Genomic DNA, 51,234 nt, shown 5'->3' with positions numbered 1-51,234 from the left:
AATCAGTGCAGGAAGGAAGGTAACATAACTGGAGATAAAAGTTGTCTTCAAACTGCCATGTAGAGGTTTGCAGTAACAATTGAAGGTTGTCTCAACGTTGTTCCCGTTGTGCCAGAGAAACATGCTTTCAGCTGATGTTCTGAGGCCTAAAAGCATTTCTAGTATACTCTCACTTTGTTGGACCAAACAGGACCAGGACCCACAGGGCTCTCGTGAGCTCAGACTGATGCCTGAGTGGCGTTGTGATATTGAGAGTCAGTGTTGCTTAGCTCTAGAAAGGGAGCTGTGGAAAAGAGAATCTATGCTGCTAAATGATAGCCTAAGGAGAGCATTTAAAACCCCAACAAATAAAAAACCCATTTGTTAGGAAGTTGTCTAGGGGAGATCTTTTGGAGACTTCCAGTGAAACATTTTGCTGGCAGGTTACGTAAGCTTGGGGGTAGGAGAAAACAGGACAGGTGGAAGGCCCGTTCTTTCTGCCACATCTCTAGGTATGCTGAGCTAGCCTGTGGATCACAAACCACTGCAGTGGTTGTAAATACTAAGAGTGTTGGAGAATATAGGCTTACAAAAAACTCATTGTCTAAACAGAGAAAATTTGTTCTTTTTGTATTTTTAACATGTGGATTTACCAGGCCTTTGATCTCTTCCAGTCTTTTAGGAGTGGGAAGACAACTTAGGTTTGATGTTTTGTGTGCCATCAACTGAAACTGGGGCCATCATGAATATAACGAAAGGTGGACTGGTGCTGTTTTCAGCTAATTCCAATTCTTCATGCATGGAACTATCAAAGAGAATTGCTGAGTAAGTAATATCTGCCTGCAGGGCAGCATGGGACCTCTGTCTTTATGATGGGACTTGTTTTAGTAAAGGCTGGTTTTCTCTTTTGTTATGTGGTTATTCCTGAGATTTATGTACCAAAGTTGGATGTAGAAGGGAGTTGTGCACGAGAAGGATTTGGGCATGTGTACCTGTCATATCCTGCTTTCTGCCTGTGGTCTGTGCTGATACTGAAATGGAATAAACTCAGCAGGCTTTAATCTTTCTTTATTCATTGAATAGAGCTCAGTAGTATTTTTCCATTCACTTTAGATTGATGTTTTTCTTTGGAAAAGAGTGCTTTAGAAGTGGTCTTTGAGTGTTGTGAATGTTTATGTTGTCAACTGTGTAGATTTAGAGACAGTGCAGCGTGTGTAATGCGTGCAGATATATAAGAATGAGAACTTGTTACATAATTTAAGAAGCAGTATTTTTATTCCACTGGTTGTTCTGAGCTTGACTTGAAAACGAGTTTAGCTTAACCTGCAGTGTGGCTGCATCAAGAGATTTCCACTGCAGTTGTTGATTTTAGGACTTGTGGTTTTCTTTTCCTGTTTTTCTCCTCAAATGCAGCCTTTTCAGTAGCCATGGCACTGTGGGCTCTTCGTTTGTTTTACCTTTCGTTTTCTCATATTCTGGTTTGTTTTCTCTTCCTGCAGGCGATTAGGAGTTGAGATGGGGAAGGTTCAGGTTTATCAAGAGCCAAACAGAGGTGAGCATTTAATTGGCAAAACTGGAATCTTACCTGTCTACAATGTACAGATTTTGGCTACCCTCTTATTGTTTCTGTTGCATTTTGCTCCTGTCTTACATAGTTCTCTTCTTGACAGAAACGAGAGTACAAATTCAGGAGTCCGTGAGAGGAAAGGATGTGTTTATCATCCAGACAGTTTCAAAGTGAGTACCTGTTTAAAGGCACTTGTCTGTATTTTGATGTAGGCTGTCCATAACAATGCTTCTGTTTTAACTTCTCATTGCATCATATGTGTGTGATACAGTATGATGAGGTTAGATTTGTATATTTTTAATACATGCACAAAGAAGACTTCATTATACGCTAACATCAATTAATTTCACTTTCAGTGAAAATATCACTGAAACTTTCCCCATGGCCTCTCTGAGTTCTTCTGCTAAGTGCATTCTTCTGCTCACCGTGTTCTCTGAATTCCTTCCTTTTCAGTACTGTGGCTCCAATGCCATTACAGGCTTCTCAGAGTACCAGAAACGTTTCCTGGCCAATGTGTTCGGTGATTCAGAAAACCATTTTGTTGCTTTGAAAAGAACTTTATGCATGTGAAGACATTTAAAAAAAAAAATTTCTAGTGGCTACAGGAGTAGGAGGTGTCTGAGTTGCTGACTGGTTCCCATCTGCAGAGAGGCCCTCTCTATCTTCTCATTTAAAGCAGAAAACAGACGGTGCTTACAGTATATTTAGCCTGTTGTTGGCTTGAACAAAAGGGAAATGTGTTGCCAGCCATCTTTTAAAATTTAAGCTATGTGTATTGAAAAATATATCTATTTTGTACACAATAGCAGTAAATGTTAGGGATAGATTCATTGAATCATTAAGGTTGGAGAAGACCTCTAAAATGATTTAGTTCAACCATGAGTAAAAACAGAGTTGTGGTGTAGTTGTTACAACACTGTTCTGTATTCCTAAAAGCCTGAAGGGTGCTATAGCAAAAACTGCTGAGTTGCCCCAAAAAGTGAAAAACAAATCCAGTGAAGGATTACAATGGTAGGTACAGGGTGCTTGCATCCTTAGGTGCACAACTGGATTCCTTCTGAAGAATCTCTGACAGCACTCTTACTACAGTGGAGTGAAATCTCTGTGTGCAGGTGTTACCTTCAATTCTGCTGCAGGATTTTTATTCCTGGATACAAAACCAGATGCTTCTCATTGCAGGGATGTGAATACTACGATCATGGAACTCCTGATCATGGTGTATGCCTGTAAAACATCCTGTGCCAAAAGCATTATTGGAGTGATTCCTTACTTCCCCTACAGCAAACAGTGCAAGATGAGAAAAAGAGGCTCCATTGTTTCTAAATTACTGGCTTCAATGATGTGCAAAGCTGGTAAGGATGGAGATTGTTATGAAATAATCGGGGCGATGGGGGATCCTATGCTCAGCATTCAGATTGAAAGAGGTCAGTGTGCAAGCTGAGACTTTTATTAAAAGTAACGTCAGGTTTTGTAAGTTTAAAATCGCATAGAAGGGTATAATGAGAGAGAGCTGCAAATGAGAAGTTACGGGAAAAAAATGCAGCATCCACCTCACATTGCATCCTGCTGTGCAGGCGAGATGGGTCTGCCACTTCAGGTCGTGCTGTCTCCCTCACGGTGCTGTTCTTTGCCTTCCTCAATCTCGAACAGTTGTGCTTTCTCATTTCTAGTCTGTCTCTTTTACCTAGTGGAGAATGTGCTTTGTCTCCTCTTTACATTTGAGTTGACGTGGGAGAACGTGATTATTTGTTGTCAGTCCTCAATAGAGTTTCTTTTCTGCTTCTTTCCTTCTACTCCTGTCCCTGGGAAGGACGTGCAGTAGCAGTGAACGCTGGGATCTGGTTCTTATTTCGAAAGAAGAAACGTAGCAATGAGTGGAATTTGGATCCATTTCTCACGAGCTCAGAACTCAGATGTTTGCTGTGCCAGGCTCATGCTGTGTGCCATAGATCCATTCTGTATCCATGTCCTTTGTGGTTGCATTTTGTCACGTGTCAAATGGAGAAGGATCACAGCTGCCTCAGTGTGGCACTGCTGATCCACTGGTGGAGGTTGCTCTGAGGTGTCTGGAGGCATGGCAACCCCTGTGTGTGAAAGGGACACAGCTGGTCTGCTGTGTGCTTCTAGTACCAGAGCAGCTCACAGAGCTTGTTTTGAAAAAAAAAACCTGTAATTTAACATAGAAAAGTAATGTTCTTCATGTGCTTGTCCATATGTCTATTTTATTTTGTTTCTGAAGGACTAACTCATCTTATTACCATGGATTTACATCAGAAGGAAATACAGGGCTTCTTCAATATTCCAGTTGATAACTTGAGAGCATCTCCATTTTTACTGCAGTACATCCAAGAAGAGGTGAGAAAGCCATTCTATTGCAGCCTTTTGTTCAATTTTTTTTTTGTCACGTCTCGAGGCTCTTGAAGCAAATTCCTGTGAAAAGATTAATTGTTCAAACAGATTTTGAAAGGAGGAAGGGTCGTTTTGGGGCAGGAATTGTGAAGTTCTTCTCCCCTCAGAGGACCGAGATTTCCTTTCATGAAGAAGTGGCGTTTTATTATCCATGTGAGGTTGCTGTTCCATCTCTCACACATGTTCATATTTTTGAAAAAGAGCATTTCCTGTTCTGGTTGTCCTTTTCCTCTCCTGTTTGCCATTTACAGGATGGAATGCTTGTCAGGTGTAACTTATGTAGCATTGTGAAAATACTGTGTAGGTTACCATGTAAATGATGGAAGTCTGTGCATCGTGATGTGAAGATAAGGACAGATTATTCTGTGGGGAATCTCCTGCTGTTTGTTCAGGGCTTGAGCGTGACTTCTGATGCTGTGTGCATCCAGTGCTCTGTCTTTTGAGGTGGATGTGACTTTCAGAAAGTGCTTTGAGAAGTGCTGCACAATGTATGAATCGTGCAGTTGATAATTGTAGGTATAAGATGCATTTTATGTCTTGACTAATTGTAAATTTGGAAGAAAGTAGTTGTTTCTTTTTAAGCCACACCTTCTCATTTGCAGAGAGGTGGATGCCTGAATTTAAAAAAAAAAAAATGCAAATACAGACAAACCCACCATGATTGTTAAGACTCTCTTGCTAAAGAATCAATTCCCAGCTGAGTGTCAGCCATCATTTGGTGCTGCACTCCTCGCATGAGGGAAACTGTGGAACAAAACTCTGGGCTCTTGGCTGTGGCACCATCCTTCATGTCACCATTTCACCATTCTTCCACAGTTGTGCACTGTAATCACTGTGTAAGTTAGAGAAAAGAAAGTAAAAGACCAAGTAGAAGGATTGAAGACAAGTTTTGCCGCTGCATGTTACTTGAACCTGTTGTCTGTGGTAGGCAAGGAGGTCAGGGTGTGGTTTAGTCTTTAAGCACGTTTTGATAGGTGATTGTCAGAATGATTTACAAGGAGTTGTTGCAGCTGAGTCTGTTCCTCCTGCTGCTTTCTAACCAGGGAGCATCCACAAAGCACTGCTGAGGTGGATGTGGAGGGGACTTTGTTTAGATATACTTTGGTTTTTGTTTCTTCCTTCCTCTGCTTGTTAGAGATGACTTGCTAGAAGTGAAGTTGACTGAACCACTGTGATCACCTGGGTTTTATATTGGCGAGTAGTTTCTCTAGCCAAATTGTATTTATTATCCCTTTGTAAAAGATTCCTCTGGTGTTGCTCAGAAAGAATTCAGTATTCTTCTCAAGCTTACCTTGGCTGCTGCTGCTGCTGCATCTCCTGCACCGTGAATGGCACAGCATGGCAAATGTTTCAGGTGGGAGTTGTGATGGGATGCACTGAACAGCAGGAGATAGAATCCGGATTGGTAAGAGTGAAGGTCCCTTACAAAGCATTGAACTGAAAGCTCAGAGGATGAGGCCTTGTGGCTGTTCACTGCCAGGAATTTATGCACAGGTGTGAAGGAATTATTTGGTGCTCTGGGATGAAGTCCAGTCAGTGAAATCCATGTGGAATGAAGATAATTTGGTGGTTTTCCTTTGTATGTCCAGCAAATATTTATAGTTATTGTCTTCTTTCCTGTGCATACATGTTAATCTTAGAGTGATTTGCCAATCTCAGAGTGATGTAGCTCTTTGTTACCAGCAGCTGTTGATGCTCTGTTGTCTCTTGCATGACATTTCTGGCTTTCTGACTTCATTTTTGAAGAGATGAGAACAAATTCGGTAATTCGGCAGGGGAAAAGTGAGGCAGTGATGTTTGAACAAGATCAAAGCCTTTATTATGTCAAATGACAGGCCCTGCCTTGTCTGTACCTTCCAACATGTTCATCTTCCTAGGCTGTTGTTTGACTTAGCATTTGTAAAGGACAGAACATGCTGAATTCCCACTGCTGTAGGTGGAGTTGGTAGCGCTGCGGATTATTAATGTTTCCTGACACATCCTCTGCAAAGCCCTTGTTTTCAGTTGTTGGGTCCATGCCAAAATTCAGTACTTCAGTAAGTGGAAAAAAAGAATTCTTTCAGACAGAATGTTTTTGGAAATATTTGGCTGGTGTGGTTTGTGTGTCTGAGGATAAGGCTGTGGAAGAACTTAGCTTGCTTGTGGTTGGGAGAAAGACGTATTTCCATGTTTTGGAGGTACTTAACATCTGACAGTGAGGCCACAAACTCTGTTTCGGGGTACCGTCCCCCAGTTTTGCCAAATGACAGCTCTAGCAGAACTGTTTGCAGGTATTCATTAGCAGCTCTTGAGGTCTGTAACTCTGGGGTTCTCCAGGGATCCGATCGGTTCTGTAGGACTTGTTGTTGCAGCTGAGAGCGGCCGTGGAGCGTTGAGCTGCTGCAGGACCAGGCAGGTTGTTTGCCTGCTGTGCTCTGTGGCAGACTGATTGTCCCAGGATAATGCTGAGTTTGCAAGGAAGGACTGCAGTGAGAGGAACACAAAGTGCTGTTGGAAAAGAGGTGAGAAAGGACTGGAAATGTAGATAGTGGAATGGTTGAAACTGGGCGAGGAAAGATTGGTCTGACAAGGAGCTTTGGAAGGGAAAACAGGAGACTGAGATGAGAGATGGGGACTAAAATGCTGGCTAAATGAAGCGAGAGTGTCAGAGAAGAAAAGCCAGTATGACAGTGAGGCAGCAAGCCTGGGAGGGATGGTGCATGTAAAGACTGACTCATGTCCCCATAGACCTTGAAATGAAAACCAAACTTCTCGGTCTTCCCACTTTGCTGCTGTCAGCATCTGGAGCGGCGTCCTCACGCTGACCTACAGAGAGGACATAAACTGTGGCTCCAGGACCAGAATGTTGACTGTAGAATTTGAAGCTGTTGATGGTACGTGTGAGGAGTTGCTGTGATGTGATGGAGAGCCCTGTCTCTTTTTTTTTTTTCTTCTTCTCTTTTCTTTTCTTTGTTTTTCCCCTGTAACTGGAAGAACAACTCCACAAAGAAGGAAGGATGAAATACTGTGTTTTAAGTGTTGAAAGGCTGCTGTGTGGATTTGCAAGACAATTTAAATAGGACGGGAAACTTCAGTTTTCATGGTTTCCTGTTTTTTAACATTTGCCTTTGTAGTCTGCATATTACTCTAAGGCAGTTGCTTTTGTGTAATCTGTATAACCTGATATGAATGAAAGGTGGAATTGTGAGTTAAAAGTCTGAATTTGCTTCATGGCTGGGCTTACTGAGACGTGAAGTCTCATCACACACTGTGGGTTCTCGAGGTTGCTTTCTTATGTTAGGTAAAACATTCAATGTTTAAAATTCTTTTGGCAGAATGACATTTTGATTCTTACTGAGTTTAAATCTGTCTGAAGATACAAAGTAGACATTGCTATCTGTTATTTACTACAGATACCAGACTACAGGAATGCTGTAATTGTGGCCAAATCACCTGCGTCTGCAAAGAGGTGGGTAAGATCTGCTCTCTTGTTAGAGCAGGAAATCTCTCTTGTGATTTTGCTTTTCAGATCAGGTGAACCTAGACAAGAGCAGCAATTAGAAGATGCAGCCCACACCCCCTGCCACTTAACTGTCAGATGTGTGATGTTTACCACGTGTGGTAAATCGATGCAGTGCTTAGTATTCAGAAGCTATTTAGTCCTATTTTTCTGTGTTTACACCACGGGTTGCCTATTGTGAGTGAAGCAAAATGGCTGGAAGAAAAACACCGTTAATCCGGAGTAATTGCTTAACGATCACAGCTTGGATCTTTGTTATCAGATCCTCACTCACCATCTGGCATGGTGGGGTTTGACGGCTGAGGCTGTTTGATGTGAGAAGTTCCTGTTGCCCAAACAGTTGGAATTAATTCCTGGAGCTTTCTGGTTGCTGTACCTGAGCTCATTGCAGCTATGCTGCTCAGGGAGGATGGCAAAGAGCTGGTTGGTGATTTAAGAGATACCGTTTTTGCTGTAGTACAAACCAGTAATTTGCTGAGAAGTTACCTAGGCTTAAGCCAAGACTTCTTTGATTGTCTTCATAAAAAAGGTTTTCACTGTTTTACACCGTAAATCAGAAATGTTTTATTTGTAGAAGTATGCTGGGGCAGTGACCTTCGGCATCTTTGTTTCCCAGCAATAGTTTTCAGGTGACTTGTTTTGATTTTGATGGTTGTTTTTCTCATGCTTGTCTTTATTTCATTTCTTTGGTGTCAGCATTGCCTCCTAGGTCTAGAGACGTTTGTTGAAACGTTTTCATGCTTGCTAGGTAACTGCATATGCCAGCAAGTAGCTTGTCACACTGTTAGCAGCTCAGTCAGTGGCAGATGTGCACAAGAGGATCCCAGAGCTGTGTGTGTTCAGTTTCCTCACGTTACACAGGTGCATTTCAGAGCAGTGGTTGAGACCTGTTGTACTTGGAAGAGAATGGCTGAATGGTTTATCCTAATAAAGGAACACATTCTCTGGATGAATGTCTGCTTGTGACAGCTTCTGCTTGAAGGAGTTCAGAATGTTTCTGCAGTTTCTGAGTTCAGTGGAAAATGAATAAATCATTTGAGTGTTGTTTTGAACTTCATTCAGTGTAACGTTGTGGTTTTTAATGATTGATTCGTTCATGTGATTATGCCTTGTAAGTCATAACTCTTGAAATAAATGTTTGGATTCATAATTTATATGCATCCAACCTTTTGAAAAAGAAAACTACGAGAACCGCAGTGCAGAAAATTCTTCGTTTTTAATTAGCAGAGCATCACAATGAGCAAATTATTCTGTGGACTTTGAGTTGTTTGGATAGTGAAACAAGGCTTGAGTGTAAAGGAGGTAATTCAGGCCACAAGTCCCAGGTACTGAGGTTAGGACAAGGCATTTGGCTTTGCATGTGCTGGTGTCGCTTTGAGCAGAGGGAGATCAGATCAGATCAGTGTGTCAGCGGGGCGCTGAGCTGGGAGTGCAAGGTCAGCGGGGCGAATCCTGCTTCGTTTGTCCTTGCTGATGGTAGCTGGGATGCAGGCACTGGCTGCAAATTTCCTATGTTCCTGCCTCTCTGCTTTTCCCACTCCTTCAGCTGACTTGGTACTTCTTTACATAAATTCTGAATTCAGGAAAATACTGCATGGTGGGGGAACTTGTTGTGAGTTTGTAGATTGCTGTTTAAATATCAAGAGCTGTTTGTTAGGCAGCATCGTTGTTTGATGCCTCTTCAGTAGGGTATGTAAGGCTGCGTGTCAGAAGGTCAGGGATGCTGCCTGCCTTAGTCCACGTCTTGCTAAAAAGAAATAGGTGAACAATTGTTTGTGTTTCATTAAATGTAAGCAATCCAGATATTCTTGGTGATGGTTACATGTCAGCAGCTGAAGCACAGGATCTCAAGAATGCTGAAGGCCGGAAAGTTTCATTTGTTTTTTGTTTTTGTTTGTTTTTGACTGGGCAAAACAGAAAAGAGCAATCAGATTTGTTGCCTTTGCAGCATTTGACCTGTTGCTTGCAAAGCCTGTATGGACACTTCCAAGGCTATTCTGCCTCTCACAAGCCTAGTGAAAACAGGATGGCACGGGATAACTGATTTCTTCTATTGTCCTGCAATTTTAGGATCATTTCGCTTTTCCTCTGTAACTTTAGAAATAAAATTAAAATACTTGTAGGTTAGACATGTCTGCATGTGAATTGTTTCAGGTTTAATGTGTGCACCTTATATATACATGATTATTTTTCTTTAACCCTTCCTCGCCAGGGCCCAGTCATTTGCTGAACGTTTACGGTTGGGAATTGCAGTGATTCATGGGGAAGCTCAGGATGCTGAGTCTGACATGGTAGATGGTCGACATTCACCGCCCACAGCCAAGAACGTAGCTGCTATTCATCCCAGTTTGGAGATACCCAGTAAGTAAGTTTGTGTGTGAAAGTGTTCACCTCTTGCTTTCTGTGGTTTTGGGGCAGGGATGATCGTGCTGGACCATCAGCAATCTTTGTGAGAACATGAGGGGGAAGAGAAGATTGCTGCTGGGTGTCTTTGTGATCCCTGGTTCTGGTGCTGTGCTGCCTGTGACATCTGTGCCATCGCATGGGGCAGGGGGGCGCAGAGGCCGCGCTCTTCTGCCTCTTGGTTGTGGTTGGATTTTGTTCTGGGACATGGAGTTGTAAGCTGAGCTGGCCTGGGTTTGTGTGTGTGTGGGTCAGCGTTGTGTGCTTGACAGAGGAGCTGTGCTGAATGGGCTGTGACCTGGAGCTGCACCAGCAAAACTTCACTGCATAAACCTGGCTTGGGTCTGATGGAACTGCTTGTGTCTGCAAGCCACTGTTCCCGTGTCATTCATGCTTTTGGTTGGACTTAAAATATATTTTTTTGCATTTCCCAAAAATGCTGTTGGAATACTTGTCACGTTGCTTCTCTCTAAAACAGTGGTGATTGATGCAAGGCAGATGTTTTTACACTTAATGTAAATTGTATAAACCTTCTTTTCCTTTCTGTTTTCTATTTCTCTAAAACATTGCTGTTAATCAGTGCTGATTCCCAAGGAAAAACCACCCATCACAGTTGTTGGAGATGTAGGCGGAAGAATAGCTATCATCGTGGTGAGTAAAATGCTGTGCCTTTGGATAAATCATATTCAATATGTTAAAGTTGCAGACAGCAAATACAGTTTTTGTTGCATTAGTAACTAAACTTTGGTGGTGGGCTTCTGATAACATTTGGATGTTGTATCTGGGAAAAGTGAAAGGTCACCGTGTTGATCTGTGTGAGAACGTGCTGAGCTCCAGTGGCTCAGTGTCCCCTTTGTTTGACAGGATGACATTATAGATGATGTTGACAGCTTTCTTGCTGCAGCAGAGACCCTCAAGGAGAGGGGGGCTTACAAGATCTTCGTAATGGCCACACACGGCCTGCTGTCTTCGGATGCTCCCAGGCTGATAGAAGAATCTGCAATTGATGAAGTAAGCATACATGCTGAATTTCTACTCAGATGATTATTTTTTTAAGTCAGCAAATTTTTCCTGACTTGATTCTTAACATACACTGGCATTAAGAATTGATCTGGGTAGGATCCTGTGTTTAGGCTTTATTACTCTTGTCTTGAATGCTAGAAAAGTGGCATCTCTATATCCTGAAACTGTAGCAGTGGGAAACTAGGAGAGTGAAGAGATGAGCTGTCAGTACTGGCACACTTATCTCCCACACGTTGGAGGGGAATTTTGTACCTTCCTTTTTGAGCTTAGTGCTGGCATTAAAAGAAGGGGAGCACTGCAGCTGGTCTCTGTGGCTCTGAGGAGTCCTACAGCAGTGCGTTGATATCCCTGAGATTTTGATCCTGGCAGTAATGTGAAATCCTGTTCCTTTGTCAGCCAGGCTGGTTCAGTAGGATCTGGAGGGTGGACGTGGAGTTTCACAGTTCTGATACGGCAGGTGGAAAGGATGGAGGGGCTGTATCTGACCAGTTTGTCCTCTTCCTTTAGGTGGTTGTTACAAACACGATTCCACATGAAATCCAGAAACTGCAGTGCCCTAAAATCAAGACTGTGGATATCAGCATGATCCTCTCAGAAGCCATTCGCAGGATCCACAACGGGGAGTCGATGTCGTACCTTTTCAGAAATATTGGACTGGATGATTAAAGCTTTCTAATTTAAATAAACACCTTGGGCCAAACTGGAAGTGAGAAGATAACGAGCTGTGAAGCATCATGCTTACTTAATATTTCTATTGAGCCACGTTTTGTTTTCTCTTGGTTGGAGTATCAAGGTAGAACAGTTTTTTAAGAGCTATTTTTTTTTCTTTGCAGTTTTTTGGGGGGGTGAAAAGTGGTGAGAGAGGGAGGGAGGTGGGCAGACGTTTTACAGAAAACTGTTCTAGTTGCTTATAGGTTAGTTGCACTATATACATGGTGGAAAAAAACCCACAAAACACTTGAAGCAAGAATTTGGCTTCTAAACTAAGCATTCCTTTTCCAAAGCTGCTTGCTGCAAGTGCTTTAAAAGATAATAAAATGAAGTGACTGTATAATATTTGCATTTAAAAAGCCAAAAAGGTTGTACTGTTGTATGCAGTTAAGTGATTTTGTAGGAGTGCTTTTCTATAAAGCATATGAAGATATGCACCTGTATTTATTTTCTGCGACAAAGAATAAAGATTTGTTTTGTGTGAGCTTTCTAAAAATGTTTGTATAACAGTCGCTTGTCTTCCAAAATGTCCTCACTTCAGAATGATTTGCAGATACTGGGATGTTGGAGGAAGTCAAGAGGTGAATTGATCATTTTATGCTTATATGTTACTTTGGAATGTAAGCAGAATTCAGGCTTCCAGGCAGTAAGGAAGCAGCATCTGTTTTGCTTGTCCTGTGCTGGAGCACCTGCGGGCAAGGAGAGGCTGCTTTTTCCTGAATGCTGTGACTCTGTTACATTTCAGCCCGTCTTGCTGCTGAGCAGCCTTGTAAAATGCAAAATGCACAGCCTTCCAGCGCCCAGTTTCTGGGGGCTATCACAAACGTGTTAATTAGTTTCATTGTAATTTGGCAGGTATTGTATGCTTGCAGTGTACTGCTTTGCTTCAGGCAGTGTGTTAGGAATCTGAACCTGTGGCTGGATGTCAAGGGACAACGGGGACTTGGGAGTACTGGGGTGAGAGTGTATGGAATTGAGGGCAGTGATGGAGCAGGGGATGTGTGAAGTCCTGGCTTTTTGGCCTGAGGATTTCTGCTGGTGCTGGTACTTGTTGAGCTGAAGGGTAGAGCTGGCCAGAGGTGCTGTGCAGGGTTTGGTTAGCAGGGAGAGCTGGCGGCAGCAGCACGGTGATGGGATCCAGAGGTCGCAGCTGATAAAAGCTCATCACAGGTGAACTGGCTCTGAAGAGCTTTGTGTCCTGGCCTGAATGTAGGAACGTGAGCTTCCCCCAACCCGAAACAACAAACCCAAACAAAAACCGGCCATAAGGCAAGGTTGGACTTGCTCAGGTCTGTTCTGCCAGCTGTCCTGGTGGACACTCGCATGCAGGGAGCTGCTCTGAGCTGCTCAGTGACCAGAAGTTCCTGGCTGCGGTGGAATTAATGAGCGTTTTCTTACGGGTTGTTTGTCTAATTGCTCTCAATCACAATGTCCTACAAATAGGTACGAAACTCCCGGCATCGCCAAAATCGGAGGTGAAAACGAACCTTTGCTGATGTGTCTGCGAGGAAGGCAGCCATCCTTGGGGTTTGGAAGGCTTGCCCCCATTCCCTCACGTCTGTCAGCACAGCCCCTGGCGTGGCAGAGGCCTGGGCAGTGGCTGGGAGCCCTGGGAGCTCTTGGTGCGTTCGCCAAGTGAGATGGAGATTCCTTTTGCTCTGCTGTCCCGTGAGGTTCTGTCTACCAAGGGCCAAATGGCGAGGCTGCACCTGGTTGTGCTGTAGTGACAGGAGGTTATTAAACAGTCCTGTGGTGTTACTAGATAGCCCGAGCTGACACATTAACACGTGCACGTACTTGGGATATGGTAATGCAAGTGAAATTCCAGTCGAGCAGTGAGGGAGAACTTTGCTTCTCCTCAGGAGCGGTGCGAAAAAAGCATAGAAAGAAAAACCCGAAACCAATCAGACTGAAGTCACAGCTTGTGTGTGTGACAGCAGAATGCCGTGCTGCCGGCTGTGCCTGCAGAGCTGTGCTCCTTCGGGCGGCTCTGCAGGCAGGGCTGGCTCCTGCGGGTGGGGGCAGGGGCTGGGGGTGCTGAGCTGCGAGGCAGGGGGTTGATTAATGATCAATTCCCTCGGGCAGCAACGCGTTACTGATTCAGTGACCGTCAGTGGGAGCTTCCCTGGAGGGTGAAGGAGGGAGCAGAGGAACGATGGAAGGCAATTCCACGGTCGGATCCTTCACCCCTTTGCAGCAGTTCAGCGTTGCTGATCTTGTGGTTGTAGTGACTTACTTTTCCTTAAACCTTGCTGTGGGAATATGGGTAAGAGTGTTCTTGTTATTCAGCTGTTGCTTTCCTCTTCCATCATTTAAAATACACTTTTTTCCCCAATCCATTGAAGTTTACCTTTGTTGTGCGTTTTGCATACTGTGCTGCGTTTGCTCTGTTCTGCTGTGTACGCCCTCTGCTCCTCATCGCACATGGAAGGACTCCTGCCTCACAACGAGGTGGGCTGAAGCTGGCACAAACTTCTCCCCCATCCTGCTGCCTGCGAGCAGCTCTGCCCTTCTCTATTACAGGCTGTTAAGACAAATGCGCTGCTCACCACAAAAAGCTCTCAGCAACCTGCAATTTGAGTCAAAGGCTCTCCAAAGCCACGTATTCTGCCTTGCAGAAAAATCCTGTCCAGGGCCGTGCCCTACGAGCCTGCCTGTCTGCCCAGCATGGAGGCAGCATCCTCTGCCCTCCCACTGCCTGCTCTGGGGGTGCCCTTTACTGCTCGTGGCTCTGGGGATTTGGGGTGCAGCTGCTGTTTCATGTAATTATGCCGGAGTTGCAGAACTCCCATTAATTATCCAGTCTCTTGTCTCTTGGCTTCTTGTCTGGCAGGCTGGGTTCTTGGTTTCTTGTCTGGGTTAGCAGGGAAAGTGTTCTGTGCTGATGCTTTCTCCTCCCAGTCTTCATGCAGGGTGAACAGGAACACGGTCAGCGGTTATTTCCTTGCTGGCAGAGACATGGCGTGGTGGCCAGTAAGTAGAGACCTCGTGGTTCCCCGTGATGCAGCACTGCTTGTTCCTCATCCTGCCTTGTGCGGGGCCTTCGCTGCGGTCCCACACCGCATCCTTCTCTCTGAATTGGAGAGATGCAGATTTGAAGGGCAGTGGATAAAGAGTTGGTTGTCCAGGGGAGTGGGGTCCCCTAGGGTTCCATCCTGAGACCTGGGCTCCTCAATGTCTTCATCAGTGACACAAATGCTGGGATCGAGGGTGTACTCTCAGCATTTTGCTGGTGGCTCCACACTGAGCGGTAGCCTGGGCAGCCTGATCTAGAGGCTGGCGACCCCATCTGTGGCTGAGGGTTGGAACTGGATGATCTTTAAGGTCCGTTCCATCTGAAGCCATTCTATGAAACCAAGAAAACCCACCCAAAACCCAGTAGGGGTGTTGAGACGAGCTGGACACAAGGAAGCGTTGGTTGCTGGGGCCCGACGTGCACCTCCAAAGGACTCTGGCAGGAGTTGTCCTGGCGCAACATGCCTGAGTCCACACTGCCAGCAGCTCCTGCTCTCTCTGCAGATCGGAGCCTCTCTGTTTGCCAGCAGTGAGGGCTCAGGGCTCTTTATTGGACTGGCTGGGACTGGTGCTGCTGGGGGAATCGCTGTCACCGGCTTCGAGTGGAACGTAAGAAATGCCTTGTGTTAGCAAGGAGATGAGTTTTGTGAGCCACGTGGCTGCAGATAGCAGAGGAGTTGTGCAGAGGATAACCAATGCAACCCCACAAATTCAGCTTCCCTACATCGTGCCCAGTGCGTGTATCATTATGCTGGAGTCAGCTCAAGCCCCTGTCAGCAGGGAGTTGGATGCTTTGGAGCAGAGCTTCCTACTCCAGCCCTGCATCACCCCAGCTGGGAGGTGGCTTTTTGGGTCACCAGTTTGCTGCTTTCCCATGGGTGACTTCCAAAATCCTGGGGTTCTATAGCAAAACCATGGCACGTGAGGAGGTGGTGTTGGGATGCTTCTGAAGATGAAGGGCTGAGAGGGGCAGGGTCCTGTTGGCAGGGTGCTGGGTGGTCTCCGCTGTGATCTTACACACTTGCACCTCCTGTTTGGGGCCACTTAGAGAAACAAATGTGTGTGAAGGGGGGAGCTGGGGTTGGGGCAGGTGCAGTGAATGGGACAGCGCTGTGTGTTTCCTTCCTAACAGGCCACATATGCGCTGCTGGTGCTGGCCTGGGTCTTCGTCCCAGTCTACATCTCATCTGGGGTACGTGGATCTACCCTAATCTCAGGAACATCCCCTGAACCCTGCACTGAGAATGCTGCCACCTCACAGAGAAGGTGACATGGGGGCAGGATGGGGACAGCCACGGCTCCCATCCCCTCCCACAGATCGTCACCATGCCTGAGTACCTCCAGCGAAGGTTTGGAGGCGAGAGGATCCGGATGTACCTCTCTGGGCTGTCTCTCCTGCTGTCCATCTTCACCAAAATCTCTGTAAGTACCTCTGCTCAGCTCTGGGGCAGCTCTATGGCGTGCCTCGTAGCAGAGAGGCTGTGGGTGAGAGGTGCTCAGGCTGCGCTGTACCCTGCGGTTTTATCCACGCTCCCGCAGCTCTGAGGAGTCCTACGGGGGATTACTGCACAATTTAGCAAGTGCTTCTGCCTGGAGGCAGCGGGTGGCTGCAGCAGCAGCTGCGTCCCCACGCAGCGGCGCTCCCTGCCCGCAGCTCCGGGATGCACAGCGCAGCCCAAGCCGGGCAGCACCGCCGCTGCTCCGCATCGTAGCCTGCACGGAGCCTCGGAGCAGTGGAGGGGGTCGGGATTTCCCCGCGTCTCCGCTGCTCTCAGCCGTGCAGAAATATCCTCTCCTGCCCATCCCCAGCCCTCGGTCCCTTTGTGTCCGGATGGAAATGCTGGGACTCGCCCAGCTCTGCCTGCCGCTCCCACTGGGACAGTGACAGCATCTGTCCGGTTCACAAGTTGGGGCAATGATACCCATTATTCCCTGGTTGTCCTAATGCCTGGGAACCTGTCGACGCTCACTCCTCTTCCCTGTTCCCATGGTGCCCAGGGAGGGAGGTGGTGCAGCATTTATTTTGGTGATCTGAATGTATAGAATGCTTGTACTGGGGTCTCTCCAGCTGATCACACAGCACCTCCCCTTTCACCAAAGCAGGTTGCTCTGCCGTGGAGATGCTCAGCCCACACACCTCCGGCCCCACCAGTGATTTTGTCTGGAGGGGACGGATATCCCACACCCACCCTCATAGCTCTGCCTGTGGTGTTGCTCAGCCCATGCCATGTTTTCTTTGTGCTGCTGAGCTTCCTGCGACCACTAAGCCACGCAGGACCCCATAGAAGAGGGATTAACCTGGCCAGGGTCACCTGGCATCTGGCACCACCCATGGTGAACCTATGCAGTGGTTGGGGTGAGAGCTGGCAGATATGCCAGGTGGTGTTATGTGTGTCCTCTCCTTGGTGCTGTGTGAAGCTCAGGGCAATGGGACTGTCACCACTGCTCCAATGACTCTGCTGTGGGCAGGGGGCACCACTCTCCCTCCTCCCCATTTACGGGTCCCCAACCCTCTGTGGGTGGAGCAGCCCAAAGCCCAGCTGAGAGATTCCATTCCCCTTAGCTAGGAATAGGTGAAGCTTTGCATGAACTTTCGGAGAGCCCTGGAGACTCCTCCATGTCCCATATAACTCGTTCTGCCCAGGCTCGGGCTTGGCCAGCAGCTCCCCTTGGGAAGGCAATGGTGGTGTTGGGTAAGAACGGGTTTCCATGTGAGGTCACTGGCAGAGGCAGGGATCTCATCGGATTAGGAGCCTGACTTCAAAGGTTTCTGCTCTCCTTTTACAGTTGAAAGGACTTGTTTTATGAATAGGTCATGCCTGGTTTTAATTAGCTTGTTTTTGTATTTGGGATGTCTTATTAACAATTCAGTCACATGTGCTTTTATTTTTTCCCACCGTAGCAACATTATGAGGAAGGGAGGTGGGGATCCCTCTGCTTCCTCATAGCAAAAGCTTAGACTCATTTGCAGACGACTGCAAAAATGCTTTGGCATTGAGAAAGCCCAGGTTATGAAATGTCTTCTCCAGGGCTGAGCCTTCGCATCTGAGCTCTGGGGCTCTGCTTCTTGTTCATCCCTGGAAATGCCCAAGGCTGTGGGTGGTGCCCTCTGCAGCCTGATGTGGTGGAAGGCAGCCAGCCCATGGCAAGGGTTGGGGCTGGGCAGGCTGTGAGGTCTTTTCCAACTGACCATGCAGTGGTTCTATGATCTTTAAGGACTTTTTCGACCCAACCATTCCATGGTTCTGTGACTATTGCACTGGGAGGAGATGGCTGGAGGCCCTTGGTTGGGTCTTTTCTGCCTTATAGCTGAAGCTTGCAGTGTGGGGATGACGTAGTTGTCCTCCTGTAGGGCTGCTTGGGCATATCTGTAATATCAGGCTGTAGCAGGTTCCCATTTGGGGTGGCAGGCATCTCTGAAAGAAGAGCTGCTGATGGAAGTTTTGGCATGATTGCCACTGGGTTGGTTCCACTTCAGCAGAACTTACTGGGGTGAATTTCCTCTCGGTGCTCTTGAGGGCTCTCCTGGAGACATGGCCAGGCCTGGGAGCCACCTAGGACATGTAGCATCTCCCTTGGGGTGCTAGAAGGGACAGTGGTGGAAAGTCTGGTGCAAGCATCATGGAACAGGCCCTGAACTGGGGGTCCTCAAGCTCATGGTGCAAATGCTCTTCTGGTTGGTTGATTTGTGATTTAGTTGGTATTATGCCTAACTGCGTGGGCTCACCTGGGAAAGGCATGGCTGCACCAGGTAGGAGCACCCAAAGGTGCTGGATGCCGGGAGGGATGCGGCCCCCAGGTGGCACCAGGTGCCCATCTCCAGGACTCTGCAGGAAGCATGGTGAGATGCCAGCTGGGGAGCAGGGCATTGCCAGGTTAGGCCTAATCCTGTGAGGGGCAGAGCACCGCTCACAACCTGTGTTGTTCCCAAAGGCTGTGGCACCCTACAGCCACACTCCTTGTCTCCATGCAGACTGACCTGTACTCAGGGGCTCTGTTTGTGCAAGTCTGCCTGGGCTGGGACCTCTACCTCTCCACTGTCCTGATGCTGCTGGTGACAGGGCTCTACACCATTGCAGGTAAGATGCTCGCCGTTTGGCTTCTTCAATTGAACCATGACACCTGCACTCCTATTTTACTCTTCTTTATGCACTGGTTAGGGCTGATATTGCTCCAGACACAGCTCATGGGGCTGCTGTTCCCTGTGCCACCCAGCATTCGCTGCTGTGCATCCTTCTGAGCCTCAGCTTGAGCAGTAACTCGGGTGTGAGCTCTCCTTTGTCATTACAACTCTGCTTTTGTAATCACTCCCTCCTCCTCTGTCTCATAGCTAAATGCTTTCTTGTGTGTGCACCTATTTGTAATCAGCTCTCATCAGCGCTTCTCCTATTACAGAACCATTACTGAGGCAGCTAAAATCTGAGAGCCCTTTGCCTAACCCGTTTCCCACCTGCTCTGCCTGCAGTGCAACTCGCTGCCATTCTCCTGCCCAGCTGCAGGGATCACATCCTGAGCGTGTTCCCACGTTGGGACCGTTTCTGTGCAACACCAGTTGGTGCCTTTCCTTTGTGATTTGGGGATATGATGAATCAGAGATGGAAATGGGGAGCCTCCAGCTTGCAGTCCCACTCTTGCGCTGCAGAACCAATGATCCTTCCAGGACATTATTCCAGCTTTTATTTAAGCTCGGACATTCCCTTCCCTGGTAGCTCCAGTGGAGATGTCCAGCAGTAAATCCTCCCCCGCTATCTTTTCCCAGCCATCAAAATAAGGAAATGACGTAATTATATCCAAAACGTGGTGGATTTTGCAAGACTCCGGTTTTGAGCAAATCCCACATTGGCTTTTCCCTGCCCACGAGGCTCACTGTGCAGCGAGGCATTCCAGTGCATGCCAGCAGAGGTGTGCTCGCTGCGTCACCCCAGTCCTGGGCAGATCGCAGGCATGGCCGGGCAGGTGCTGGCTGGGGATGAATCAGGGACTTGGGTTGAAACCCATTTTCTCTAGGCCCGCTACTTCTTTGTGTGCGTGGGGAGTCCTCTGGGGCTGTATGACCCATGGGTGCTCGCAGTGCTTTGCTTTTCACAGGGGGGCTGGCAGCCGTCATCTACACAGATGCTCTGCAGACGCTCATCATGGTCCTCGGAGCCATCGTGCTGGCAGTGAGAGGTAGGAGCTGGGAGGACCGCTGTGCCCCTCTTGCCCCGCTTGGACAGTCCCAGATAAATAAACTCAGCCTGAGAAGTTCGGTGGCCAAACAGCAGCAGTCACCTAAGGGAAGTCTGTGGTCTACCTGCGTCCCCTTGCTGATGCGTTTCCCCTGTGTGCCATTCCTTGTGAGTATGGCATCCTGCTGGTTCTTTTTGTGGGCTTTCTCCAGTGCTGGTGACCTCTTGGCTGTCCTCGGGTCCCCTCTGTCCAAGAGCTCATTCCAGTGTTTGGCTGAAGCTTGGGCATCACTTCTCAGCTGGGTACAGCTTAGGTCCCAGTGCCAAAGGTTGGTGTTTGCGGGATGCCCAGCGGGATGCCCAGATCCTGATATGAAAGAGCCCATCCAGGCATCCTGCAGTGGGACAGCAGCAGGGCAGGTCTGCAGCAAGATGCGTGATGCAAACCAGTGAAAGGACAGGCAGTTGAGGCTTCACTTTACAGAAGGGAGGAAAGAGAGGAAGCCCTCCCCTACTGAGAGAGGTATCATTAACAGTAGATACCCCAGCAGAAGCGAGGACCTGTGCCAGGCAGAGGAGCTGCCCCAACTGCTCCACACCGCAGCCCACATGTCAGACCAGGTGCTTGGGTATCACTAATCGCACTTCTCTCTGAAGTGCTAATTGCCCACAGGTCCTCTGAGGCTTTCCCTTGTGCTCTTGGGTGGCAATAGGAGGGCAGCAAGGCATGCCTGGAAAATGCCTGGTGGCAGCAACATGGCTAAGCTGTCTCCAGACGTGCTAACCCGCTCAGCAAGGTGTGTGCAGGGAGGTGGTGGTGCTGGGAGAGTGGCTGATCCAGGGGATCAAAAGGAGCCTGCTGGCCGTGCAGCTGCTGCTTGGTCTTGGGAGAACCTCAGGCTCACATCCTCCAAGGGCTGCCACTTCCAGCAGATCCATTGGGCTCAGCTCATAGAGGATCCTCTCCGTGGTTTTGCCCTTTTTGTATCTTTAGACTGTGGCAGACACAGCAATGCAGGCGTTGCTCATCTGCCAGGCTGTGAACACTCTCCCCATGGGGGGCAGAAGGGGTGTGTGGATGCTATTGGTTGCACCTGGCAGAAGATGAGTATGCATGGAGAGATTACATATGCTAAAGTCCAGAGGACTGCTGAGGCTGTTTGGCAGCGGCTCAGCACCAGCACTGCCCTTGCTGTGTCCTCTTGGTACTGAGCACAGGGACACTGCACTCATCAGTGGGACTTTGCTCCCAGGGCTGGGACATCTTGCTCTTGCCCACTGGAGGGGCACTGCTCCCACTGCAGCCCTACATCTGCAGGCCGATTCCTTGCTCTACTGCCTTCCTTGCGTCACTCTTCTGTGTGAGCAGGCGTAGGTGTTGCGACTTGTCGGTTAACACCTTTGGAAAGGGAGCAGGTCCGCACCCCCGGGCGCGAATCTCTGCTTTCAGCACTCAACCTCTGCCTCTGGAGAGCTTTTGTTGGTGCCCAACGCCCATGCAAAGCTTGGGAGTCGCCGGTGCCTGGATAAACCACGCGCTGGAGAGGAGCCAGCACTGCTTTCATAAGAGCAGGAGGGGGTTGTGAATGCGCATTTCCTGTGCAATACTGGGGAGTGCTTTGAAAAAGGGGGTAATGGGGTGGCAGGGCTCCAAAAGCCTCAGGGCAGGAGGACAGGACCAGGGCTTATGGGTTGGTGCTGAAAGTGGCCACTTTGCAGGGAGGGTACCATCCTGGAAGGGTGTATGGGGAATGGGTATTTGCAGGAGGTGGACGCTGCCCGTGACTGGGAAGGATGCGTGGAGTAGAGGGTAGCACCCAGGGACGCTCTGGGTCTCACTTTGAGCCTGATCTGTTTTGCTGTTTTGCAATGTGTTCCTCATCCCTGCATCCGAAACTGCATCTGAGAAGGAGGGAAAACCTTGTTCTGTAGGAGCAGCCCCTGCTTGGTGTCAAGACCTTCTCCAGTCCTCGTTGAAACCCCTTCCTCGCCATGGCTAGCTGAATGATCCTCCTCCTTAAGCCCAATTGGGGTCCCAAAAGCTCGACTGAAAATGGTGCCACTGATTCCCCACGACTCCCAAATTCTGCCATTGGCATGGAGCAGCTGCAAGGAGGGTTCATCCTGAGCCCCTCTGGAACAGGGAGGTGTTGGGGCTGAGGCAGAGCCCGGGGCTGTCTGGGCAGGATGGGATCCAAGGCAGCTGTGCGGGGCTTGGAGCTGCACGTGCTGGGGCTTGCTCATGGCACGTCACCCACAGCAGGGCTTGGGAGGAGGATCCCAATTCCTGGGAAAAGCACAGTGAAGAGGGGCGTTCTGTTGGGAATTTTGGCTGGAGGCTCATTAAGGATGGGGCTGTGCAAGGAGAACGCTCACAGGGGTAGAAAACGCTTCTGTGCTGGGTGGATACCTGCACCGAGGCACCTTGGGCTACAGTGAGTCAAGTCAAAGGTACCTAATCTTCAATTTTAATGGTTCTAGGTGTGTTTCCCATACTCTAGGAGCAGGGAGCTTTAATAACAGCTTGCTTTTACAGTACGAAGTCAAAAGAGGCGTTGGTCCCTTTTGTCCCAGACGTGGGTCACCCTCCCAAGGGAGGGCGGGCTGCAATGGGACATGCTGTGCAAAATGGTGATAGAAGAGTCTCTTAAATAACTAAAATAAAATATAATCACGCGCGTGAGCCTCCCTCTGTGGGAAGGGGGCCAAGGAGGGGGCAGCAGCTCTCAGTAACGAGTTCTCAAGAGTTTTTCTGACTGATCCTGGAGGCAACCAGACAGCCTCCAACCAGCCTCCCCCAACGGTGCCTTCCAGCTTTTAATGCGATCGGAGGTTACTCCAACCTGGAAGAGGCCTATCTAAAAGCCGTGCCATCCAAGATCGTTCCCAACACGACCTGCCACCTGCCCAGAGCGGATGCCATGCACCTCTTCCGAGATCCAATCTCTGGAGATCTGCCCTGGACAGGGATGACGTTTGGGCTGTCCATCATGGCCACGTGGTACTGGTGCACCGACCAGGTAAATGTAAACAAGATTCCCCTGCTCCGCATGGCAGAGCATCGCCTGCAGTCCACCTGCCTGCATCCACCCCTACTGCTCCTTCTGGCTGGTGGGTTCAGGGGGCTTCTTCTTGGAGTCGGTAGCACCTGGAGCTGCCATGACTTTGTTCTTAAGGTGCTTGGACTGGGACAGTTTGGAGAGTGGGATGCCGAGCGGTGTCCTCATCTCCTCGGCTGCCTTCTGGCTCTCGGGCAGGGAGCTCAGGGCTTTGCTTGCTGCCCTCGGCTTACTGGGGCTGAAGGCTTTGCCCTGCCAGTAGGGCTGGCTGCCTGCAACGGTCTTTTTGGGCTCGGTGCTGTCCCTTCGGTGCTTGCTGGCCCCGGGGGGTTTCTCGCACGGTGGGGAGCAGGAGGGCTCCTTGCCTTGCTCCCTGCCTGTGAGGTTCCTGGGCCGGTAGCGGTAGATGTGCGTGCCCTGTTTGTTAAAGAGCAGAAAAAGAGCAAAATATGATCTGTGATTGTCACAAGGACGCTGCATACTCATAGTCCTCATGGAAAACACCATCAGCTGCTTGGTGCAATCCTGTGCCCAAATGTTTTCACTGTGCTGCTGTGCTGCTCACCCTCTGAACAAAAACTCTCCCCCTGATTTAGGCTTGTGGGTCACGCGGTGTGTGGAAGTGCAGGTCCCTATGGGATGGGGCTCAGAGTGGTTGTGGGCCCCCAGGGGTCCCGCTGCCTGCTGCAAAGGCATAACCCAAACCACTCAGTGAACTGGAGAGAAACCCAACCTGCACTGTGGACATATGTGTACGTGGCTTTGGGGTGAGGTCCTACACCCAACAGCACCAGCATTTGGGATGCCGGGGATGCAGTCAGCAGAGGGGAGGCTGACACCGGGGGGGACATATTGGTGACTCAGCCATGTCCCTGGCTCTCTGCAGGTCATTGTGCAGCGGTCACTCTCTGCAAGGAGCCTGAGCCATGCCAAGGCCGGCTCCATCCTGGCCAGCTACCTGAAGATGCTGCCCCTGTTTGTCATCATCATGCCAGGCATGATCAGCAGGGCTCTGTTCCCAGGTAAGGGCAGGCGTTTGGCCGGGCACCGAGCAGAAACCCCTGAGATTGGGTGCGAGAGCAAAGGGACCCAAAATAAAAATGTGTGGTGGCGTTGATGGTGGGAGATACCTACACTGTTCAAGATGGGAGGACAAACAGCAATAGGCAGCTGTGGAAAACTGCAGAATTCCCAAGAAAAGGCCTCGCTGGGGCCCATGGGTGGGCCATCCTCATCGTGCTGTTGCTGCTCTCCAACCACAGATGAGAGGTTTCTGCAGAGCTAACCAGGGATGGCTCTGTTTATTGTTATTACGCATAAGAGAAACGATTCCCTGCACGTTTCCATCAGCTGAGCATTGGCTTTCCTGGTTCTGGCAGCACTTCAATTATCTCTCACAAAAAGGCCTGGACAAGTTATAGCAGGAACATGAAGGTGCCTGAGCGCTTTGAGCAGCGCAGTGAGGGCTCGAATGCTGGAGCAAAGCCCTGGGCAGGGAGCGGCGGGCAGACTCTGGACTAACACCCTCAGTTCCCTGTAAGCACAGATTAGATGGACCCGGCAGCTCAGCTGGGGTCGCCCCCGGTGGCATCAGTGACATGAGCAGCAGTGACCTCCTGCCTGCTTCATGGAACCCTGGCTCTGTGGGTGCTGCTGACGGCATTGCTTGCCTGCGGCAGCTGCCATCCCTGCTGTGCTGCTCCACCTCATTATGTGTCCGTGCGCTTTGCTTTGATGCTAATCAAAGCGTAAGGAGCTAGAAAACAAGGCAGGGAGGGACACGCCTGCATGCATAGTGTCTGTCGCACAGAGCGGTGCCACTGCTGTTGGGTGATGGGATAGAGCTCTGGGCACAGCCCTGTGCCACGTGTTGCTCTTTAATTCTAGAAAGCCTTCTTTTTATCCAGCCCTTCCCTGTGCGCTCCTGGCTAGCTATGGCATGGCCACCATCCCCCTGGGCACCAGCACCTCCTGCAACTGCTGTGCTGATAAAAGGGGAGATTTAGATTGCATATAAGAAAAAACGCACTGACCAGGGAAGCGTTGGACTCACCGTCCCTAGAGGTGTTCCGGAACTGTGGATATGTGACACTTAGAGACGTGGTTAGGTGGGGTGAGGTTGGGTTTGCTGATCTGAGAGGTCTTTTCTAACCTTAACGGTTCGGTGATTCTATTTAGACACGTGCTTTGGTGGGCATGGTGGGGGTGGATTGACAGCTGGATTTGATGATCTTAGTGTTTTTTTAAATTTTAATGATCTTATGATTCTGTGACCCAACGAACTGAGGCTAGACTAGGATATGTAATGTGGTGAAGCTCACGATGGCCTACCTGTGTGGCACTGGTGGGGTAGGAGCCGTTGCCGTCCAAGATGGTGTGGGGCAGCACACACCTGATCTCCACAGCGTTGCTCCTCCTCTTGGCCATGTCCTCCACGCGGACGTGCTTGAGGGATGGGAGGCTCCCCAGGGGGCTGAGGAAAGTTCCTCGACTGATGTGGGGGTCGCTGAGCTTCCTCTGGATGGGCACGAACTCCCCATTGTGAGTGACATCCGAGTTGGTTCGCCGCAGCGGCCCGTAGCGTTCCCTCACCTCAAAGTACTCATCCGAAATGGAGGAGGCATTGGAGCGGCGGTAGCTGTGGTCAGCAGAGCTGCTGGAGCAGCTCTCCTGGTCACTGAGAGTGATATACTCCTCCTCCTCCTCCTCCTCCTCCTCTCCCAGCCCATTGTGGGCACAGGGAGGCCCCTTGTCCTCCTGTGGCCCCGCCACTGGGAGGTGGCAGCTGTCCGGTGAAGCTCTGCTGGGGTTCTCCTTTGGTTCCTGTCTCGCATCCACATGGTCAGCCAGCAGCGGCTGCACGTCACCCCCTGGGGCACTGTTGCTGTCACACGGTGTGGTGGCTTTGGTTGCAAGGCCGCCAACAGGGACAGTCCTTGGCTTTGGAACTGGGGGCTTGGCTTCCTCATGTGTCTCCTCAGGTGGCTTCAAGTGGTGGCTCAGCGGTTGAGCGGCTGATGTTCCCACTGGCTTTGTCACCCAGCCACTGCCTTCAATGGGGCTGGTGGCCAGTGCCACAGGAGCTTCTGTGAGGACCTGCGGGGTCTGCCTCTGGCAGGGGGACAGCAGAGGTGGCTCCTGAGTTGAGATCTTCTTGGCTTCCAGCTCCCTGTTCTTCAGCATCTGCCGGTGCTGGGCGCTGGCCTGGGAGACGTCACAGACTTTGATGCGGTTCATTTGTGAGAGCTTCACGTTCTTTATCTTGGGGTCAATGATATTGATGTAGCCCAAGACTTCGCTCCCAGGCTCCGGGTCGGGCTCAACCCAGGTGGGCAGGTAGTCAAACATGTTGGCTTTCTCCAGGTTCAGGAGGCCGGGGTGGATGAGCAGGGAGAGGTCTGCCGCCTCGCCGTGCCTGTCTCCCGCTGCGCCCTCGTGCAGCCCTTTGCCTTTGTTTTCCCCCTTCTGTGTTTTGTCCTGGTTCTCGGATGAAGTCTTGCTGATCTGGTCTGCACTCTTAGCCTTCACCAGGGCGTATTTGGGGTTGATCAGCTTCTTCACCATGGCGTTGGCAGGGGTCACCGGCACAACGGAGGGCAGTGTTACAGGCTCGGGTTCGGGCTCCACGCTCATGGAGATGGATTTGAGGCTCACCCCCTTGGACATGAGGTACAGCTCCTGGAACTGCTTGTCAAACGCCTCCACCACTTGACCTGAGAGCACTGTGATGACATTCCGATCCGTCCTTGCTGCAGACCAGGTGAAGCTGGAATGGAAAGGTGTTGGAAGCTGAGCGCTTGCTGGTACACAACGCACCTCTTGCCAACCCTGGCTTTTCCCGGGGGGGTTAACAGTGCTAGTGAGGACACGATCTTGCTATAAAAATTAACAATGATGGGATTAATAAGAAGCTCTAACCCCAAATGGGAATGAAGGCTCGAAGTCAGGAATTTGAATTAAAACACAATTTTTTTTAGTGTGGGCAAGCTAGTTTTTCATTTTAGTGTTGGCTGCTTCTCCTTTCTCAGTTTAGGTTAGTTAAGGACAGGGACTTGTTTACAAGTCTGTTTTTTGTTGTGGCCAGAATATAGGAAATGCTCTATTTTTCATGCTTATGAAACGTGTCTTTTAGAGCTGAAAACACCAACTCTTTCAACCAAAACTAACTTTCATTTGGACAAATTGGAAAACAATTGGGGTTTACAACTTGGGATTGTAAATGTTTAACAGGAAAATCTGAGGTCAGCGTAGAGCTGGGGCTGGCTGGGCCTCAGAACTCCTGCTGTTCCCAGTGCACGGTGTTGTGCATTGATGTCATTGTGTCCCACCACTGCCCCAGTCCTGGCCATGGGGTGGCCTTAGGATAAATTTAGGCTTCCCTTGTGATGTGGTCCTTTAAGTTAGGAGCTGGGGAGCAAGGCTGGGACAGGGACCACGTGGGTTCTTTGACATCAGCTCTATGGGGCAGGTGAGAGGGGACACGGCTGTTACCTGTAGGATCCACACATGGCCCGATCTCCATCCACAAACATGAACTTCTGGGCCAAAGCCCCTTTGAACTTGGTTGCTGAGCGCGTGAAGAACTCTGTGCCCCCTGTGCTGCGGACACGGAGGTTCTGCAAAGCAAAGGCGAGGAGCTGTGAGTAGGCAATGCTGAGACCAGGACTGATGTCCTCACACTGCCACCTCCCCGCTGTGCCTCTGCCCCACTTGGAGCTCGCTCCAGCCCCACGCCGAGCCATGAAGAGCTGATGTTCAGAGCCCTGTGGTTGTTTCCCAACCCCACTGAGCAGTGGGCAGCACTCCTCGCAGTCTGCTTGCAGGAGACCTCAGCGATGAGGAGATAAAATAACTTGCCCAGGGCTGCGCAGTGAACCAGAGACCTGGCGCCAAGAATTTCCTGCTTTCCCCATGGTCTCCAACAGTGTTTTCTACCTCTTGAACTCACTCTGCCCACAGCCACGGGTAAACACTGCGTGATCATGCTGCCAAACACCTTCCATCTCCTATGATCTGTGTGAAGGGCACCATGCAGGTGGCGATTCTTCTCCTCCTACCTCCTGGGAGATGTACTGGTGTTTTTCTAGGCAACAGTGCTGACCTCAGCGCAGTGCATGCAGGTCCAATGTCAGTGGTCTTCCCTTGGGTCTGCTCTGCTTCTAAATCCAAGCATCTCACCTTGGCATTAAGAGTGGATGAGGAAAAGCAGTGGGGCACCATTGGGAAAGGAGCTGTGAGGACATGGGTCCAGGTCTAATAGAGAGGACACCCTTGGATGGGGATTAAGTACTTTTGTATGTATGAGAGCACTCTCATTCCTCCTGTTCTGCTGGGATGGTGGTAATGCTCTTGCTAAAAGCACTGTGTCATTGTTAGGTCATGCCCTTCATTTCTTTATTTATTTTGGCAAGTTTTATGTGCTGTCTGGAGAAGTTTGGGTATTTTTTGTGCATTTGATTTTTATTTTTATTTTTTGGAGCTTTGGCATTTTTGCCTAGTGCTGAGACTCTGGTGCCTGGCTGCAGGTGGTCTTTGAACCACTGCGAGCATAGGACTGAACTGGCATTGTTCAGTCTGAAAGGAGATTGTATTAAGTTGGGGACCAGCTTCTTCTCCCAGGTAACAGTGATAGGACCAAAGGTGATGGCTTTAAATTGAGTTGGGAGAGGCTCAGGTGGGATGCTAGCAACAATTTATTCTCCCAAAGAGCGGCCAGGCACTGGCACTGCTGCCCAGGGAGTGGTGGGGTCACCGTCCCTGGAGGTGTCCCAGAACTGTGGAGATGTGGTGATGAGGGATGTGATCAGAGGGCATGGTGGGATGCGGTGGGATCGTGCTTGGGGATTTTGGAGGTCTTTTCCAACCTGAATGGTTCAATGGAGTCTATGTGTGGGGATGGGTACGGGAGGGTCACACCAGAGTGATGTCCCCATGCCTAGCATCCTCACGGTGCTGCCCTCTCACTCTCAGCCCAATCTGTACACAAAGGCAAGAAACAGCCTGCATTTTTCTTGGGTAACACCCAGGGAAACAAAGCTCCTGGCAGCAGGCTGCCGGCTGCCTTGGCCTTCCCCTTGCCGCAGTTGGGTAAGATCTGTTTATTTTATCTCTTCCAAAATGAGCGTGGAATGAGCGTGTGCCTGGCTGCCGAGCCATAGAACAGCTCTGAGCAGGGCTGAATCACACCCCAAGCACTCACCCTTGCTCAACGCAGGACAGCCTTGCCCAAGCCACCTCACTAATTGCACAGCACAGAAGGCACCGAGATAACGACGTTCGTTTCGTTAGCATCTCCTGGCTTACACAGCAGCTCCCAGCCACTGCCCTAGTTTCCTCACTGCCTCCTGCCTTGCTGAATACCATCCCGGCAAATTGCTTGTGACAAGCAATATGTGGCAAATCACCACTTCCAGACTTTTGCCGAGCTCTGCAGATGCTCTCCTGCTTTTCCAGTCCTGCCAGCAGGCAGCCAATGCCTGAGAGCGTGGCATGCGTCAGCGCTGGCTTTTCTGGTCTGGGAGCAGAGCCCTCTCCAGGCTGCGAGTAACAGCATAGGGAAGCTCAGCTGGTTTAATTGTCCTGAGCAGCAATTACACAGAGCTTTTGGACTCGTTGGATGGGGAAGGTGTAAGACCTGGCTGGCTGGGTGCACTGTGAGTGCCACTGCAGTGTCCCTCCTGTAGGGCGCAGGTCCCCAGAGCTGGCACAGCATCACGGCTGTGCACCAACCTCCCTCTTGTTGGCAGTGCCGTGACGTGGCTGGAACGTGTTCCTGCTCAGCTCGCTCTCTGCCCTCACCGTAAGCAAATTTGAAGGGAGCATGTCCAGGCGAAGCTGCTTGGCACAGCACAGCCAGGTGACGTCAGGTGGAGAGCATCGCCCATGTACTGGGCTGCAGGCGTGGAGACTGGGAGTGGAGTCTGCGGCCCAAAAGTGAAACTGTGGGGTGCTGCAGTGTTGGGAACACAGGTATTGACCAGTGTCCCACTGCCACCCTGTCCCAGCACTGGGGGACGTGCTCCTCTGCCCCTTCCTGTCCCTCGCCCCTCTTGGAGTGTGGTGTTGGGTTGTGCTCTCATGCACAGAGTGTGGGGCCACGCTCTGGTTTGCTGTGAGGTAAAATGGGTAACAAGCAGTGTTACCTTTAGGGCTGGGTTAAATAGTAACCCCAACCTCCTGCATTGTGTGCAAAGTGCTCTCTGCTTGCTCTGCTTATCTCACCAAGGCACAGTCTGTACAGGGGGAATCTGCACAAAGCTGAGTCGTGTGCCTCCAGCTGCACTGTGCTCTATCAGCCCTGTCCTGCTTCTAGAGTGCAGATTTGGGCACTTAAGGCCAAGGGGCAGAGCCCTGAACTGCAAGGCATTGCTTATATCGTTCTGTTTTCCTACACCCAAATGGACTCATGCACCATGCAGGGATTTCTCTCCTCTCCAGCTCCTTCATGGAGAGATTCAGGTTGGATATTAGGAACAATTTCTCCTCCAAAAGAGTGGTCAGAAACTGCACTGCTGCCAGGGAGGTGGTGGGGTCACCATGCTTGGAGGTGTGGCACTGAGGGACATGGTTATGGGCATGGTGTGATGGGTTGGGGTTGAGCTTGGGGATCTGAGAGGGATTTTTCAACCTTAATGATTCAGTGATTCACTTGTGTGCTTTGCAATATCCCCTGCCTGCACAGAGCACCACAGCAGTGGCAGTAGGACAGGGATGGCTCAGAGCCTCCCTCCATTCTGCTCTGCCATGTGGAGATCCATGTTCTTATCTTCCACCTGCTCTTCTCCATCCTAGATGTGGGCATGAGCTACAGGACAGATGGACCTAACTCCTCTAACACTGCTCTGGGACTGTAGCATGGGAAAAGAATTGCTCTTGGCCCTTCAGGAGCTCTCACAGCACTTTCAGAAGGAAAGAGGCCAGTTTCCCCACTGCCTTTTGGCCAAGCAGGCTATGGCTGGAGGCAGGGGAGCCATTTGTCTCATGTCCTGTGGCCACATCCCACTCAAATGGAGCAGCAGAGCCCAGCTTTGCTGCTAAGATTGAGGACTGTCCTTACCTTCAGGTGCCCAGTGTGCATCTGCGCTCGCTCGCACATTTGGAGGAAATGCTTCACGTTGGTCTCATCCAAAATGATGTAGACACCCACTTTCCTCTTGAAGCCCGCATCCAGGAGGTCTTTGAAGATGTCAACATCAGTGAACATGTCCATGACCACAGCGATGACCTGCAGAGAGGAGGAAAGAGATGAGTCCACACCTCACTGGTAACAGCACCTGGCACGATATACAACACCTGTGCTGTGCAAATGCAGAATAGAGCTGGGATGGCAGCGCTTGCGTCCCTGTGCAGTGACAATGGCTTTGTCACTGTCACAGAGCTGCCTTTGTGCCTGGGACGTTTGCCACTGTGGCTGAGGTATATCCTGCACATGATGGAAAGATGCACCATCTGGCACTGGGAGCGGCACCAAAGGTCACCCCACACCCACAGGTTTTGTTTTCCAGGAGGTGTATTGGCCGTGGCACTGCAGGGCAGCAAAGGATGGGGCAATGGCCCTGCAGCCACGTCTGCCTCCTCCTCCTGCACAAGGTGGGCACAGCCATTAGAGATGCATTGAGGCGCCGGTGTATCATCGTGCCATGCTGGGGGACTCCAGAGCTCCCATCTCAGGGCACACTGCAGGGTGACACGGGACAGAAGGGACCAGAGAATGCTGGGTGCTTGCACAGCTGGGCACGTCCAGCCTGGGCCACTCTGAGCACTGCACTGCCTTTTAATTAGTGCAACAGGAGGTGGAGAGCTCTAATTATGAAGGGAATCATACATTAGGACTCTGCTGGCTCTTCCCTTCCTCTTCAGCAGGCGGCTGCACAAGGAGCAAAGCTGTGTGTCCCCTCCCCATCCCGTGCCACCCACTGCACTCGGGCATTTTGGTGCTGTGGAACCAAGAGGGGACCTCGCAGTTCTGCCAGCCTTCATCCTGTGGACACCTTCCTGCTTTCACGTCTATCCTCCCCAGGCGCCTCCCGACGTGCTTCACCATGAAAAGAAAAGTCCTCCCCATACCAGTGAGGAAACTGAAAAGCAGGTGATGCTGCACTGGGGGCTTGGGATGGGTTTGGTGGCAGATGAGCTCCATCACAGACATCGGTGCTCTCTGTGGCTCTGGTCACGTCCCTGCGTGCCTCATTCTATCTGTGGCATGCTTGCAAATCGGGGCTGATGGCAGTCACCAGCAAATGGTAATTGCAGGACTTTCTGGCAAAACCGGCGCTGTGGGCAGAGCGACGACTCCGCACTGGGGGTTCTAATGGGAAAAGTGCTTTGAAGGGGAAGGAAAGGTGAAAAGGCCCTTTGCTGCAGTGTGGGACAGCGCTTGGCAGTGTGCTTAGCAGGGGCTGGCCCCTCTTTGGGGAATTTTCCCACTGTGGATGAGGCACTGCAGACAGAATGGTGCATGGCTGAGACACAGGCAGGAGACAGTGATGTCACCAAAGCCCTTTGCTGCTGCATCACGATGGGAAGCTCGCCTATCCCTTTGCCATTCATCCAGAGGCAGGAGAAGATAAGGGACTTGGATCTAATGCTGGATGCTCCCCGTGCCCATTGGGTGATCCTTCTCTTTACTTTTCTTCCTGGGCTTCCAGAGTTGCTGAGATCTGTGGGACACAGCGGAGGTGCCAACACTGTGAGCACTGCATCTCCTCGGGCACAGGGCAGGCGATGTTGGATCCTTCTGAGCCGCTTTGATGAGTGCCCAGACTGCAGGATCGTGCTTTATAGAGGAAATTGCAGCTCTTTCTTAAGTCACTCTGAATCATCAGATAATAACTTTTGGGGCGCACCATGTGGGCACTCAATAAATTAGGCAGGCACCAACGCACAATTAGAGGAAGCGTGTTGGGAAGAGGGAGAGATGGGACAAGGAACACCAATAATTGCTCTCTCTCGTCGAACCTTTCATCCAGGAACAGCAGAAGGTTTTGTAAACAGTAATTAATAGGGCCTCCCAACCTTTGCTGGAAGTTGCAGAGGGCAATTAAAGCACCGCGATCCCAACTGGGAACCTCAGCGCAGAGAGGTCAGGCTCGTGGTGTCTCCGGTGGCTCTGTGCTGAGGTGCGTTCAGCCCCATTTCAGGTCAGAGAGAGCTGAGATGCAGTGAGGAAGAAGAGAGGAGGCTGCCCTTCCTCCCCAACAGTGCCGTGAGCTGAGCAGCCCAGAGGACAGCATTAGGGGCAATGGCCATGGGGACGTGGTGTGCCGGGACGCCCAGCGCTGTGCTGCATCCTTGCCCACAGAACTGGGGATGTGCCAGTAGAGCGCGGCCGTGCTGTTGGGATCCCGCCTGTCTGCTCCCCCCTTCCTTCCCACAGTGAGGAGCAGATCGTGTGCAGCCCTGCTTCAGCTCGCCTGGATTTGCCTCTTGGCAGAGTAAAGCCCTGAACGCGGCAGCGCTTGGCTTTGTTCGTGCACATCTGTGGGCTCAACCTCACCATCCAAGGGCCTTGCTCAGTTGGATGGCCTTTGCTCTCCCTGCTGTGTTCACAGCCCGTGCGTCGGTGTATGACAACATCTCTGATCATCCTCTGGGGCAGCCACCTGGGCTCAGCAGCGTGATTGTGGGTTCAGCTGTGGGGTTCTAAATGGGGTTCCACTGAAGGGCTGGAGGAGCACATCTGCTGAACCCCAATTAGCTCCTTCTTTGCTTCCCCACCCTGCCAACCCCCCCCCCTTCTTCCTCCCCGGCCCCACTCACAGGGAATTGCATCCCTGCAGCGTGGAGATGCAGCCAGGGGAAGTTGGGATGGTGCCGGCCCTGACTCAGGGATGGGTGACTCACAAGGTGCTGCCGGCGCAGGGGAAGCAATGAGCAAGCAGAGCCAGGCAGGAGCTGCAGAGCTGGGGCAGAGGCAACTGGAAAGAGCCAAAGATGAGACATTGTTTGTGATGGGAGAGGTCTCCTCATCCTCTGTCCCACGTGTGAGGCTCAGGCTCTAGCCCTGCCCTATCGTGCCATAAGGACATGGCTCACCACAATGCCCTATGGCAGAAAAATAATGCTGGTAAGGACAGAGCACCTTGACTTTTGTGAGTGCCCAGTGCTGGGCTTGCTGGGATCCATGCCACCTAAACCATCTCAGCCTGTCTCCTGGGGTCTGCCCGTTTTCCTGCTGGAACACCCCCGGTGTTGGGTGCTGCTCTCTCTGAACTGAATTTCTTTAGGGTTCAACCACCATCATCATGAAACTAAAGGGCACCGGCCCCACTCTGCTTCCCTGCCAGGGCTGGGTCACTGGGAGTTCCAGTGGCTTCTGTCCACCATTGCTGGTGGTCTTTAAGGCTTGCCACCATGTCCTCCTTCCATTGTCCTCCGGCCCATGACATCAGCCTGACCCTATTGTTCATCTGCCCCAAATCTCTGTCCTGGTTTGCTGCCATGAGGAGGACAAGCCTCAACCCAAGCCTGCAGCGCTTCTCCTAATGCTTTTCTCCTACAGCCAGGATAGGGCTGACACAGAGCAATGTGCCACTCCGCAGCTGGACTTGATTCCTACACCAGTGCAAGACCTGAGGCTTTGCCACTTTGTCCCAGGGCAGAGTTTGGCTCCTCTAGTTTGCTGCACGCAGTTGCACTGTGCTCTGTGACCATGGGGCAGTCGGGACCAAATTTTCTTCCCTGTGGAGACTCTGAGATGAGCGACACGGCCACGGAAAGGGCCATGTTGCTCCCAGAGGGCGTTAGATCAGGCCAACAGCATCGTCTTCAGCAAAAACCGATGACTGAATATTGGTTGTTCTGAAAGAATACAGAAAAACCCAAATACCCGGCCCCGATGCCTTGGCCTGAGCAGAGGACAGGGACCACCTGGCTGAGCAGGACTTTGGGATCCATCCCGGTTGGGACATCCTGCGGCCACCCCCAGCCCACCGGCGGTGCCTCACCTTCTGAGCCTGGCAGATCATCTTCCGCACCACCTCCTTGATGTGAGCCTGGCCCTCGATGGGCGGCTGCATGTAGACAGTGGCACGGGTCACCCCGCGGTAGGCGATGGTCTCGGGCCAGCCGAGGTCCAGCTGCGGGATGGAGCGGTCGGACCTCTGCGGCCAGTACTCCAGGGACGGGGCCACCTCCTGCTCGTCCCCTTGGCTGTTGCGGTCGCCTTCGCTCCCCGCCGTGCTGCTGCCGTGGCGCGGGATGTACTCGGAGCCGGGGTCATACGTCTCCAGAGTGTCCAGGATCTTCTTGAGCTCCAGCTCGGAGAGGAAGTCCCGGATGTTCTCCTTCTTCAGGACCTCGTAGAAGGCATCGGGGCCGCGGGCGGCCAAGGCCTCCAGGGCCAGGCGCTGCTCCTCGCTGTAGAAGAACTCGGGCTTGGACTCGCTGGACCTCCAGTTGACGTGGCTGTCATCCAGGCACTGCACCTGGGAGAAAGCCATGGCGACGGCACACGCTGCGTCCCTCCGCCAAGGGAACTTCTCCGGCAGTAAATGCTGAATCAATTCCTCCCCAGTCTTTACAAAGGCGATCAGTTTTGCTTTGCCCACCCCGGTTCAGTGTGCAGCCGGGGACGTTGCTCCCTGCTCGGCCGGCTCCTGCCACGCCGGGCTGTGCGGGGAGGAGGATCTGGGTTCCTGCTGCGGGCAGGGCAGAGCTCGGCCCCGTGGGCACAAACACACGGCCTCCTCTACCTCCGGCTACGCACTGCGCTCATTCTCCGCTCTTTCAGCACAGCGAGAAAGCAAACCAAAAGAAAAAAAGGAAAAGAAACAAAGGAAATGAAACAGCTTCACAAAGTGCGCTCGAAGCGGAGTTTCTCGGCCCAAACATCGGCCGGGTCCCGGTTGGGCAGCGGCTCGGCGGTGCGTTCGGTGCCCGACGTCTGCGCCGAACTCTTCGGCATCTCCGCGAGTGACTCCCGGCTGCCGCCCGCACGCTGTGCCGGGTCGGACAGGTAACAGCAAGAAGTGAAAAGAGGAAAAGCAAAGGAGTGATTCATCGCTCCGCCCTGCCCCACCTGCGGTCACATGCTGCCTGCACATTCCCAGCTCGGCTCGGCCATTAACTCTTTCAGCCTGCGCTGCTCGCTGGGACCCCGAGCGCTCCTCCAAAACATCAGCTCTGCCCTGAAATCCCCTCTTACTTTTTGTGCCTGCTGGGATGGCGCTGTTTTTGGAGAAAGAAGTGGCTGTGCCCCGTGTTTGAGCCCTCCTGCACCGCATGTAGCAGCCCCCGCGCTGCTGGGAGAGGGTCGGAACTGCGGGCAGGGCTCTGCTGGGTGCGGGGTTTGCGGCAGGGACTCGGCACTGCGCTGGCAGAGTGTGGTATGAACTGGGAGGTGGATTAAAAATCCCCCCCTGCTTTGGCCAGGCGGCGATCGCGGAGCTTTTGGGCGAAGAATTTCGTGAATTGGGATCAGATGTCAGAAAGGAAAACGCCACGGGCTGCGTCTCGCTGAGCCGCTTGGGTGCAGTTGGTCTGGATCTGCGGCCGTGTAAATGAGAGCCCTGCTTGAGTCACCATCCTCAGGGCAAAGCAGCAAAGAGCCTTGCATTGGAGCGAGGCGTGCTGGGTGCTGGGCACCAATCTTGCGTCTCCTTTTGTCCTTGCAGGGATTTATCTCCTTGTCCTCTCTCAGCTCCTCCTGGAGGAGGTTCAGGATGGATGCTAGGAACAATTTCTTCTTCCAGAGAGCGGTCAGGCACTGGCACTGCTGCCCAGGGAGTGGTGGGGTCACCATCCCTGGAGGTGCTCCAGAATGTGGAGATGTGGCACTGAGGGCTGTGGGCAGTGGGCACGGTAGGGTGGGGATCTGGGGGGTCTTTTCCAACCTGAGTCACTCGGTGATGTACTCAGCCCCATCTGCCCTGTGCTCATGTGGTGGTCACTGTGCAAGGAGATCTGCAGCCTCTTTGGAGGGGTGTGTGTGATTAGGATTTATTGCATGGTGGAACTGATGGAAGAGGAAAACAGTGTCGCATTGGGGCCGTGCTGTGACAGCTGCCATCGGGGCTCAATGCTGTAGCTGTGCTCTTCCTCCTCTCTTCTTTAAATCTCTTTACTGACAGCATTGCGCTGAGCTCAGGGGTAGATGATTTTGTTATTTGGGTGCACACTTGATATATTTTTTTCTGCATGCCAGCTTGCTCCTCTGCTTTCCCCACTGCAGGAAAAGAGTCCGCAGACTTTAACTGTCTGCCACTTGCAGGGAGGGGTCACTGTGGCTGAACGCATCAGTCCCCACTGTCCCCATGTCCTCATTCCCTTGGCCAGGCAGAGCCATTCCATATCCCAGCTTCACCATCCCCAGCACCGCCGCAGCCCTACAGCCCGCACCAGGCTTCTCCTGGCCACAGTGGGAAGCATTAATTACAAGCTCCTAATTCATTTCCCATCTCCAACTGAAGGCCTAACGATGCAGCAGGGTGTGACGCTGGGCTCTGCTGGGCTCTGCTGCCCGAGTTCTGCTGGGGTGCACCAAGGGGTGTTCAGTTGGGGTGCAGCACCCAGACACTGCTGTGCCCTCGGGAGCATCCTCCAGCCTTACAGGTCTGTGGGTATTTGCATGGAGCCACGCTCAACGTGGTGCTTTGGAGAAGGGGAAACTGAGGCACAGAGCTGTGATGGCAGTGTTACTCAGAGCCCTGGCGCTGTCTCTTACCCCCAGGGAAAGGTGGAAAGGCAGCTGCCAGCCCCACTTCTGCTGTGCCCAGCCTGCTTTTTGCTGTGCTAGGTGTTGTAAAGCCAAGGGAATCCAGGTCCTTCTCCTTTTGCAGGGCTTTTGGTGCACATTCCGGTGCATGGTGTGGACTGTGGAGTCTGCACTCCAAAGAAGAACAGTGGGGACAGAAGGAGTGCACATACCCTATGGGAAATCCTTTGTGCTGCATCATTTCTTGCCCTCCCTATGTCTCCAGCTGTGCATAGGGGTGCCCACGCCGGTCCCGAGCACCTGGGGTGCTCAGGGTGAGGATGCCAAGATGAGAGCCACCCTGGACATAAATATTTATACTTGCCATTAATTTCCATCCATTTCAATATTTTATGAGCCTAACGATAAAAAAGGGCTCAGCACCCATCGAGACGCATAAGTAATTGGGCGTTGACTGTCCTAAAGTGCTGCCAGGTGCATCATGGGGAGCAGTGGGTGCAGAGGTGATGGCCCCAATGGTGTACAAAATCATTTGCCCCCAGGTCCCAGCAGGGCTCTGGGGTCACCCTGGGGGCCTGTTGTGGGATTTAGGGTGGTCAGGGCTTTGAGATGTGAGATCCAACCCAGGGATGGTGCTTGGGGAGGTTGGGTGATGCTGGAGGATGCAGACTCACTCCAGGACCTTCCCCTGCCTCTGTCCCCCAGATGCTGTGGCCTGCGTGGACCCCGAGGAGTGCACCCGTGTGTGTGGGGCTGCAGTGGGCTGCTCCAATATCGCCTACCCCAAGCTGGTGGTGGAGCTGATGCCCAGCGGTAAGGCTGTGCTGTTTGCAGCTGGGTCCTGCTGTATTGGTGGCTGTTGGTGTCCTGGCTTGGCCATCACCGGGTTGTTTAGGGAGCTTTGGGCCGTGCAGCCCCCTCCCCAGTGACCCCCAGAAGTGAGACTGGGGGCTGTGGGTTGTCCTATGAGGCTGCTAGGTGTCTACAAATCCCAACCTATGGACAGGCAGATTGGGATGTGTTTCCTCTAGGACACTGGGGACATTCCCAAAACCCAACCTGTGGATGTGCAGAGCAGGATGTGTTTCCTCTGGGATGTTGGGGGACACCCATCCTGCTGTCCTCAGCCGCAGCCTGACGATCTCCTCCCCAGGGCTGCGGGGTCTGATGATTGCAGTGATGATGGCCGCGCTCATGTCCTCCCTCACCTCCATCTTCAACAGCAGCAGTACTCTCTTCACCATGGACATCTGGAGGAGGATGAGGCCAAGGGCCAGTGAGCGCGAGCTGCTCATGGTGGGCAGGTAGGAAGCGAGTGTTTCAGGGACAACGAGGGTTTTTGGGAGAGCAGCAGAGCCAGCCCAGGCCTCTATGATCTCCTTTGGAGTCTGGGAGCTCAGCCCGGCTGCAAAGTGCTGTGGTTGCAGAAAGAAAACAAAACCCTTGGAGTGTTTCATGGATGAAAGCGCTGGAAATGAAGATGGGGCTCATGAAGCGTTTTGGAGGGGCTGAGCTGTGCCCTCCAAACAAGCTCAAGGGAGTGGGCTGGGCAGCTGCCCCACGTCGCTATGGGGCAGAGGGTGGCACAGCCCCAGTGTGTGCCCCAGGGGTGGTGAGTGCTGGCCCCCAGTCTGGTGCTGTGGTGCTGTGCTGTGCCTGGGGCGGCACACTCAGCTCTGGAGCATGGCTCCGCACGGTGCTGTGCTATAGGGACAATGACAGGGAGGAAATCTGGGTCAGGGCTCCGGCTGGGCTGGGCTGAGGCTGCAAGGAGGCTCTGCCGGCCCTGCTGGTCTGGGTGATTGCAGGAGGGTGATTTTTGGCACCCTCTGTTGCTGGGGGTGGGAAGATGATGGGTGTTGATCTATCTGCAGCAGCACTGCCGTCCAGATAGGTGCAGGAACTGGATGCTGTGCCTAGAAAAATGGCTATAATAATACAGGAGTGCTTTTGGGAGGGTGGTGGATCTTTGCCTGCCCGGAGCAGGAATTACTGCTGCAATTGATTACAGGTAATAAATTAGTGCAGGGGGGCAATGTGTGCAGCCCTACAGCTGTGCTGAATCAGCAGCTGTGGGGTGGCACGTGGGGACAGGGATGGAGGTGACATGTGTCACCACAGGGGGGCTCGGGATTGCTCCATGTTTCTTCAACTGTTTTCCCAGGCTAAACAACAACACTGGGATGGGCACATCTGTAAACAGCACCCACGCTTCCAGAGAAGCTTGGCAATAGCTTTCCATGGGTACTGAGGAGATAGCTGGGTGCCAGCTGGGAGCATAGCATAGGAGGAAAGTCACAGGAAGGAAAAAGTGCTGGTGGAGCTGCAAGGACCAGCGTGGGGACATAGGATGGTTCCCATCCCCAACCTCTCCCTACGGCACCTGCACGTGGGCTGTGCCCCATTCAGTTCTGTGAGTGAGGGGTTTGCTTGCCCTTGTCTGGAGCATCTCCAGAACACACACTCGTGTTGTAGGTACAGGGCAAAAGTATTGGGATCCTGACGGGAAACCTTCACCCTGCTCCCATGTGTTCTTAGGGGCGTGGGGTAGTGCTGCCCATTCCCAAGGCCAATGTTGAGCTCAGAGGGTCTCTCTATAGGGCCCCGGTGCTGCCTGCAGCAGGCGGAGGGCCGGAGCATCCCCCCATGTGGTGCTGCTCGAGGGGTGGGAAGCGCTCCCGATTCCCTGGATCTGGGGATTTCTCCTCACACCATGGCAGTGTCACCCCCCTGGAAATCCCCGCTGGTGTTTTTCACTCTGTGCCAGCCCCACGTCCCACACCTGTCCCATGCCCTCCCAGCATCAGCAGTGCCATAGGACCACCCCCACTGGGGGGTTTTTCTCCTGCCCCATGTGTCAGGGCACGCACTTTGTGCTTCCTCTTTCCATAGAACCAGGCAGGCGGCACCAGAGGGCGGCTGTGCCTGGGGAGGTGCTTTCATGGCTTTTTCTTTCTTGCTTGCTTTTTCTCTTTTTAAAGTACTTCTGCTTTTCGAAATGAGCAGATGGAGATTTGGGTAATTCTGCGAAGCTGCCCGCTGTCAACATGCAGCACTGAGCTATAAATACGGCAGTGCTGAGCCGCTCCCCTGCACTGGGTACCAGCTCCTGGCTGCCTCCATCGCTGCTGAGCTGACAGCTCTGTGCTTCTGGGATCTGTACTGTCCATGCTCAGACTGAGCCCAAAATCTGGGGTCTGGCAATGCTTCCTGTTTTGGGATCGGGGTGAGGATGGGGACACCTGAGGACATCTCAAGGGTGTGAAGGTGATGAGAGCATCAACTGCAGAGCCAAAATTTGCACCTGGGGCTTTTCATAGTGTTTCCCCACAAGGTGCCAATCAGCAGCCCCCAGTGCTCCAGGATGGAGCTGGCACTGCTGTAATTACTGCACCTTGTGCAGGTTTGGTGAGACGAGGACTGCAGGTTGTGGCTCTGCCTTTGAGATGACATTTCCATAAGAGCCTAGGGGATGTGCAAGGCTCAGAGCCATGGCTTGGGGTCAGCCCCGATGGGATCGTGCCCAGGTGGCGATACCCTTCTCTGGCTGCAGCCGGTGGGCAGGGAGGGAGTTAGCTGGGGAGGGCTCCAAGAGCGTGGTGACATGAAACAACCTCAGCCCCAGGCACGTCTGAACTGAGCCCAGACTGCACATCATGATGTCTGCCACTGCGACAGGTGAGAAACCACACGGGGCAGGAACATCCTGCCCAGCCCCGGGGGTGTCCCTGCGCTGGGCATCCTCCTGCTGCCCTCAGGGTAATGCCCACCTGCAGCATTGCTGGGCCCCAGCCTGTGCCATGGGACAGCACAGTGCCGTGCAGCGCAGGTGGGACGGTGTCACCATGCACTGCTGCTCACAGGGTGGTGACGGTGCTGCTGGTGGCCCTCAGCGTGGTGTGGATCCCCATCCTGCAGAGCTCCAGCGGCGGGCAGCTCTACATCTACATCCAGGCTGTCACCAGCTACCTGGCTCCTCCTGTCACTGCCGTCTTCATCCTGGGGGTCTTCTGGCCCCGCGCTAATGAGCAGGTGAGGACAGCTGGGGGACAGTGACAGAAACACAGCCCTGCCCACTGGACTCCGGGTGAGCTCAAGAGGGAGGAATGAGGATGGAGCGCTGGAGAGGTGGGAGAGGAAATGTAGAATCATTCAAATTGGAAAAGACCTCTAAAATCACTCAACTGCTGGCCCATGCCCACCGTGCCCACTGGCCATGTGGATATGCAAAAGGAACACGCAAAAGCCCCAGGGTGGTGTTTCTTGTGGCTGGATGGGGAGAGGAGGAGGAGGAGGAGGAAGAGAAGAAGGAGGATGCAGGTGCTGCCACACGTGGCCACCAAGCATGGCGGGGCTGGCAGGGGGCATCCCCTGGGAGTGAGTGCCACTGGGGATGGGTTTGGGCTGGTTGGGGTTCACAGTGCTATGCTAAGTGCTAAGACCCTGGGGCTGCCCATCCCTCTTCATGGACTGTCCAAGGGGGTGGTCCCCTCTGTGGGGTTTGTCTCCTGCTGGCGTGGCCGTCCCCTTCCAGCTGCCCCCTTCTGCCGTTTGCTTTGCAGGGAGCCTTCTGGGGCCTGATGGCAGGGCTGGTGCTGGGGCTGGCCAGAATGGGGCTGGAGCTGGCGCACCCCACACCCCGCTGCGGGGTCCCCGACAGGCGGCCCTGGCTGCTGGCTGACCTGCACTACCTGCACTTCGCTGCTCTGCTGTGTGCCATCACGGGGGCTGTCGTGGTGGGGGGCAGCCTGATGACTCCCCCACCACCCTCAGACAGGGTGAGCAGAACACGTGGGCACCCTGGACCCTGCGCCCCGTAGCTGCTTGTTTGGAGACATCGCTGTCTCTTGAGGTGCACCCTGAGCTCAGCCAAAGGGGAGTCCCTGTGGAGGGTGTTTTTCTACTGAATCTCATCCCATTTCCAGCTGCGGAATCACACCTGGTGGAGCCTTTCCCAGGAGCCTCCCCAGCACTTCATGGATGGCACGTCACAGAGATGCCCGGATGGTGAGTGGTGCCCAGCACAGGGGTATCTTTGCCTGTATGTATCATCCCTGCAACACGGATGCCCAGTGCCTCGGTTTCCCCATGGTCTCCTGTCTCCACAATCACTGTTTGTCTCTGCCAGGCTCCTGCTCAGCTGCCCTGAGTAGCCAGCAGGCAACTGAAGGACTCCCAGCCCTGAGAGACACCACTGAGTCTCCTTTCTGGACCCGGGTCTGCAGCATCAACGCCATTGTCCTGCTGTGTATCAATATTTTCTGCTACGCTTACTTTGCCTAGCCTCCTGTCAGCCCCTAGGAAGAGAGGAATAGGTGGAGAAATGGGGATTTAGGTGATTATTTTTGGTCAAGTTAGGGACAGTGGAAGCTTAAAGCCATTGGTGCAATGAGCTGTGTGTTCTCGGGGCTGCAGATCTGACTGTGTCCTGGGGGACTGTGAGAGAGGGGGACAATGGTGGGGACTGTGAGCCTTTGGGGTGAGCACAGGGGAGGCTGAGGGGGGCAGAGCAGGTGAAGCACGGCCCCACGAAGGCCATGGCATGGGTGGAAATGCTGCAGCCACACAGGAAAGTTTAATCCCAACACACTTTACTAACTCTAGAAAAAATAATAAAAAAAAAAACAAAACAAAAAAGCCACAATTTGCAGCTACAAATGGCACCAGCAGGACTGAATTCCTCCTGAGCAGCCCTTGCAGCAACCCATACCCCAGCACTGCTCCACAGCATCCCTGAGCCCAGCCATGTCCCAACTGATCACAGCCTTCCTGGATCTGGGGCTGGAGGAGTTCTGGCCAGGAGCTGCCACTCATCGTGACCCACAGAAGTTTGGATACCTCTCAACGTCACACAGCCGTCTGCTTCTTCACATATGGGTATTTGTTGGTGCTGGAAGTGGGGCAGGCTCTGCACAGCATCCACAGATGGCATCTGCAGCCCATGGGGAAAGCCTGGGGATGGGGGGGGGGGGCGCGGGGCGGCTCACTTGCGGATGGGGTGGACGTAATTGCGGGGGAAGAAGCCAATGCGTCCATAGATCTTTCCCTGCCACCAGTTGGGGTCGGGGCAGTCCAGCACCTCAATGATGTCCCCGCGGTAGAAGGGCAGCTGGGAGCTGTCATGAGCAGAGAAGTCGAATTGGGCTTGCACAAATTTGGGTCTCTTCACCTGCAGGGGAACCCAAAGCAGAGGCGTCAAGAGTAGGGAGAGGATCCTGTATTCCCCAGCAGCTCTGCAGTGGGTGGTGGAGACACTGCAAAGACCCATGCAGTGGGGCTAGGAACAAAGGAAATCCTGTCTGGGGAAATCTGTGGGGCCCCCAAGGGCAAGGAAGATCCTGGGGTGCAGGAGAGAGCCCTTCTTGATGCCATCCCATGGTCCCATGGTTACCTCTGGGCTCTGCTCGTCATCCCGAAGGAAGATCTGCTGCTTCTTGGCGATGGTGGTGGTCCTGTAGAAGTCCACCAGCTCATTGAGGGAGTTGAACTTCTCCTCCCAGAGGAAATATTTGCCATTGCGCTCACGGAGCACCTTGAAGTGCTGGACGTGCTGCCCGTAGCTGCAGACAGAGCATGGATGGATGTTACTGATGGATCTCAAATCCTTTCCAGCACTGCTTGTGAAGCCAGGATCCTACTCTAGCCAGCCAGAGGTGACAGTGGCACTGGGATCCATACACCCACAAAGGGCAGGTAGGAGAACTATGGGCTGTAGGTTTGGGTGCCAGCGAGCCAAGGGATCCCCCCAGACCCAGGAGAGCAGAGCAGGCTGGCTTCCCACCTTGGTGTGCTCCTGGTGGTGGCACAGTGGGGCCATGGGTCTGTTGCATGTCCCCACTGCCTCCAGGGCCCCGGGGAAGGGGCAGGGATGTGGCCCTGCTGGTGACTCAGGGCAGAGGTTGCTCCCTTTCATTATGGGCAAGAACCTCCTTAAATGCTTAATTAGAGATTAGCAATGTGAGAAAGTGCCTGGCTGGCCTGGGGCCGGCTCCCGCATGCTGGCTCTGGGCGGGGAGGGGGCAGCAATGGGGCGAGAGCCCTGGGGGAGGCTCTGCCTATTGGCACACCTTCACACAGCCCTGGCTCTGATGCCGAAACCATCGGCCCCGGGGCGCCAGGATGCTGTAGAGCTGGTCTTCAGGAATGCTCACGGAAACGTGTCCCCTGGGCTGCACTCACTTGACGGAGATGGAGAACTCCCCCGGCGCGCTCTCGCTCTCACGGATCAGGAAGGCTCCCACGTATCTGCGCTTGAGGAGCAGCTCCTCCGCCACGTGCCGAGAGATCCTCCCCGCGTACCACCTGCCAGGGGCACCGCTCAGCCCCACGCACCCCGCGCCACGTCCCCACCCCAGACACCGAGACACCGAGAGGAACCCCGTGGGAGTGGGGTCCCCGTCGGGCCTGAACCCACCCCCAGCATTTTGCCCCTTGGATGTGATCTCAAGGTGAGTGCCCGCTGCCCGCTGCGCTGGCCCTGCAAGCACAGTCTCCTGCAAAGGTGTTTGTGCAGCATCACCAGCAGCCGTGACCGCATCCTGTTCGCCAGCACGGTGCCTCGTCCCCTGCTTCCCCCCCCCCGTGACTCGCAGCCCAATACGGAAACAGCCCATGGGTGCTTGGTGCAGAGCAGGAAACCCAATGTGTGGGGATGGAGGCATCAAAATGAGGTCACTGCCAGTGCAAATACCACAACTTTACGAACACCGAGCATCGGGGAGACCCACTGCTACCTGCTGAACCTACTGTGGTTATGCCCAACCCCAGCTTTAGCACAAAGCTGAGCCAAAGAAGCTCTGCCCCAGCACCCCACAGCCACAGCTCCAAGCAGATTTTGCTATGGCATTAAAATGTGATTTACCCGGGGATGATGGTACATAAAACACAGCTTCAAACTGAGGATGGATTATGCCAGGCTTTAATAACACACTAATGGGATTGTGTCTAATGCAACTGTAATCCCATAATTCTTTGTTGTTCCCTATAAATTATCATTTATATAGTAGGCAACATGGTACAGGGATGGATTTCTGTGTGCCCAGGATATGTGGGCTCCCTTCTGCCTCCCACTGCCTTTGGTGATAATGGCAGAAGGACCTGGCAGTGCCTGGCATTGTCACCCTGACACTCTGTGCCTCAGTTTCCCCATGTTCAGAGCTTTCAGCAGCTGTTTGGGCACCAGGACACAGGGTTGGGTCACTGCCTGGTGCTGGCAGGGGACACCATGGGGCAGGGCTGGTACTTACGGGTGGGGTTTGACTTTGATGTAGTTTTTGGGGACAAAGCCCTCGCAGCCATACAGCTCAGCCTTGTACCAGTTCTGGTCATCTTCCATGTTGAGTATCTGGGGCAGGAGAGTAGTAGGGAAGCATCAGCCCGGCCGCCATCCCCATGGCCCTCCACTGCCCCTGTGTAGCCGTCCCAACTACCCACAAAATCTGGGGAAACGGGGTTCTGGTGAAGGCAGCACATTTCACTGCTCACTCCATGTTGAGGATTGGCTCACCACGGAGGTTCCCAGCATCCCCTTGAGCCCCCAGCCAAGGAAAGTGGTAAAACCCATACCCACAGGGGGCCTGGCTGCAGCCAGCAGCAGCATCCCCTGGGGCAGTGGCAGCGTAGGAGGACGGTCCCGCTGCGAGCAGGAGGGCTGTGACACCCATTTCCGCATAACACCAGTTTCCAGCCTCCCACGCAAGGGCCCTGGGGCTGCTGCACAGCTGTACAAACAGGATCTGAAACCCCGGGGCTGCGGGGGAAAACACGCCGGGGAGACAGAGCCAGGGCTGTGCATGGCTCCCCGTGCCCTCGGTCCCCCCAAGTTGCTGGTGGGGTGCCACAGAATGTATCAGCCCCACGGAGAGAAGCAAGCAGTGGGGCAGGGTGCCCGTGACCCCAGTGCAGGGCTGTGGGTCCTGGGGGTGTTTTGAGGCTCCCTGAGGCTTTGGGGGTGCCAAGATGGCAGCTGAGTCCTTTCTGAATGTTGTGCCCAGATAGGGGTTTGGGCTCATGGTCCTACCGATGGGTTCCTGTAGCTGGGAGCAGGGGAAAAACAGGTTTCAGCCCCAAAGAAAAGCATGGTGCCACTGATGCCCCAATGGCCAGGGTGGCCTCGTGCCATGCCCCAGCCAGGACCTCACCGGGGATGTGTCCCATGGCATGGACAGCTGGTACCTTCTACTGTTGTGATGCTGCTCTGCACCCCAAACTCATCAAAAACAGCAACTTCTCCTCCACAGAAAGCCCCAAACAGGTGACAAACAACTGCAACAAAAGCACTCCGTGTACAAACACCGTCCCCCTCCCCAACCTCTGTCCCCCTGTACCTTCAGGGTGTCTCCTTTCTGGAAGGGCAGCTCATCCTTCTCCGTCGTCTGGAAGTTGTACAGAGCCACCGACTCCATGCTGCAGGGCACAAGCGGGGCCCTGGGGCTCGCTGCCCCACGGCACGGGGCTGTGGGGCCTGGGGCGGGTGCTGCCGGCAGGCAGGAAGCTGCACTGATGTCACCGCGTTACCGGAGCAAAGCAGCGATGTGGTGGGTGGGATGCTGCCAGGGGGCACAGCCACACGGGTTGTGAGGGATCCAGGCGTATGGCGTCCCTGTGGGCTGTCGTGTCGAGTGGCTGTGGGATTCTGGAAGGAAATTGGGTGGCGGCGGGATGAGGATGCAGGTGAAGTGTGCTGCAAGCCGATAGACAGGGGAGTCTCTGATGTCTTGTAAGGGCTGAGCTGCTGGCACTCAGTGGAAGGATTCTCAGTGGGAACGGCTCTGTAAACGTGGGGATGAAATCACAGAGGGTGGGATGGGCAAAGGCAGAGGTGAGCAGGGTGGTGCATGCACCTGGTTTATTTGGAAACCAGACTAAAATCAACATGCTGTACCTGCAGTGCTCCCTTGGGGGGGCATGGCTCTGACAGTCCCAGCACCGCGCAGCCTTCCTGGTGCACATGTGTGCTTTGGCATGAGGTGCACAGAAAATGCACTGCATGTTGGTTTTGCTTTGCAGTGAGGAATTAAGAGGGGACAGCTGTGGTTCAGTCCCTCTTATGAGCTCAGCATGGGGAACTGGTGCCATCTGATCAAGGAAGGATAAGCTATGATGCTCAGCACCCATGGGGCTGGGTGCCCTGCACCCGGTGATGCTCCAGTCCCTGGCTGCTATCCCCAGTATATCCTTGGTGGAAGCAGGGAGGCCACGGGGCCGTGGGAACGGGCTGGGTGTCACAAGCAGGAGGGGACATGGTGCAGTCACCACAGCCAAATGGGAAATTCTCCCAGGGGGAGAAGACCAGAGTGAGATTTCAGCCCCAGTGGAGCCGTTTTGGTGCCCGGCTCCTGGGGCACCTTGAGGTGTTGGACGTGGAGCGGTGCATGAAGTCATGCCACCCCAAAGGGACAGTGGGTGACAGAGGGAACCTCGATGCAGCGGCCGAACTCTGGACCGGAGCAGGATTGGGTCCTGCCAGCAGATGGCAGCAGCTTCCAGGGGACATTGGGGACACCGAGGACTAGGGACGATGTCGCATGCCGCCCTGCTCACTCCACCCTCCTGTCTCCATGTCCTCGTGCATATGGTGCAGTTCTGGTGTTTCTTTCCCACATGCACACAGGAGATGTCACCCCATGGCCAGGAGCATCCGTGTTCAGCAGAATCAGAGGTGCCTACCTCTGCCTCTTTTCCTGGGAAAATCCTTCTGCCTGCTTTTGGGCAGCCCCAAGCCCCTGCATCCCACTCTTGCTCCATCTCAGAGCCCCCAGAAGGAGCCACAGCACCACGGTGCCCAGCTGCAGGTGCAGGGCTGTGCTGGGTCCTTGCAGTGCTCAGCTCCAGGAGGCAGCACTGACCACCTGTGGGTCTGAGCCAGCCAAAAATCCCAAAACAAGGGGCTTTCCTCCCTCTCATGTTCGGTTATGAGTGCCAGAATCTGCAGCCTGAAGCAATGCGCACGGTGCTGCACACAACAAGCATCGTCCTGCCTTGTGAGGAGACCCCAGGGGCTGGAAAGGAGAATGTGAGTATCATCATTAATCCACACCCACCTCTCCTTGAAAAAAGGAGAAATTTGTGGCCCTGGGGACAGGCAAAGGAGGTTGCCACCGGTGCTGGCATTTCCCATTTGCCTTGGCACAGTCACCCCTAGATTGCCCAATCTGCCGAGTGCGTTTCATCAACATCCTGTGTTTACATGGCTGCAAATTCCCTTCAATCAAGGGAGGAAGAGGAAGAAGAGAGCCTCTTCCCCTTCTGTTGTGTGATGGGGTAACCCCCGGCCCCAGGGCTCCTCACTCTACCCCAGTCCATGGCGCTGCCTGGAGAGGCCTGGAAAGTGGAGCGGGTCCCCTTGCCCATGGTATTGGTGGGATGTGAACTGGGGGCCCTGTGGGTGGGATCCTGGCAGTGGGGTGTCACTTTTGGTACTTGGTTTTGGGGTGATGGGTGTAAGCGATGCTGGTGCCTGGCTCTGAGGTCAGGGCTGTGATGGAGACTCATGTGGTGGAGATGGTGGCCGTTAATGAGTTAGCCAGCAGGGCCCCAGCAGCTGGAGGCTGAGTGCTCCCTGGGACCTATAAAAGGGGATGGAAGCCACCAGCTGCATGTGGATTGGTGGGAAGGGCAATCATGTGTGCTGACTTTAGGACTTGCTGCCTTCCCTAGCTGGCTGCTTTCATCCTGACCTGCTTTGGGCTGTGTGAGCAACACTGTAATGTGCCAGATGGGCAAGCTTTACAAAGCTTCCTGCTGAGTGCTGCTCTGGAAATGTCTGACAGAGGCTGCTGGGGTGAGGAACAACACTGGCATTCATCTCCCACCTGGAAGTGTTCAAGGACTGTGGAGATGTGGCACTGAGGGACGTGGTTGGTGGGCATGGTGGGGTGAGCTGGGGTTGGGCTTGGTGATCTGAGAGGTCTTTTCCAATCTTAGTGATTCTATGAAAGGGAGAGGAATTGGAAGGATCCTGAGACATGCAGCCACGGGGAGGGCATAGAGGCTGCTTGAAGGAGGAATCCACTGCAGAGGAAGTTTTCTTGAGGAGCAGGAAAACGGTGGTGTGCAAAGGGTTTGTGCTAGGGAAACGGTGCATGTGTGCTCGCATCCTGGCACAACCTGCCACGTGAACAGCGTCTGAGAAGCTCCCTCTTAACAGGGACATCTGTTATTTTTCTGGGATTTAGAAAGAAAAAAGCCAAGCGTGAAGCCCTGTGCGTAGGTGAGGGGATGCTGCGCTGCGGTGACTCAGTGGGGACGTCTGTGACTTCTGAGAACAGAAATGGTTTCAGAAGAAATTGTGAATGATGGCTCGCACAGGGGAGGCTGCGCTCTCAGTCAGTCCAGTTTTGGTTCCTCCTTAGGGCTGGCCTGCTAACAAAGAAGTTATTAATAACCAATGAAGCCTGAGCTCACGTCATGCCTTCCTCTGGAAGTGTGGCAATAGCTGCTGTGGTTCCTCCCTTCGCACCGTACCCAGCTCTGCTGTGGCTGAGCAGATGTGTGTGAGAGCAGGGTTGGGTGCAGGCACCCATGTGGGGCTGTATAGGGGAACGCATCCATGGGATGTGGCACAGGAGGCGGGGATGTAGGTGTCTATGGATGCAGGGAGGCTCAGCTGGGGACAGCAGTGGTGATGGCTGAGCCCATTGCACTACGGGGCAGAGGTCTGATTGGTGCCAGGGCACATAGAGACCCTGGGGGCAGCCAGAGGGAGGTGTTCCCTCACTGGGGATGTGCGTGTGGCTGCATCCGTGGCTGGGCAGCGGGGATGCTGCTGGAGTGGTGCCCGCAGGGTAATTCTCTGGGTGCCGGATGCACCGTAAAAGCCCTGAGAGAATCCAGGCACTGTGCTGCTCCTGAAACTGCCTATTGAGGAGGGAGATGAGAAGGACAAGAGGGAGGAAGCGGAGGGAAGGCACAGCACTGAGGCCTTCTGTCTGGCCAGGGCGGATGCAGGTGCAGCTGTGGATTCCCCGGATGCTCCAGCTGCTCTGTGCCACCCTTTCCTGTGGGGATGGAGCAGATGCAGACAGGAGTTCCCCCTGGCTCAGCTTCTGCCATGATTTATTTCTGCTGCAGCATCTGGGGCAGCCGCTTCTCCTGTAATCTGGGCCTCGAGGTGGGGATTCTCTGAAGCCTTGTAAAGGCTTGAGACCTCTCAGAGTTTTGCGTGACCTTTCTCCCCTCCCTAGCTGCTCTGCTTCAGGAAAGGTTTAGAAACGAAGCAGTTCTGAAACTTCTGCTCAGCCTGTCATCAGAGCATTGTAAAATGTACCAATAGCCTCAGAGGGGAATCCACACGCGTGGCCTCTGCTTCTGTAGAAAACCCAAAATAGAGCTGCCTTGTGCCATTTCCCAGTGGTGTTAGTGCCTGTGCAAGGCAAGAGGAAAGAGGGAGCAAAGGCTTCAGGAGGCCATATAAAATGGATGGATCTTTCCCACGACAGTGTCTGATTGTGATTTCTGATACAGTGGCTGTGGAAATGCAGGGTAATGGTGCTGAGGCCTTGCCAGACATCCGCTTGCATGGGTGAGGCAGGATCTGGTCTGAGCAAAGCAAGGCAGCAGTGCCTCTTTTAGCAAACGCTATGAGTAGTACTTGCACATGGCAATGAGAAAGCAAGGCAGTGCTTCCCCTCGGAACCCTCACGCAGTGTTGGAAATGGCAGGGTTTGCTCCCATGGAAAGGTTGATGGGATTCCCAGGAATTTGAGGACATGGGACAGGATGGCACAGGAGCAACATGGCTCTGGGGC

At 52.8% G+C, this 51,234-nt stretch overlaps 4 protein-coding genes across 7 annotated transcripts; 2 read left to right on the top strand and 2 right to left on the bottom strand.

Annotated features, from left to right (window-relative positions):
* Positions 1 to 685: 685 nt before the first annotated feature.
* Positions 686 to 11,546, top strand: PRPSAP2 (phosphoribosyl pyrophosphate synthetase associated protein 2; the record flags this gene model as incomplete). 3 transcript variants are annotated; one of them, XM_079543031.1, is made up of 10 exons in its annotated part: positions 686 to 804; positions 1,479 to 1,531; positions 1,650 to 1,716; positions 2,726 to 2,898; positions 3,786 to 3,901; positions 7,348 to 7,403; positions 9,667 to 9,815; positions 10,438 to 10,508; positions 10,722 to 10,868; positions 11,388 to 11,546. In XM_079543031.1, 10 exons carry the CDS (start codon positions 686 to 688, stop codon positions 11,544 to 11,546), a joined length of 1,110 nt encoding a protein of 369 aa, XP_079399157.1. The 3 variants fall into 3 exon arrangements, with proteins under 3 accessions (XP_079399157.1, XP_079399159.1, XP_079399158.1); XM_079543033.1 differs by lacking the exon at positions 10,722 to 10,868 and having other exon boundaries at positions 722 to 804; XM_079543032.1 differs by lacking the exons at positions 1,479 to 1,531; positions 1,650 to 1,716 and having other exon boundaries at positions 722 to 804.
* A 2,200-nt stretch (positions 11,547 to 13,746) lies between these two features.
* Positions 13,747 to 42,769, top strand: SLC5A10 (solute carrier family 5 member 10; the record flags this gene model as incomplete). Its single annotated transcript, XM_079543049.1, is given in 17 exon segments — positions 13,747 to 13,857; positions 14,493 to 14,564; positions 15,111 to 15,215; positions 15,739 to 15,798; positions 15,924 to 16,028; positions 18,580 to 18,685; positions 19,695 to 19,775; positions 22,589 to 22,794; positions 23,720 to 23,855; positions 37,242 to 37,330; positions 37,332 to 37,383; positions 38,192 to 38,299; positions 38,640 to 38,790; positions 41,350 to 41,518; positions 42,049 to 42,264; positions 42,412 to 42,493; positions 42,615 to 42,769. Coding segments are annotated over 17 exon segments (2,004 nt in total).
* FAM83G (family with sequence similarity 83 member G) lies at positions 22,867 to 35,273 on the bottom strand (the record flags this gene model as incomplete). Its single annotated transcript, XM_079543048.1, has 5 exons — positions 22,867 to 23,250; positions 25,165 to 26,599; positions 27,325 to 27,449; positions 30,890 to 31,057; positions 34,779 to 35,273. 5 exons carry the CDS (start codon positions 35,271 to 35,273, stop codon positions 22,867 to 22,869), a joined length of 2,607 nt encoding a protein of 868 aa, XP_079399174.1.
* Positions 42,770 to 43,469: 700 nt separating the features above from the next.
* Positions 43,470 to 46,890, bottom strand: GRAP (GRB2 related adaptor protein; the record flags this gene model as incomplete). Of its 2 annotated transcripts, none has more annotated exons than XM_079543013.1 (5): positions 43,470 to 43,757; positions 43,878 to 44,046; positions 44,666 to 44,788; positions 45,733 to 45,830; positions 46,813 to 46,890. In XM_079543013.1, 5 exons carry the CDS (start codon positions 46,888 to 46,890, stop codon positions 43,470 to 43,472), a joined length of 756 nt encoding a protein of 251 aa, XP_079399139.1. The 2 variants fall into 2 exon arrangements, with proteins under 2 accessions (XP_079399139.1, XP_079399140.1); XM_079543014.1 differs by having other exon boundaries at positions 43,470 to 43,655.
* Between the last annotated feature and the right edge of the window lie 4,344 nt (positions 46,891 to 51,234).

Source organism: Tetrao urogallus (genome assembly GCF_951394365.1).
Source record: "Tetrao urogallus genome assembly, chromosome: 15".
Lineage (NCBI taxonomy): Eukaryota > Metazoa > Chordata > Aves > Galliformes > Phasianidae > Tetrao > Tetrao urogallus.
The sequence above is the reverse complement of the archived record's forward strand: the minus strand, read 5'-3'. Positions and strand labels throughout refer to the sequence as shown.